General features: G+C 39.0%; 6 protein-coding genes across 6 annotated transcripts; all 6 read right to left on the reverse strand.

Annotated features, from left to right (window-relative positions):
- Positions 1 to 320: 320 nt before the first annotated feature.
- smpdl3a (sphingomyelin phosphodiesterase acid like 3A) lies at positions 321 to 8,569 on the reverse strand. Its single transcript, XM_085372176.1, has 8 exons — positions 8,399 to 8,569; positions 7,600 to 7,813; positions 4,551 to 4,695; positions 3,991 to 4,087; positions 3,311 to 3,474; positions 2,999 to 3,179; positions 2,628 to 2,752; positions 321 to 1,370 (listed from the first exon to the last, which is right to left on the reverse strand). The coding sequence occupies exons 1-8, from the start codon at positions 8,484 to 8,486 to the stop codon at positions 1,056 to 1,058; spliced, it is 1,329 nt and encodes a 442-aa protein (XP_085228302.1). The 5' UTR covers positions 8,487 to 8,569; the 3' UTR covers positions 321 to 1,055.
- A 4,286-nt stretch (positions 8,570 to 12,855) lies between these two features.
- Positions 12,856 to 14,042, reverse strand: LOC146617518 (fatty acid-binding protein, brain). Its single transcript, XM_085372200.1, has 4 exons — positions 13,970 to 14,042; positions 13,661 to 13,833; positions 13,275 to 13,376; positions 12,856 to 12,906 (listed from the first exon to the last, which is right to left on the reverse strand). The coding sequence occupies exons 1-4, from the start codon at positions 14,040 to 14,042 to the stop codon at positions 12,856 to 12,858; spliced, it is 399 nt and encodes a 132-aa protein (XP_085228326.1).
- A 4,603-nt stretch (positions 14,043 to 18,645) lies between these two features.
- Positions 18,646 to 20,945, reverse strand: LOC146617519 (uncharacterized). The gene is made up of 9 exons (XM_085372185.1): positions 20,885 to 20,945; positions 20,348 to 20,686; positions 19,927 to 20,199; positions 19,767 to 19,790; positions 19,516 to 19,602; positions 19,384 to 19,430; positions 19,041 to 19,097; positions 18,841 to 18,915; positions 18,646 to 18,756 (listed from the first exon to the last, which is right to left on the reverse strand). The coding sequence occupies exons 1-9, from the start codon at positions 20,943 to 20,945 to the stop codon at positions 18,646 to 18,648; spliced, it is 1,074 nt and encodes a 357-aa protein (XP_085228311.1).
- Positions 20,946 to 24,561: 3,616 nt separating this feature from the next.
- On the reverse strand, positions 24,562 to 28,621 carry LOC146617520 (uncharacterized). The gene is made up of 7 exons (XM_085373475.1): positions 28,561 to 28,621; positions 28,024 to 28,362; positions 27,603 to 27,875; positions 27,448 to 27,468; positions 26,630 to 26,731; positions 25,050 to 25,069; positions 24,562 to 24,639 (listed from the first exon to the last, which is right to left on the reverse strand). The coding sequence occupies exons 1-7, from the start codon at positions 28,619 to 28,621 to the stop codon at positions 24,562 to 24,564; spliced, it is 894 nt and encodes a 297-aa protein (XP_085229601.1).
- A 15,586-nt stretch (positions 28,622 to 44,207) lies between these two features.
- LOC146617521 (uncharacterized) lies at positions 44,208 to 47,069 on the reverse strand. The gene is made up of 7 exons (XM_085373476.1): positions 47,009 to 47,069; positions 46,456 to 46,800; positions 46,055 to 46,333; positions 44,966 to 44,994; positions 44,689 to 44,745; positions 44,462 to 44,530; positions 44,208 to 44,324 (listed from the first exon to the last, which is right to left on the reverse strand). Exons 1-7 carry the CDS (start codon positions 47,067 to 47,069, stop codon positions 44,208 to 44,210), a joined length of 957 nt encoding a protein of 318 aa, XP_085229602.1.
- Positions 47,070 to 60,345: 13,276 nt separating this feature from the next.
- Positions 60,346 to 64,350, reverse strand: LOC146617522 (uncharacterized). Its single transcript, XM_085372394.1, has 7 exons — positions 64,290 to 64,350; positions 61,566 to 61,664; positions 61,363 to 61,479; positions 61,124 to 61,210; positions 60,949 to 61,010; positions 60,585 to 60,650; positions 60,346 to 60,483 (listed from the first exon to the last, which is right to left on the reverse strand). The coding sequence occupies exons 1-7, from the start codon at positions 64,348 to 64,350 to the stop codon at positions 60,346 to 60,348; spliced, it is 630 nt and encodes a 209-aa protein (XP_085228520.1).
- Positions 64,351 to 71,332: the final 6,982 nt, after the last annotated feature.

Genomic DNA, 71,332 nt, shown 5'->3' on the forward strand with positions numbered 1-71,332 from the left:
TATAGTCAGAATTTGTCAGACAATCAAAAAGTTTAACAAAATAAATTTAAAAAACCCCAAAAAAAAACATAATTTTCAAACTTTTAAATCTTATGTTAATCTTGTGATTTTATTAATGAAAGTTGTGACTAAACTGAATGTCTTTAATGTTCCTGTATGGAGCAATTTGTATAGTTTATGCAATTAAAGTTTTTTTTGGTGACCTGGTACACTAACATATACATCAAAACCAGATTTGACTAATCAGTTGTAGCTAATAGAAGAATATAAACGTAAGCCAACAAAAGCTGGATTTACATCTCCATAAGACTACAGCTGAATCTTTTTCCTCATTTACAGCAGAGCTGTCCTTCTTTAGATCTAAAGGATTTCATTTAAATTTTCCTCTGAAATATTTAAAGTATGCATGATTAATCAACACAATAAACTCAAGTGATGGGTGACATTTGGCAGCATTTAATCCAAAGTTTGGCTGTAATCGATTAGTGCAAGGACTACATGGAATAAACTTGCATGATGGAGCTAGGAGCTACAATTAACGTCCTCCACCCTCTCAGAATAAACACACAGACGAGTTTGAGGGTTTTTTTGTTCTTAGAGACTACAGACATGAGACACCAGCAATTCAGTATCATCATTATGTATGAATGACTGTATTTTCTGTATTGTCAGTCATTTATCTACTATCACCTTTTGGTCCTGACCCCATCTGCATATGTTTGCAGATTTATACAATTAAATAGGTGAAAAAAATATCCCTAAAAAAAAGTTATCCCTGCATTTCTTTAGGGAAATATATAAATATATGTTAAGCAGCATAGGCATTATATGGTGCTTCCCTTTTTCTGACTTCATTCATCTAGTTTGCAAAATGTAATACTTCAGAATATTATTATCAAAATTCAATATTGATAAATCATTTAAAATATGCTATACTATGACTTTAATCAGTGCACTGAATTTCCCCCTTTTTTTTTTTTTTAAATATAATATGTCTGAAATCATAAAAACACTGAAGTCTTATTGGCTCCTGAGAAAAATCACTCAAAGACCCTTCATGTGGATGTCCGTTCATCTCCCGTTACACATCTGGAGTAGGACAGCTGGTCCAGAAAGAGCACAGAACACACCTGGCTGACCTTACATATTCCATCACAGATGATGCTGTCGTTGTAGCTGACCATGAAGTGGTTAAAATACTTATCAAAGCTTTTTGTCTGCGGCAGCATAAAACTCAGGCCCAGCTGGAGTAAACTTTGCGGCTGCAGGTCAGTCAGTCCAAAAGCCTCAGTCATGATATATTCAAGCGTCCAGTCTGATCTTTGTTTCTCATTGGCTTCCGTCAGATTCAAATAGTACTGCCAGATATCCTTCAGAGAGAAAGAGAAAGGCACCAAAAAAGGGAGCGAAAGAGAAGAAAGAAAAAAGTCTTTGAGTCTTTTTGAATGCCACAAACAGTTTTTTGTGTGCTGATTGACACCGTGATAAATCATTAAGAAGGACTTCGGCTTCTGTTTTTGAGCAATGAGATAAAAGTTAGAGTAGGTGTTGGAGCGCGGGACTTTTGTAGTTTGACCTAAATTTGTCATCTGCTTTCCAGCTTGAACAGTTTTCAGCTTTCTTTTGCATTCCTACACTCTTTCCTTTTAAGTTTTTATGCTTTAATTGTGAAACTCCCCGGGATTTCACTGGTCCCCAAAATAGCAAGTCCTTTTCCCAACTGTACCACTGATCTGTCCAACCTGTCACAGCCAATCTGTTAGTTTAAGAGATGTATTGCTCATGTAACAAATGATTTTACGATTGTTACCGCTGCCTTTAGGTGTTCAGTTGATGGTTTCCAGAATATCAGATGGACATTTTTGTTTTTTGCCTTTAATGGTTTACACCAGGGGTGTCGAACTCCAGGCCTCGAGGGCCGGTGTCCCGCAGGTTTTAGATATCACCATGTTTCAACACACCTGAATCAAATTATTAGTTCATTAACAGGCTTCTGGAGAACTTCAAGACATGTTGAGGTGATAATTTAGCCATTTAAATCAGCTGTGTTGGATCAAGGACACATCTAAAACATGCAGGACACCGGCCCTCGAGGCCTGGAGTTCGACACCTGTGGTTTACACTATGACTTTTTTTAATTATATGAATGGGAAATGTTATTGCTACAATATGCAGTGACAGAATACTTTGTTTTTTCTGACTGCTGACGGCCTTTTCCTGTTCTTTGTTTTAAAACCTCCAAACGTCTTTGCACATTTATTTAATGACTAGAACGCCAATAAAAAAAATCTAAGGTCCAAGATGAACCTTGGTTGGTCTGCAAATAATGTATATTTATTGAATATATATCAGCAGCATTTCTGGCAGTTAAACTGATGGTGGCCCAACCCTTCTATAAGTTTTACCACATCCATCATTACTAAACATCACTAAACCACACTTTCATGGGTGACTAACTGCCATGATTTTGTAATAATGTGCACAACAATCTTTTATCACATAAAGATGTTTGCATACGTCTTTGCTCGTTTTATATTTAAACCATTTTAAAAACCAAGGCATTTGCTTAATCTGAACAATAATAAGATATTGAGTTATGAGCAGATAGTAGGACCAGAGCTCCTTACCAGCATAGTGTAATCCTTGTTGTTGTACAAGTACATGCGGAAAGATGGGTTATTGGAGTAGAGCTCCGCAAGATTTTTGATCGGTGTAACAGCCGGTGACACAAATAGAGAATTCACAGGTTGACCTACAGAAAAAGAGAAAAGAGAAAAACAAAATAAGAACATTTCGGTGATTCCTTTCCTTAATTAAGGAAGTTAGCAGATTGTCTGTCTTTTCACGTTTTATCTAGAGAGGAAGTTTGCTTGCTCACAACTGGTTTGCGATACATTTTTAAAAATGACAAGTGCTTAAAAACAAAAAGGTGATACCGCACTTGGAAGAAACATATTAAACTCCATTATTAAAGAAACTGATTGATATTTTCTCACACCTTGTTTGTCCAGCAGCACCATGATGCTGTCTCTGTGAGTGTGTCCGTAGAAATGTCCTGCAATCACATGACTGTGCTTCCTAAAGATGGTGACCAGCCTCTCGTTATAGTTCTCTCTTATAGCTGTGATGTTTCTGGCAAAGGGCAGGAACCCGACTGGCACATGGCCTATGATGTACACCTACAGAGAAAAGTAAGGCATATTTAACCACAGATATATTTAACCATCCGGCATCTTTCATATAGATCAATATGATGATCACTATGGTGATTAATATGACAAAAAAATGTTTGCAGTAGAAACTTGTAAACCTTTTCGCGATTCTCAGCAGCTTTCTCCAAAGTTTTTTCCAGCCACTCAAACTGCCCCGCAGGGTCTGTCATGTTCTGTGTGACATTATTGGGACTATAGTAAAGGATCGTATTGAGACTAACAACCCGCAAACCAGGCTTAGCAAGCTGTGAATAGAAACCACCTGCAAAAACAGAACAAGGAACAAAATGAAGGCTACACCTAACGTCATGCCACACACTGAGCTTTTGAAAAACATGCTTTATGCATGGCTTTATTCCAGTTTTACAGAATCAACTGCACATGCTCACTGCACAGATTGTTTCACAAATCAAACAAAGGTTTGCTTGAGAGAAGTCCACTACATTCACATTTTCTGAGCAATTACCCAAAAAAGCTTGACTGATTCATCATCAAACCTTTACATACACCGTGTTGCACTTTACATTAACTTCCTGAATTGCAACACTTGCTGGATCAAAGGGTATTCATCAGCACATGCCAAAGGTCAGTGGTTTTCTAACTTCCTCATTTCTTCATGTGGGAACTTTACAGTTCTCAGAAGTTTGGGCTGATATATACCCTGTACCTACCCATTTAGAAGTCAGGCTACATTAAATGTACAGCAGTAAGAGTTGAAGCTTTAAAATGCAGAGAAAAGTTTTGAATTTGTTGGTCTGACATGTGGTGACTGATGTACCTTGTGAGAGTGTTAGCAGAGCGTCATCATGCAGCCAGAGTTTCCAGAACTGGGCAGCAGCTTTGTAGATGGCATTAGTGGAGGTTGGCATCTGGTCCTAAGAACAATGATGAGCAATGATACATTGTTATTCCAAAAGTAGGTTATTAAAAATGTGAAATGCAACCTGACATCTCACATATACGTCAGCTGGTATCACCCACTGTTATTACTGGGGCTATATGCATGTAATTCTTGTACCACAGTGTTTCTGTTAAATTAAATGGAGCCTTATTGTAAAATAAACCCTTGAAAACTGAAAATACTGATGGATGTTACCCAACCACATAAATGAGTTAAAGCATGCTCATAGTCTGTATAAGAAAACTTCCCTCATTTACTTCTGCAAAAAAAATGGGAGCATAAACTAAAATGCTTCATACAGCAACTCATTTTTAAGTTACACTTTCATTTTATCCCCAGAACCTGATGCATCAGACGAACATTAGTGGAGCAAAAATCATCACTGCTCTCCGTGTAAAGCTTGAGATACTGCTTGCTGTCTACTTGTATAAAGTCACCTGAGGCCAGTAGTCATGATTTCCAACTGCAGGGTAGACTGTCAGGTTGGGGAAGTGCTGTCTGATGGTCTGGGTCATGTTACTGATGACCTGGATGACTATGTCTGTAGAGAGCTCATCTGGAGGGACGTGAGGTGGGCTGTCACTGAAAGGGGAAAATAAAATCCAGTTATTTCACTTTATTTGCAGTGAAATGCAGACAAAGTAAAATAAGACATCTAGACACATGGTGATCCCAACATTTGGTTGCTTAAATTATCTGAATGAATGGTGATCAACCTTTGCTTTTTAACTTTTTTTAAAATGCTACTTAAAAAAAATACAGAGCAACTGAATGATCAGTCATGATAGCAGAATATTTAAAATGAGATCAGGTCATTGATTTCCTACTGATTTAGTCTTAATCTACTGTCTACTGACGTTATCTATTTCTAATCGTACAGTTTTCCTGACAGCAGTGACAAAACTATGATATTAGAACTCCTCAAAAAGGAAAAATTAAGGTGGAGAAAACAATTCAGTATTTGTCTGTTATTAAAAAACAACATGGCTTGTGTTGTTTTGGCTTATTACAATAAAATGCTTCAGTAATGAAGATTAAAATGTGAGAACAGTAACTGCAGTGAGTTAAAGTCACTGGGAGCAGCTCAGTCATCATTTCTTCAGCAGAAATCTGGAAAACCCACCAACTTCCTAACAGGACTAAATTCCCTCTACATAACATTGGAATATGTTCCAAGCATGCTTGGCTTGTCCAATATTGCAAACATGTTGTAAATTCCTCTGTACAATGGATTCCCCATTAAGTGAAATGGCAAACTTGTGCTGCAAAGCCCAATAACAACAGCATAAAGCACAAATCTGCTTGCACAGTAACTTAATCCTCCACCCCAGGGAGTCTTTTTAAGTTTTAAGTGCCAAGCCGTTCTCTTAAGCACGTTTAATAAGCCTATGAATTCCTGGCTTAGCTGATTAGCTGCAGATTATTAAAAAGGTGCATGAGTGCAATTCTGCTGACACTGACGCTTACAACTACGCTTACTTATCCTGTGTCACTATCGCAGTGTAGTGAACATTGGTTCACTCTAATTATTTTAACCTCTTATAAAGCATGCAGAGCTCCCTTTAATGCTACTTTTCACAGTGAGTAGATAACTTCTGCTCATCTCTCAGACCTGGAGCTTCAGTGCTTGACTGGGATTGCATGATTTTATTCAGTACTATTTCAGTAGGCACTCTGAAATAATTGCACTTATTTATTTATTCATGAGAAAATAAAATTGTAAGATTCAGCATTTTAGCTCAAGTGACAATCAAACTTCATTAAACATCTATTAAAAAGTAATTGCCATGTTTCTGTTTTCACACCCGGAAACGCTCCAATATACCTTTTTTTTTTTTTTTTTTTTTTTTTTTTTGCTCCAATATACCTGAATTAAAACAATTCTGCAAAGCGGGGAGGGCCAAAATTCCTCCTCTGTGATGTGAAAGGCTTATTGCCACTTATGACAAACATCTGACTGCAGTTCTTGCAGTAAAGGCATAACCAGTTATTAGGTCATCTTTGTTTCCCTTAATTAATGAAATCATCATTTAAAAAACTGCATTTTGTGTTTACTCAGGTTATTTGTGTCTAATGTGACAAATGCGCCAAAAATAAAATCAGGAAGAGGGCAAACACTTTTCACAGCACTCTATTCTGATCACGTGATGGATGAGGCCCATGTGGTGCTCACAAAAAAACCCACAAAAGGAAAACAAATTGTGGGTTTTTCTAATGAGATGTGAGCCAGATAACATCTCAGGAAGTGATACTTTTCCTGTTGAGTCGCATGAAGGCATCTATGGTTGGTGTATTTCTTACAGAAAAACTTTTGACAATGGAAATTCTGAACTAATCACAAACATAATGATGTCACCTCTTTAACTCTCCAAACCACTACTAGGTACTGGTGACAAGTCAAAGAAGATTAAAAAAATAAACTTAAACATTAAAATCTCTATTAATTCTGATGGTTGTGCAAAAGGGTTTACTGTCACAAATTTGTCACTGTTTTGCAATGTGTCATAAAAACATCTCAGGTTTGAGGAACAGGACTGATAATCGACTGTGTTGACTGGAACTAGTGGTTAAACTGGAAATGGTTCCTGTAGCCTCGAGCTCCTAACTATATAAGAGGTGAAGACTAACTTACTGTTAAGAACATGTAGTTCTAACATGACACCACCACCACTTTTTGTTGGGGTTTCCAAAGCTGTGGCTTTAAAAGAGATTGTTCACAAGCGGAGTGTTTTAAATGTATAATTACATGAAACTCAGTATCTGCGAGCACGCTGCAAACTGAATATATCAAGGTTGATACACTGGGTGATTTTGATGAATAAACAGACTGCAGTAACGCTCTAAAATTCACATTTTACAATTATAGAAAGATTTCTATATAAATATGATCAAATATATTTTTCCCTGAGTCTGAGTTTCCATAAAGAGAGTACTGTTGTCTTCATACTCTTAGATACTCTGAACTAAACTTACGGTAATGTTAAGTAGTAAAATGTTATAATCAGTCTTAATTTTATGTGTCAAGAACAGCTAAAGCTAAAAATGTCTTTAGTTTTGCAACTATTTGAAAATGAATCAAGATATGGGATGAACTGAAATCTCGAATTGGTAATGGCACTATATACACGAGCTGTTACAACATCTGAGAAAGAAAATATGGGCCATATAAAATTGTGATCTACCTCGAACGTCTCTTTTTTTACTATTACTAATATAACAGTAAAAAAATTCTTCTAACAAACATCCTCAATCTTTTAGCCCAAAAAGTACAGATCACATACTTTCACACAGAAGTACATGACTGTTGCTGCACTGTAGGATGGGGATGTGAAACCAATCCAAAAACACTTCTATGGTTTCTATAATCTGTAAATCACAAGTCTGAAAAAAAAGAATCTGTGTTAACCCACAATTTGCATGAAGGCAACACAGCAAAGCCTTTTAAAGCTAAAATAAAGACTCTCTCTCCCTCATCAGAGTACCAACCCAGTCCAAATGATGAAGTCCTCTGGCTGTGTGAGCGATGCCATGTTAGTGAAGGCGGACTCAATGAGGCGGAAAGGTGAGTCGCACAGGAAGTCTCCATACAGGCCGGGATTGGTGGCAGGAACTCCTTTGGAGGAATAACAAACCTTCTTGGGGTCTGGGGTCAGGTGGTAGGAGGGGTCCAGGTGGAGGTCTGTGATGTGCCAAAACCTCCCTGGACAGATGGAGTGATTGTGAATGACAAAAACAGAAATTAGAATGGAACCAAATTAAAAATCTGTTTGATTTTTAAAGTTATTTTATTTTATTTTTTTATGAAAATGTAAATGCAAAAAATAATTTAAACCACTTGATTTAATTGAGAAGAATAATAAGCCCATCCAATACTAGAATTACAGACTAGCATTTCTTTCCCTGTCAGCGTCAGTGACTATTTTATTTTGATTTGTGAGCTCAATGTATCTGAGGTCATAGTTACAAGGCTTATATATACTGTATATTAACTTAATAGCAGTCTTCAATTGTAAAGTTTTCACCAAATATATATAATATATAACTTTAACTGCAAATATTCACCCTAAATTCAAACCCACCATGTCTTATGTCTAAATGAAAGATAAGAAAATTCCCACCTTTATATTTCATGTTTTCTATTTTGTTGCATGAATTCTATCAGAGAGAAAAAAGCTGTGCGTTGCACAGTTCAGAGGACTATAAGTTTTTGAGTCCCTGGAGAGTAACACAAGATATAAATAGTGCAAAGTCGCTAACGGTGGAGGTTTTCGGGGCTCTCGCTCACCTGTGCTCGCCAGGTAACGTCTTCCAGTCGGTGCCGCAGTAAGCGGAGCCGCGCTGTAACACAGCAGCAGAAAACACAAACGCAACATCTTCAGAGCGTTAAAACCGACGGCACCGGGAAACACATAGCTTATATACACAAGCTAGCTGTCAGATGTTACTGCCCCATATCCCGAAGTAAACAGGAAGCAAAGCGACTGAATGGTCACGTGACTTCCGTGTTTTAAGACGCAGGGGAAGGAACTTATGAAAATGAAAGTCAAGTTCCTGGAGGATTTGTGCTTGTATAGTTATGTAAGTACATTTACTCAGGGGCGAATCTAGAGAAATTTTCTTAGGGTGGCATGAGGGTGGCAAAGACATCAAATGGGGTGGCAAAATCAAAGCCTTTTTTTTTTTCAAACACCTATGCAGGTGGTTACATGTGGTTAAAATAATTCAAATGCAGTAAGTATACACGTTTTTCATATAAATATAGTCTATAACTTAATTATTGTCTGTAGCTCACATAATTATACACTTTAGTTACACAAAACATGTGAGTTTTGATCTTATGTACTGTATAGCCTGTATATTAAATATGTAGCCCAATAAATATAAAATCCAGAAAGCTACACAACATGGGACGGTTCATTTACAAACACAAGTCTAAATTAAGTTTCCCACTGCTTTTTGTTAGAAAAAAATCATTGTTACATGCTTAAATTACACAAAATGTCAGAAATCTGCACTGTCTTGAACAAAAATTGAAACCTAATTTTTCATGATTTGTTGGATTAACCCTCTGAGGTCTGAAATACAACCGGCCACTTTTGACTCCTTTTGAGTTTACGTTTGTATTTCACCCTCAAATTGTTTCATTTTATTTTTCCCCCTTGCCTTGTTTGGTATCATTCTTTTCAGCTCAACTGAATTTAGTTGTTTTGTTTTTTCACTGACATACTGCATTAGTATTACTGATCTGAAATCACACAGAGAACTTAAAATCCTAGTAGTATTTTTTTTACTGTAAAAAAAACACAGACATGTTGAGTCAATTTTTATAACTTGAAATGCAAATATAAATTGTACATTTTGTAAACATATACAACTATTTATCTAAAAATGCAGCCAATACACCTGCCGTTTTTTCCCATTTTGTACAACCATTTAAAAACATTACTAAAACTAAAGTGAGAGAACAATCAGGTGTTGCAATAAGATGCCCCACAAATGATGTGTGCCAGTAAAAAAAAAAGTTTGTTCACCAAAAGACAGAGGAGAACAGCACAGGGATAAACCTACAGGCCTGACAGCAGGAGGTGTATCACTCCGCTGGTTTTCTACTTAGTGACAGTGTTTACATTGCAAATGTGCCTTTGTGACATTCATTAGTGCCCTCAGTGACACACAAAACAAAACAACGACTACACAACAGAACAACTACACAAGACAACACAACACACTAAGTATACACTCCACACTAAATGTCACAAATCTCCCACATCTAAAAACTCTCTCTCTCTCTCTCTCTCACTCGCTTGCTCTGTCTTGCTGCCGTTACCGTCACTCCTAAAACTTTTCCCTCTTCCTAAACAACCAAATCCCACGTGTTGACTTTTTTTTAATTGGTCGACATGGTACATTTTGTTGCTATGTCAGCTTAAAATAGTCATGTGATTTAGAGGTGCAGCGTGTTGGTGGACCACAGAGGGTTCAGAAAACTCACCTTCATTCCATTTCCAGAGTGTAACATCCACCCACGTGTGTAAAATCCAAAATTCCCATGGTGTTGTTCAAAATGTGCTCTGGCACAATCATAAGCATCGCTTGCTACTGAAAACAAGAAAAAATCCGGTGCTGCTATGGGCTGAACCATTTGTTAATGGTGGTGGTGGTGGGGGGATACTATGCAATATATTCAGTTTTAGCATTTATATTCACTGTTGACTGTAACTACGCTCATACTGTTAATGCTATCTTATTTTAATAAACAACACTGTCATATGCAAAACTGGGGTGGCACTTGGGGTGGCAAGGGATCATTTTAGGGTGGCACTTGCCACCCTTCTAGATCCGCCCCTGCATTTTCTAAAAAGATGAAGAGCGTATAAAATATTAAATATTTGGGCTAATTATACAAAAACTCATAAAACTGACCTTGCAACAATAGCTAAAGTAATATCTATAATAGCCTGTCTAACCCCTGCAGGATGTAGACTAATTCTTTTTTTATGGTTCGTATAGCCTGAATCTAGAGAACAGTGCATCTAATTAGATTTTCCAATGCAATTTTCTTATTTTATGATGTGATTTTGCTGCTTTGGCCTTATTTAACGAGTTAGATTCTTCTAGTATTAATCACTATCGACTTCCTTTTTCTACTATTTGTTCATTTATTGATTTCCATTATGCTGTCTATTAATAAACTACATGTGTAATATAAGAATGTCAAAGCTTATAGGCAGCAGAGAAGAAAATGAAAGATTAAATAGAGAGGGTGTGTTTGTGTGGGGGGGGGGGGGGGGGGTATAAAATAGGAGAGAGTATATAATAGAAATATAATAGAAGGATTGAGCACGTGTACAAATAAAAAGTGCATTGAATCGCAAACTGCTGCACCAGTACTAGAATAAATAAGACTAGGAGGTAGAGGACTATCTGTAGAAGAAAAAAGCCAACAACTGGCCCAGTAAGGACCCTTATCCCCCACACTCAACTACAGGGTGGGGAAAAGTAGGTTTGGGGTCCACAATGACAACACTTTGGAACATCACCTTACCCAAAGCCAGGACCCACTGTCCCCACCACGAAGGGCTGTCTAAAGCATACACATGACTACCAATTTTTAGGGCCCATCTGCACATTGTATGCAGACACCAGTATTCTACTCAGTCAACAACAGACGCAGAAAAAATGGGCAAGACAAATTGGTCTGAGTTAGATTCAAGTCCTATTTGATGTTAGAGCCACGTACAAACATATAATATGAAAGGTCATCAAACAGCTATTTTTTTAGAATAATTAAAACCCCACTTGTCTCTGCATGTTTGCAGTGATGCCTTTCATCTATAAAGTATAATCTGTACTATCAAGCTTTTTCTTTTTTTCTGACCTGTAGCTACTTTAAATCATTCAAACAATTCACTGAATCAGTGTAATTGAATAAACATTAACCTCACATAATTAATATAAATAAATAAAATCTAGTTATACTTGTATGATTTACTCCCAGCATTGTGAGTTACATGATATGGCTTTTTTGGATTTAAAGGTCAGTTATTCCAAAGTAACCACACAGCACTTCTTCACATTTCCCCTAAGTGATATCTGTTTTGCATACTTTTTTTTGTCTCTATCAAGTCCCATCAGGGATGTATCTATGAATAATCTCTAACTGTGGCTGCGTTTCCTGCTGAAGGTACAGTTTGCTTTCAGACGTTATTTCCTGATGCACCAGGTGGGGTTTAATCACAGTCGTAAACCGATCTAATACATTATGATAGAAATACTGATTTCTTTCATAGAAATGCTTTTACCACTAGAATTAGCTCTCTCTCTCTCTCTCTCTCTCTCTCTCTCTCTTTGCTCTGCATAGAGATGTTCCTGTGAACAGATTAAACAGAGACTATTTCTTTATTTTAAAGTATTTCAGTGAACACTGATTACCTTGATTTGCTGATTCATAGCAGGAGGAGAAGAACAATTGCTGGAAAGACTGACTGCTCTTCAATACCTAAAAGTACTTGGTAATTAAAACCACGAGAGCTAAGTGAATCAAATATGTGATCACATCTAAAGCATGGAGCAAAGTTGTCTGAGAGATTAAGGTTATCATGGTCCTGGGTCTTCGATCCAGTGTTTTGAGTTTTTGCTGTGGACTAATGATTCATGGTTTTTAATTTAAGGAATAAGTTTGTTCAAGCTTCATATTATTTGTCTAGAGTTTTGTATTTCTAGTGCCTCTGAGGTTTGGTTATCTATATTTCTAGTTCTTTGTTTCTTGTTTGAGCATGTTAGTTCCCTTTCTGCCTCTCCAGTCGTGTCTGGTCTCGGGGGATGTTTGGTCTCCCTGTTTGTTTTGTCGAGTTTGTATGTCTTAGTCGTGGTTTCTTTGTTAGTCACTTCCTGTTTTAATTTGATAGTCAATTATCTTGTGTACGTTATGCTTTCCCTTCGCCTGTCTCTTAGATTCTGTTCAGCTGTTCAGTTTAACACCATATCACTACATCAAGCAAGAGGCAAATAATAAATTCTTTTTTTTCCCTTTTTTAATTTGTATTTCCGCACAGGGTTGCAAAGATGATCCATCCATCATGACAGAAATGTATTCATATAAAAAAACTTACAAAATTTGTGCAGCTTGCAGCTTGCTTTTACATATGGAGGAGGATGAAGTGCAAAGAGAAGCATACAGTCAACAATATTTATAAACCCATCACTTCTTGGACAGTTTTGGGAGGCTGTCACTCAGAGCACTCATGCCTTCTCATAGGTGCGCACTGCGTGGATGTCTTCGAAGGTCAGATTCTGCACAGGAGAGAGGACAGAAAGTATGATTCTCAAGTTTACTTAATTAAATATATATAAAAGAATCCTCATTTGCTAAATCAGCAAATCATCATATAATTGTTATAGGAAAATTCCAGACCAATTGTAAATCAGTCTTGGTTGGACTGATCTACTGGACCTCATCTACTGCATAAAATCATCAAAATCAATTTTATGTTGTTACAAAGCTTATTAGGCTCAGAAAGCAACTGACAATCATTTAATTCAAGGAATTGCATTATAAAAAAACCATGTTGTTTGTCTGTCTCCAAAAGTGCTCCCAAAATGTATAGAAAGTCTATATACAGCAAATGTTCATATATATATATAGATTAAGGTTGTCTTACCATGACCATCTTGTCGTCCTTGATTTCTCTGACAAACTTGGTCTCTTTGCCGTCCCACTTCTGGACGTGGACCAGCTTGTCTCCCTCCAGAGTCACTGTGGACTGAAAAGACGAAAAGAAGGGAATGCATTTTGCATGAGAAGTGGAGAAATAATGCAATTTATAAATGATTTGAAGAAATATTTAATTTAAAGTCCAGGTAAAAGTTGAACCCAACCACTGACACGAGTGTAAAATGATTGAATTTGCATTTAATCACCACAGTGAACATACAATTTGGATTTTGCTTTCTTGTACTTTGAAATACATTTTATTTTTTTTAATGATAATCAGACCACAATCAAAAAGCTGTAAATCTTTCTTTTATTCATTCATTGTCAACTCACTTTGCAGTTCCTGTCATCAGCAGTGGTTTCATCAAACTCCTCTCCCAGCTTGAAGGAGATCTCTGTGTTCTTGAAGGTGCTCTGGGTGCGGATCACCACCTTGTCTCCCTCCTGGCTGATGATTACAGTCGGCTTGGTCACATTACCAACCTGCCTGGTGGCAAAGCCAACACCTAAGTAAAGGACAGGGGTGATAATATACCTGGGTTACAAGTCTCCTTCATCTATTTTTAATCACAACGTTTTTGTGCAAAAGAATATTGCATTTGTGTATTTAAAAAGAAAGAAAAAAGAAAGTTTGTTACTTACCAAGTCCTTTCATATACTCATCGAAATTCTCACTTTCAATCAGTTTCCAAGTGGCACAGAAGGCGTCGACCATGGTGAAGGTTTGCAGAGAGGCAAAGTTATCTCCAAAGCACACTGAGCAAGCTGCAGCTTATGCAGGTTCACCCCCCTTATGTTATTTTATAGCTTCTTATTATTATGCATGCAGGTGGGTGTCACCAGGCATCCTATTGGCTCAGGAGATTTTCACTGGGTTGTGATTGGATACTTGAATTGGGTCATATTCTTGACAAGGGTAAGAAAAAAAGAAAGCTAAATGTGTCCATTTATATGCTTGATGATGTAATTACTCTCATTCAGGGATGCCAGTGGGTTTGGGGATAGGAATCATTGCCATATGTCAAGCTAGGGAATTTAACATTTAAAAGTAATGGAGTAAAGAATAATTTTGCAATTATATTTCATCAAAAATAAGGCAAAGTTAATGACTATAGCTTGCAATCTGTGTTTTTAAAAATAAGATTGTGTTCAGAGGTTTTAGAGAACGAGCTACTTGTCTATGAGGTTCATGAGTTAACCCATACTCAGGGGCGGTCCGAGCCTGTTTGGTGTCCTAGGCGAACACTCCCCCCACCCCCCGGACACACACTCACACACATCAAACATATTAAGGATTACATTAACATATTTTATTGTGAAAACTGTTGTCAGAACCATACTGAATTGAATTTAACCATATAAATATATAGTGAAAGACAGAGAGAGAGAGAGAGAGAGTATGCAAGTGGTTAACAAACTGTCATTATAATTCGTCACACACTGAGAATAGCAGACAAATCAACAATACAGCTCTTCCAATTAATGGCTAATTAATATTGTGCTGAAAACAGTCCAAAAGATTCAATAAGCCACATCAGTGTGTACTGTCTGTCTACTGTTTACTATCATAGCCAAGTAGCTAACAAAGGTAAACAGAAGTTTTCCGAATCCCTATAAATGTTATCTTGTTTCAGAATACATAACCTGCCATTATCCAAAGACACATCTGCTTACGTGTATCTTTTGCTCATTTCTCCTCTTCTTCTTTTCTCTTTTTTTTCTAAACTGAGGACCTGATGGCAAATTTGACCTTTTCTTCTCCATCTTCCATTAGTAATTTTGCACTCCACTATCAACACCCAACCCCACAGCATAAATAGACCTACACCTTAATGCACAGATTCGGGTTGTATAGAGGTTTTTTTTTCTGGGATTTCACACAACCCAGGAAAATAATTAATACATAATGGACTTGGATTTACAATATTATGAATCGTTATTTGGAAGCAGCACGCCCCCTCCCCTTTTGACAGGCGATGTGTGAGCAGCAGCAGCAAGCAGACGCTCCGATGGCCCTCGCGCTCACTTTTAGGTTATATGTGTGTGATAAAATTTAGAAAACACATCGGTGCAAATTATAAATCTATATCACAATGTTTTCAGTTTTTGTGTTTGTTGTAGGGCTTTCAACGTTAATGCCTTAACGGCATCATTACGATTAACCTGATTCAAATTTTTAATGCAATCAACCCATCTGGAGCTCAGAATGGACAAACTTTGGACAAACTGCCCAAAATGCGTTGACATTTCAGGAATTTTGAGTCATTCTGTGCTCCAGATGGATTAATTGCATTAAAAAAATTTTATTGTGTTAATCATGATGACGGAGTTAACATTGACAGCCCTGTTTGTTTGTTTTTATTTATTTATTTTTATTTGGTTATTAGGCACTACTCCAAACAGCCAGAGAACTCCCACCACCCCGCCCCTCTCCTCCCTGTGCAGCAAGCAGCAGGCGCACCTCGTTAATGAAGGGCGCCCTTACTCCCCACAAATGGGCAAAAGAAAACCGTTCGGTGCCTGTACAATTCCTAAAATGCACTGGCATGATGTCGGGGCAGCGTAGGTGAGAGGAACTTTTTTTTGCAATGCCATGATGCCGCCCTGGGCAAATGCCCATGTCGCCCATATCAAAAACCGCCACTGCCCACTACTTATATTTCTTTTACTTCGTTTTATCTTCTGTTAGTCTTTTGGTACAGACAGAACTTTTCATGTCTGGAATGTTTCCTGTAGGGACGCGTCAGTGAAGCAGAATCACTTTATTTGACAGCCTTTTGTCCTTAACTGCATTAATGACCCCCACAGCTACAATGTCTTCATGCTCAACACACACACTAATTACTGTGACTGAATCCCTGTGCGTGTGTGTGTAACTTTCTCAAACTGTAAAAATGATGGCGTCACATCTGATTCAAGCACCAAGTTTTCAGTTACATAAAGCAAAGCAAACTTCTTGTTATGGTTAACAATAAACCCATTCATGAAGGATTTATAAAGACAAATACTCTCTTCTGATATTGTCCAGTTCACAAGATAAGATATTTATACAGTACGTTGCGTTTTACATATCAGATATGAAACATGCTAATTTTATCACTTTGTTTAGTTGTTTCAGTTTCATCATCTGAATTGTAAGCTTAAAAATCCACAAACTGCAAATCTTGTTATCCAAGAAAACAAACACAGTACAGTCAGTACTTTTATCATTGCAGTAAAATGAGAAGGACACATGCATAATGCTGGAGTTATCCTGCTCATTTACTGGAAAGCATATTATCCATAAAATACAGCTGAAGAAACTTTGTTTTATTTTGATTTCTTTCCACGATCTCTGAAGACTCTCTGCCGCCACTCTGTGGTGAGATATAGAGTAGCAGTACAGAAATGTATTTTGTTTAAGCTCAGCTTTGCATATGTAGTTTTTCTTAAGAATAAATGTAATACTTTTGTGCTGCATCACAATGACATGTCCTCCAGAGTTTTAAAACTAAACTAAAATAGCTGCGTTTGGAAAGTTGCAGGAACCTTTGAATAGTTACTCCTATAAAAAAATGTTATGTGTTACTACTTGTTGCCCCTGATCTCTGCAGTGGACGTAAAAAGTTACCATTACACATTAAGCAAAAACAGTCACATTGACTAAAAGTATTTGACATTAAAGTAAACCAGAACTCTCCACCAAAGTACAGATATTTGTTTAATTATTCAGAATATCAGAGTTTCTGTTTCTATATCAATACATAACAGGGAATTCAATCTCAAAAAGAAAAACAGATTTTATTTAGATTTTTTTATGTGGTAAATTCCAACTTTCCCAAACTAAAATAGTAATGTGTTTAACAGTAGATGGACTTCCCTCCGGTCCAGTTGTGGTTGGTGACACATGTGAACCGGTGCATGATGTGGTGGAAGGTGCAGCCCTTGTAGCTGAATCCCTACTCACATATGCAGATGGCACTGTAGTTTTCAGCAGTCTTGGGCACCATGTTGGTACATTGCTTGATCAAAATCCAACTCAAGTGGGCGCCATCAACTTTGATGATGAAGTAAACTCTGGGCTCTGCTATTTCAGCAGGGTGAGCTGGATAATACAGATATCAGTGTCTTGACCCGTGGACACTCAGAGATTTTGGTCAATATTGACATGACTGCATCACACAGTTGCTGCAGATTTGTCAGCTGCACTTCTATGATGTAAATCTCCCCTTTACCACATCCTAAAGATGCTCTATTGGATTAAGATCTGGAGACAATTTGAGCACGGTGACCTGTGGCTCAGGTGGCAGAGCGGCTATGTTCACTTAAATTTCCTTTCTTGCCCGTTCTGATGTTCGGTTTGACTGTGCTGCCACTTGATTGACTGACTAGACATTTACACCACCTAATCAAGTGGGTGACGAGTATTCGGTTCCTCCTACAGTCAGGAACAGAAACTGCCACAATGACACACACGTTGTGTTGTCTTATTTCACTATACTGCTCTCTCTGCCAGTATCAAGTACACATTTTCTTGTCTATAAAATGAAGCAGGCTGATCTCTCTTACTGATGTTTAGTGTTTCTGTCACTAAACCAGGAAGTGTTTTTGTGGTTAAAAAAACAAAACAAAAGCACGCAGTAATAGAGAAACAACTCCACAGTTACCCAGCGCAGCTGACTTCACTGACTTTTTAGGTTGTTTAATTATTAAGATTTCTTATATTTGAAAAGTTTAGTACTCAATATAGTATTAATAAAAAAGCTGACCCACTGCCTTATGAAATAATGACATGTGATAAGTGTGGGTGTTACTGAGGGAGGTGTCATTTCTTGGTAGCAGCTCAAACTGTGTGTATGTGGAAATAGCAGCAGATGTCTGGTAGTTTCCTCTTTTTTAAAAATTAAACTTCAACATACACAACTTTGGCAGAAAAAGTCAAAAGACAAACGTGCTACTGAGGTCTGGTAATGTTCATGAAAATGCTATAAAAAGCTCAGTTTACACAGTCTTTTAACTATCACTGGCTTTTTTTACACAAGTTTCTGCTTTTGTTTCTCTATTAATTACAAGGAAGTAAATTAGCAGCACTGCAATAGTTCTAAATTCCAGTAAAGCACAGGAAAGAGCACACGTGTAATCCAATGTATTTAATTATTCATTAATTTATTTATTTTCCAAAACCATAAACAACAAATAAACAAAATAGACAGTAAAATAAACTAGATTTATTTTATAAACCCTTCAGTATACCCATGTAATGTTGAAGTAGACGATATAACTCTAAATATAAGATCCAAATAACAGTATTAAAACATGTAATCTTTAAATACAGTATCTTATTTGGTGATGGTGGAATACAGGTTGCTGGGATCAGTGGAGACTTCAAGAGAAGCTGAGGGAGCTTTCACTGTGCTGTATGTCACAGTGGTACCTTCATCATCGTGGACCTAAAAGGAAAAATGACACAACAAATTTTACCCAACACAAAACCTCATCATGCTGTGAATAATGTCACTCTCATAAACACTTACCTGAGCACTGGCCTTACTGTTGGCCTTCTTAGTGTAGTTGATGGAAGCATAGTTAACACCATCCTCAAGATCATCCTACACAGTGGACACAACAGAATGACACCTTTAAATAATTATATTAAATCGTTATCATCATATATCGAACAAAGATCATAGTTACTCTGAGAGTAACTATAACTCCTGATACTGTTTGATCTCACCATCTCCTGACTGTTTCCTGGATCAGACTGAATCTCAGCTGGGTTTAAACCTAATCCCTGCACAAACACAGGTAAGTAACATATGAATTACATATTTTATTCCATTACATACGTACATAAATATCAGTCCTGGGTTTACTACTACACCCAGGACTGGTAAAACATTAGAATTAGCTGTATTACGGAGGATTTAACATACTGATAGGCAGCTGTTTGTGATGTTTTACTTTGTTTATTTTACTTTGTTTGTTTATTTACTTTGTTTTTATGTTCATAATTGTATGTTCACATTATCTATTATGCCTATGTTTTTTACAGTAAAGCCATTGCCATCTTTACTTACTTCAGTGTTTAAACCAACAGCATTGTCTTCCCTTTGTGTTTTTTTCCCTGAAAAGAAATTTAATTTTCACACTGAAGTCTAAACTTTATTAAACAGTTGTTGGTGATATGTTTAATCTGGAAATGTTCGCACCTTTCATTTTCTTCCATATGACGAATGCTACAATAATTAAGAGTGCTACTAAACATGCAAGAACAATAATATACAGCAATGATGAACCTGTAAAACCAAATGATAATGTTAATGTGGTCACTGGTGCAGTTATGATGAGCTGAAAGCAACAAATTGTAGCAAGAGACTGAAACACACTGAGAGTTACTGAGCAAGGTAAAAAATGAATGATAAGACAAAGAGATGGACAGAAAGAAATATTTTGCCATTACCTCCATCTGATGATTCATCCCCATCTGAACAAATACACAAATTTAAAAAGAAGAGTGTGTTCACGTAATACAAACTTTGTTATCTTTACAACAGTCATGACAAACACAGGTGTGATATTTCTATTTTGTGTTATTGTGTTATTAAAGTTAATATTCTCACCTGTTGTCCCACCTGAGGACTGACGGCTGAAAGGAAACAGCTGCACTTTCTTACTGTACTTATTCGTCACATTACACTTTAATGACTCAAAAAACTTCTGATTAAGGTGAGATGTTGTAAATGTCACAGTGGCAGTGCAGCCTGGTGGTGATATCTGCATGTCTGAGGATTTCTTTTCACCCTCATAGATCCACTGTACTGTGTGTGTACATGGATCATACTCCAACACAGAGCAGGACAAGATGACTGTACCATTGTTCTCATGTTCAGTCACTTCAGTCGTACAGATGGAGACATGTTGAGAGAGAAAAACAAACAATAAAGATAATTAACTTCATCACTGTGGTCATACTTACTGTAAGAGTTTAGTTTGTTTCTCTAACAGGACATTTTGATGTGAAAGGATGATGTAAATACTCACTGTCGATGACGGACAAAGAAGAACAGGATTTTCCACAGTGTTGTTGGTCTTGTGATGTGTAGTGTCTGCAGGTGTAGTGACCAGCATCATGAACTGTGATGTTCTTTATGACCAGAGAGCAGTTTGCTGTAACACTCAGTCTGTCTGATGTATTTTTGTGCTTTTCTTCAATCAAACCAAGATGAATCAGCCTGACTGTGTCAGCAACATTCAAACGTCTGAAGATCCAGTCAGTTCTGTTACACTCAGGCTGACCAACTGTCACATTTTGACAAGGCAAAGTGACCTCATCACCAAGTCTGACCAGGAATGTGGGGCGATGTTGTCCAGTCACTGCTGCTGTGGAAAAGAGAAATACATTTGGAAAATAAACTGTAACATGGATATGACTGTGATGTTCATAGTTAGTGTGAGAATTAGCTCACCTCTGGTTTCAAAGGTTCAACAGAAAGTTGCAAACAAAACATGGCTGCCTCAGTTAGAGGATGAATGATGTAACATCAGGTTATTCATTTATAATGTGCTCTGTGTTCTTACCTTTAAACTGAAGCGTCAGTATCAGGAACAGAAACATTTGAATCCATCTGAACTCAGCCATCGTGCTTCTCCGTCTCTCTCAGTCTCTACTCTTGCTCTCACGTTCACAAGTGAGGCAGTAACAAAGATGAATACAGCACTGACTTCCTGCTCACTTCCTCATAGTGACATCAACAACACACTTGCTGGATGAATTTGGTTCTCAGTACGGAAGATCTCTAACTTGCCTGTGACGTTTAAACATCAAATATATGAAAAAGCTTTTCCACATTCTACGTTTATTCGATGCAATTTGCAAGTTTTTTGTTATTTCAGTACGTCACAGGGAGGACTCCAGTAGAGGAGAATAGAGGAAGTTAAACGTGTGAAAACTAAGAGCTGAAATAAATGTTTGCATGAACGCATCTCTTCTGTAAATGTAGTTTATTCTGCAAAAGCAGAAAGTGTGTTTGATCATGTTTCTCGCAGCACAAATTAGTTTGTGATGGAATTCAAGTCTTTACGTCCACAATGAAGCATAGTGATACTGCAGCAGTCACCACTTGGAGCAGCTAGATAAAAACACAGATAAGATGTATTAGTGGTCTGAGACCTTTTGGCACCTCATTGCACCAATGAAGTCATTTATTTCTGAGAAATGAAGGGGAAGTGTTTTGTTGAGACGGTTGGTACAACAGCAGCAGAGCTCTGGAGGGTTGAGCCTGTAATGATGACCAGATAAACACCAGAACCACAAATGGTTAACACACTGACGAGTTTGTCACTGGACTGTCTTTAGACTTCCCACCATCTTAAACACAACACGCCTGTTAATGTTGTTTCGAGATGTTTTACTGCAAGTGGTTTTTGATTTTTGTGAAACTATAGTAACTTAATTTCAAACTATGAGTAATGTTCACATGAAGCTCTGTTCCTGAATTACGCCTCGGTATGATTTGTTAAAACACAACAGTTACATTAATTACGGGTGCATTTATATGTTTTAGATAAATATCAGAGCTCATCACAAACAAATGTAGCCTCATCAGCATTAAAATAAAATAAATACACAAACAAATGATAACTCTGTCATTATTTTTTTTTTATTTATCAATATATTCAACTAGTGTCCTGTTTAATGTATTATTTTATTGTTCCTGTGCTTGAATCATGAAATAATTTAGCTAGTGAACAGACCGTAACATCTGATTGGCTACATGCACTTTAGGGCATGGACCTTCCCTCACAGTAAACCTTTGTATTATTGCTGTTTCTGTGTCACTAAATACACTGTGAAGAGTTGTTAGGCGCAGAGTGAAGAGGTGTGATCTTTAAATATCCGGTTGATTTGCCAACATAGAGCCTGTCTGAAAAAAATCTCCAGTGTTCTCGGAGATGTCAGGTCCCGTTAGTGTAACAGCTGCCTGGCTCTGCTCTGCTGCGGTCAGCTGACCTCATGATGTCCGCGGAGAGCAGCCCGCTCCTGGTGTTCCAGATGAACCGGTGAGGGTGAGACAGATGTGCTGTGGACTCAACTTTTCAGGAGCTGCTACTAAAGTAAATACTGAGAATACTTTGTGCACAAACAAACAAACAAACAAACAAACAAACAAACAAACAAACAAAAAAACATTTCTTAGGATGCTTTAAAGACGACAATCCTCACAACTAAACTATGGCGCCATCTATGGCAACGTGCCATTCACTACAGCTAGATGAACCTGTGACACATCTGGAGCTGGTTTCATTCTAAGCTGAAAACTTCCTGTTTCATGTTCAATACATCAGACGTGATCTTTGTATTCTGCATTCTGCTTTTATTTACTGCTGCATTATAAATGGTCTATGAAATCAATCAACACAAACATCTAAACATTCTATTCAGATTTTTACAAAATCAAATATATTTGTTTAATAGTTTACAGCACGCTGCTCATTTTTCTTTTTGGATGTAGACACAAAATCAGCTCAGTTTCAAGTACAGGTAGAGTGCATTCATTACAATGATTAATGGAAGTTGAAATAAAATTTTTCAACCATGTGTTAATTATTATTATTGTTATTATTATTATTATTTGACTATAATGTGAAGGTGACAAGGTTCAGTTAACTTTGCAGCTTTTTACTACTAAAATTACCCTAATTTCAGTAGATAAAACCAAAAACATACATGATGACATAAAAACAGCTGCATAGGTCGTGTCTGATGAACTGAACATGAAACAGGAAATTCTTTTTGCTAAAATCTGGTCATAACTAATCGAGGTGTGGATGTTTCACAGGTTAAAGTGATTGGACTGTCACTGCCACTGACCTTTTAAAACTATTTCACAGTAATGTGCCTTTTATAGCTGAGCATCCTACCAGTGTGCTCATAAAAATGTAAATGTATTTAAACAGAACAGGCAGTTAAGTATTTCATGTGATACTTTTATAGTAAAACATAATAATGAGGGCAAAATGGCAATAAAGCACACAGTGAAGTTAAACTCTTGTCATCAGTTACATTGCTGTCACAACCCATATGGAAAAGAAATAGTGAAAACTTATAAAAGACTTGCATAAGATGTGGCCTACTTCATATAATGGATCATATAAAGCTTATATGATTTACTCATGAAAGTGGCCACTTTCTCATTACTTTCATATATTGTTTTAGTAAGTATCCAAAACATACACGTTTCATTTATATGATTTTTCAAGCAATCTTATATCTGTTTTCACTCTTGTATGCTTTTCATACAAGTTTCACACAAGACAGATACAAACTTTATAAGATTTATATATATATATGTCTTTTCCATATGGGAATGTGAGCTGTCCACACACAAATGTACACACATGATAGAAAATGCTTCATAAATACTTTCAGTTATATTTTCACGAGTTATAACAAAAACAAGTTGTTACAGATCACATAACGCAGAGTGACGGATGATTTAAGAACTATCAGTCATTCGGACTCTGACAGGTAAATGATGCATCTACATGTTCATGTTGGATGAAGGTGAGATCAAACTGTTTCATTCAGATTTATATGCAGGTTAGAAATTACATTTGCTTTTTGATTATTATTATTGTTAAACAGAAGAAGTGGACTTTAAAGCAGGCTGTAACACTGGAATCAGGTTGAGAGTTTTATGACAAAGACTTTGAAAATGCAGGTGAGGGTGAATGGTTCCAGCTGCTGGGTTTGGTGAGTGGTGGAGGAAGAGCAGGCAGTTATTCCAGAACTGAGTATTTGATCAGGAGGAGGAAATTTAAAGAAATTTAAGATTAGTCAGAGGAGAAAACAGGAAATGCAAAGAAGTCAAGGTTCTTCTATGGAGACTGAGTGATGCTACAGACACACCTAACACAACAATCTAGAAATGACTGAGTGGATGAAAGTGTGTTTAAATGGCTGTGATTAGGTATTTGAGACAGATGTAGCTGATCAGTCTCTCTCTCACAAACACAACATATGGAGAGACAAAAAGAGTAAAAGCAGAGGGAGAGAGACGGTATGTAGCTCGACACGGGAGGTTTATGTGAACATGGCAGGAAACACTGTATGATAAAATCCTCATCTTACTGGATGAAAAGTGGAGTGTAAGGACATTGAAAATCTCGTGAGTCTGTGTTCTTCACATATAAAATGTGATGAGATGATCTTCAGCAGAAGTCACCTTGTTTCTTTGCTGAGTTGATGTTAATGATCAGTGGAGTCTGACAGAAGCAGAAGGGTCTCGAGAGTTTTCAAAGGTCACTGTACCGTCATCTTCATCATTCTGCACCTGTGGAAAACAACACAACACACTTTAGATTCTCTCATATAACTGATATTCATATGTTTGGACTGTTTGGAGTTTTCAGGTTTGTGTCTGCATCATCTCCGTGCACAGATTATTTTTTCTTTAGAAAACCGTCACCCCCCCAAAAAAAATTATTTCCTGAGATAACATGTAATTTCACTCTAACAGTGAGCACAGTGTATTCTTCTCTTTAGTCTTCTCCTGTGTGTATGTTCACAGTTCATAGGAACAAATAACTGCATTTATCAGCTGTAGGGACCCAAAAGCAGACTCTACAAAACAAGCAGGCAGGATTTAACATGACATATTTACACGTGGTTGACAGCAGTCCAAGAGTACAAAGCTCCAGTGAAGACAAACAAAAAACAGAATCCCACTTACTGAGAACACACGGTAGAAAACAACAGAATACCTGAGAAGGAACAAAGAGGAGATAAATACACACAGGGAAAACTTGTGGAAGTGGAGATGCGGTACGGATAAACAGACACAATCACAGACAGGAAGTTTAACTGAAGCACGAGATTAACAAAATAAAACATGAAGTATATAAACAAGTAAATACTTAATGCAGAGATGAAGACTTGACTAGATACAAGAGAACACAGAAAACTAGGGCTGGGTATCGTCTCTGATTTCTTCTATTTAAGTCGATTTGAATCAGGGAAATTTTACCTCAGTCAAAATTGTTACAATTCTGACCACTTATCCATATTTTTACATCTATAAACAGAAAGCTGACACTTGTGAGACTTTATCAGAAGTGTAAGCATCACAGCAAATGACTTTGTGTCCAAGTAACTGAGGATAAAACACAGAAAAACATGAAGGAGAGTTTCCTGGCCTGGCTAAAAATATTCTGCAATAGAACACAAACTGAAGAAAACCATGAATCCGCATATGAACATTACCAAATGCTGCTGAAGTGAAGCAGAGCAAAGTTACAGAGGTATTAATAGGGACACAGCTAAGCATTTCGCAATTTGGCAGAATTTTAAAAAGTTTAAATTTCTTCTGTATCGAACACCAGAAATGTGGCTTTCTTGTTGGAGGTCATTTTTGAAAAGAAAACCAACAACAACAACAACAACCAAAACAGCGGCCGTCAGCACTGTACACAATGGTAGGCTGGTGCGTAATAAGCAAACGAATAAAGCAGAAAACAGAGATTTGAGATGGGAAACACTGAGAGAGAGCGAGCAAGAGAGAGAGAGAGAGAGAGAGAGAGAGAGAGAGAGAGAGAGAGAGAGAGAGCTGTGTAGGAAGTGTGATTTTATCGTGGTGGGAATTAATAACAATATTTATCAAATGTGAAGCGTAGTTTGTATCTTCTTTCAGTGAATTTTGGTCAGAAAGTAATGAAACCTGTAGCATTAGAATCTGTGAGCCGGCGACGTGTCCGTGTACGTGGCGTCGGGTGAGAAAGCTGACAGCTCGCTGATTCTGATGTTTCAGGTCCGCACTTTGTGTGGAATCCATTATCTGCTCTCATTTACTGTTTTTGCTGTGTGGTGGTTGTTGAAATTAAAGTTTTAACCTGAGCTTCTGGTGTTTCTGGCAAAATACATTTAAATTTAAAAAGTTATTTAGGATTTTAATGAATCGATATCACGTTATTCAAGCTAAAATCGATTTTAATTGGAAAATTGATTACTGAAACCCACCCCGACACAAAACACAAAACACTTGGAAACAAAAAACTCCAAATAGATTTAAATGTTGTTTAAATGTAAATTTGTGGAAATTCTTTAAAATTATCTTTATGTTGCATCCAATAAATTACAATTAAAGAAGATTTCAGAATCCAAAAACATAAAAACCATAATCATGATCAATTATCTGAATATTCAGTGTTTATACTCACAGTCCTTTTTTCCTTTTGTGGTTTGTTTACTAAAAGAAAAAGAGAGAGTAAATTTCAACTTCATCAACGCGTCTCTGGTATAAAAGTTTAATCTGTGAATGTTTTCACCTTTAGTCTTTGCCCACATGTTGACTGTAACAGCAGATATTAAGAGCACTGCTAAACCCACAGACATAATGATGCATCTCAACAATGATGGAAAATCTGAATCTTCAGGTTTTGTTTCAGATTTTTGTTTTATGGAGAAAAAACAAAGATTTCACATATTATAAATACAGACAGTGTTATAGGTTGTAGTGAGTATATGTTTTGTGTGTTTACCTTTATATTTGCAATATTTAAATATCATTACAAAGTCTGGAATTGTTCTCACAAAAATAAACACTTAATATAAACATTTAGTACACCTTCAGCTGTACAGCTCCAGCAGAACAAATACAGATTTTTTAAAAAGGTGTTCTTTTAGAAAAAGCTTTGTTACCTTTAAAACAATAACGATATTGCTGCTCTGTGTCACTGTGTGTTATTAAGGTTAATATGCTCACTATATGTCACACCTCACACATTACACAGTGATAACTCAAAAAAGCAGATGAAGGTGAGATGTTGTAAAGGTCACGGTGGCAGCGCTGCCTGAAGGTAATATCTGCATATCTGCGGATTTCTTTTCATTTGTTAAACTCCTTTAGTTTTCTTCCATGTGATGAATGATGAACAATTAAGAGTTTGCTAAACATAGAGGAACAAGAACAGACAGATATAATGAATCTGTAAAACCAAATGATAATGTTAATGTGGTCACTGGTGCAGTTATGATGAGCTGAAAACAACAAATTGTAACAAGAGACTGAAACGCACTGAGAGTGACTGAGCAAGGTAAAAAATGAATGATAACACAAAGAGATGGACAGAAAGAAATATTTTGCCATCTGATGATTTATCCCCATCTGAACAAATACACAAATTTAAAAAGAAGAGTGTTCACTTAGGACAAACTTTGTTATCTTTACAACAGTCATGACAAACACAGGTGTGATATTTCTATTTTGTGTTATTGTGTTATTAAGGTTAATATTCTCACCTGTTGTCCCACCTGAGGACTGACGGCTGAAAGGAAACAGCTGCACTTTCTTACTGTACTTATTCATCACATTACACTTTAATAACTCAAAAATCTTCTGATTAAGGTGAGATGTTGTAAATGTCACAGTGGCAGTGCAGCCTGGTGGTGATATCTGCATGTCTGAGGATTTCTCTTCACCCTCATAGATCCACTGTACTGTGTGTGTACATGGATCATACTCCAACACAGAGCAGGACAAGATGACTGTACCATTGTTCTCATCTTCAGTCACTTCAGTCGTACAGATGGAGACATGTTGAGAGAGAAAAACAAACAATAAAGATAATTAACTTCATCACTGTGGTCATACTTACTGTAACATTTTAGTTTGTTTCTCTAACAGGACATTTTGATGTGAAAGGATGATGTAAATACTCACTGTCGATGATGGACAAAGAAGAACAGGATTTTCCACAGTGTTGTTGGTCTTGTGATGTGTAGTGTCTGCAGGTGTAGTGACCAGCATCATGAACTGTGATGTTCTTTATGACCAGAGAGCAGTTTGCTGTAACACTCAGTCTGTCTGATGTATTTTTGTGCTTTTCTTCAATCAAACCAAGATGAATCAGCCTGACTGTGTCAGCAACATTCAAACGTCTGAAGATCCAGTCAGTTCTGTTACACTCAGGCTGACCAACTGTCACATTTTGACAAGGCAAAGTGACCTCATCACCAAGTCTGACCAGGAATGTGGGGCCGCGTTGTCCAGTTACTGCTGCTGTGGAAAAGAGAAATACATTTGGAAAATAAACTGTAACATGGATATGACTGTGATGTTCATAGTTAGTGTGAGAATTAGCTCACCTCTGGTTTCAAAGGTTCAACAGAAAGTTGCAAACAAAACATGGCTGCCTCAGTTAGAGGATGAATGATGTAACATCAGGTTATTCATTTATAATGTGCTCTGTGTTCTTACCTTTAAACTGAAGCGTCAGTATCAGGAACAGAAACATTTGAATCCATCTGAACTCAGCCATCGTGCTTCTCCGTCTCTCTCAGTCTCTACTCTTGCTCTCACGTTCACAAGTGAGGCAGTAACAAAGATGAATACAGCACTGACTTCCTGCTCACTTCCTCATAGTGACATCAACAACACACTTGCTGGATGAATTTGGTTCTCAGTATGGAAGATCTCTAACTTGCCTGTGACGTTTAAACATCAAATATATGAAAAAGCTTTTCCACATTCTACGTTTATTCGATGCAATTTGCAAGTTTTTTGTTATTTCAGTACGTCACAGGGAGGACTCCAGTAGAGGAGAATAGAGGAAGTTAAACGTGTGAAAACTAAGAGCTGAAATAAATGTTTTCATGAATGCATCTCTTCTGTAAATGTAGTTTATTCTGCAAAAGCAGAAAGTGTGTTTGATCATGTTTCTCGCAGCACAAATTAGTTTGTGATGGAATTCAAGTCTTTACGTCCACAATGAAACATAGTGATACTGCAGCAGTCACCACTTTGAGCAGCTAGATAAAAACACAGATAAGATGTATTAGTGGTCTGAGACCTTTTGGCACCTCATTGCACCAATGAAGTCATTTATTTCTGAGAAATGAAGGGGAAGTGTTTTGTTGAGACGGTTGGTACAACAGCAGCAGAGCTCTGGAGGGTTGAGCCTGTAATGATGACCAGATAAACACCAGAACCACAAATGGTTAACACACTGACGAGTTTGTCACTGGACTGTCTTTAGACTTCCCACCATCTTCAACACAGCACGCCTGTTAATGTTGTTTCGAGATGTTTTTCTACATAGTACATACACAACCCCACACTACTAGACTCTTACATCTGATTGGTTACAGGCGGTGCAAGGTGTGGACCTGGGTCAGACAGTTTTCCCAGAGTGCATTTCGTAGGAAATCAGAAGCAGCAACGGTGGAGGAAATTGTCCCAGCACAGAGTAAATAATGTTTTGCAATGCCGCTGTTTCTGTGTCACCAGATACACGTTTAAGAGTTTTCAGGCCAGAATATAGCCTTATAATCTTTAAATATCTACTTGATTTGATCAAATTAGTGATGGTGTGATGAAGCTCTGTGAATGTGTCCAAATTTTCAGCAGCTTTTTCAGACTATAAGGCGCACATAAAATTCTTTAGTTTTCTCAAAAAGTTGACAGTACGCCTTATAATTGGGTGCAACTTATGTATGAATTCTGGCCGTGCTTACTGACCTTGAACCGATTTTATGTCGTACACGGTGCTCAAAAATCTGTCAAAAAATGTTTTAATAAAACTTTGGTAAGCTACGAATCCTTGATGGATTGTCTTAACATTACGGCTACAGATGTCAGGAGTCTAGCGGAGTAATACGTATTATGCTTAAACATAATATTACTATATTGTGTGTGTATAAGGACCCCGAAATGGCACCTGTTAAGAGACAAACATATTTACGAACCGTATTTCAAACTCAAGGCCATCAGTCACGCAGGAGAACATGGAAATAGAGCAGCTACGAGAGAATTCAACATTAATGAGTCAATAGTAGTTTGAATCATCTGACTGTTTTGTTTTGCTTAAATCAGTCCCAGAGAGGATGGTTAGTTTGCTGTGTGTCTGTGTATTGACATTGTATAGAACCTCTTATAGGCATTCGATATCCGCTGGTATGAAGCCCACATTTATTATCAAACAAGAGCTGCTGTAAATTGAGTGCACTTCCAAATACCGATTTTTTTGGACCATAATGCGCATTAACACTAGCATCCCCAGGCTTCTACCTTTCTACCTATAAAACCCAAGAGCAGCCAAATCACGAATAAATTCTTTACAAATCCTACCATGTGAATTCATGGATTTTTTTTTCACATTCTGTCTCTCACAGTTGAAGTGTACCTCTGGTGCAAATTACTGACCTCTGTCATCATTTTAGGTGGGGGAACTTGCACAATCGGTGGCTGACTAAATACTTTTTTGCTCCACTGTAGTTTTGGACACCTGGGAGGTCTTTAAGGATTTCAGCCATCATTTTCTGAAAAGCTGAGGGGGCAGAGGCCAGTCCATAAGGTACTCTACAGAATCTGAAGAGTCCATCATGTGTAATGAATGCTGTCAAATCTCTGCTATCTTCATGCAGGGGCAGCTGGTAGTATGCATTTGCAAGATCAATTGTAGAAAACACTTTTGCACCCTGTAAGCTGGCAAACAATTCATCCACATGTGGTAAGGGGTAGCAATCAGTGATCACAGCTTTGTTTGGTTCACGGAGGTCTGCACACAGCCTTATTCCACCAGTTTTCCGTCCTGTCACAACAATTGGGGATACCCATGGTGATGCATCAATCCGTTCAATGACACCAGCTTTGAGTAAACGATCCAGTTCTGCTGAAACTGAAGCCCTCACAGCAAACGGGAGACGTCGCAGCTTCTGACGCACAGGTTTGACTGTTGGGTCAACTTTCACTTTATGCACAAAGGCACGCACACAGCCAATGTCTGGGGCAGCAGGGATGCAAGAAGCAGGTGATGGATTTGTAGACATCACAGAAGCAGTAGGATCAGTACATGGAGGTAGAACAGTATTGCCTGCCATGCTGACATTCAGCGCTTCCATCAGATCTCTTCCAAGAAGAGGAGTTCCTTTCCTTACAACAAAAAACACAGCAGAGGCAGATGCATTTCCTCTGCTCACTGTGACTTGCAGGCAGCCTAACACAGGGATTGTTTTCTTCGTGTATGTAACTAGTTGAAGGTCAGGTGGTTTTAGTGGCGTACCACTGAAGTGCTCTTCATAGATGTGGTTAGGCAGGATAGAAACTGCAGAACCTGTGTCCACAATCAGTTCAATGTCCTTAGCTGATGAGGTAGGTGTTCTCACATTTATGCAGCATTGCAATCCTTTTGATGCATGAGAAGGATCTGTTAAGTAAAGGACTGTGAGTTTTGGTAAATGGACTTCCCGTACATCTCTTGTCTTGGATGAGCAGCAGACACGAGCAAAATGTCCAATTTTATGACACAGTTTACAAGTAGCTTTGGCAGCAGGACACTGACGAAAGTTGGCTAAATGACTGTTTGAACCACATCTAAAACAGTTCTTAGATGTTTTTGTTGCATGAGATGGCTTTGCAGGGTGAGCATTGTACTTATGTTTCCTCTGCATGGAGTGCGAGTGAGACTGCACAGCTTGGACCGGGGTACTACTGTCTGCAGCTATGGATTTAGCTTGTTGAACTGCAGATTCCATTTGTGTTGCCAGTGTAACAGCTTTATCTAGTGTCAAATCAGGTTCCAGCAAGAGTCTTTCTCTTATGCTGGGGCTAGACACAGGTTCAACTAGCTGATCACGGATCATTTCTTCTGTCCTGTCATCAAACTCACATTTAGAAGCAAGGTCACGCAAGCTGGCCACATACTGGATAACAGTCTCATGTGAAGCTTGTGTTCACTGTCTGAAAGCATGTCTTTCCACAACAACATTTACCTTGGGTGAAAAGTATTGTTCTAGGGCAGTAACAGCAGAGGCGAAAGTGTCACCTGTGTTTGGCAGTGAGTAGAAAATCCTTTGTCCCTCAGTTCCTAAGCAGTGAAGTAAAGTAGCTCTTCTTCGTGCTTCAGGCCAAGCATTCCCTGTTGCATTGATCACAAGCAAATAATTGTTGAACATACGCATCCACATGTTGAATGGCAAAGCAGGATCTCCAGGGCAAGGCAAAAACATCGGCGGCGGATGGACGTTTGCAGTCATGATGACTCAGCAAAAAAACTCAAAGCAGAAAAAAAAAACCATGCAGGGGTTACTCGTCGCCAAAATGTAGTAGCGGCCGGTAATAAACCAATCCTCATGAAGAACAGTGCTCTTTAATGAATTCAGCACAGACTAACATCGAAGAGGTAGCAGTGACACACATCAGTTATCAGCTAGCCATCTAACTGTATTCTATCTCTAAACCTTTACTGACTCCGCTTTACTCTTATTTTGCGACACCACCCTCTAGTGGTGCAATATGATATAAACATATTACAGAACACAACATCTCTGTGTAGGCCTCCAGGATATTGGACTAGAAGATATTATTTAATCCTTCACGGCTCACATGTTTTATATTTTAGATTCTTCAAAATAGCCACCCTTTGCTTTGATTACTGTTTTACACACTTGTGCCATTCTCTCGATGAGCTTCATAAGGTAGTCTCCTAAAATGGTTTTCCAACAGTCTTGAATTAGTTCCCAGAGATGCTGAACACTTGTTGGCTCTTTTGCCTGCTGTCCATCAGGATATATCCGTTAGGTTTAGGTCAGGTGTCTGTGGAGGTCAGGCCATGTGACACAGCACTCCATCACTCTCCTTCTTGGTCAAATAGCCCTTACCCAACCTGGAGGTGTGTTTGGGTCATTGTCTTGTTGAAAAAGCGGACTAAAGAGGACCCTGAAAAAGAGGTCCAAATAAGCACAAACCGGATGGAACAGCATGTCACTGCAGGATGCTGTGGTAGCCATCCTGGTTTAGTTTTAAATAAATCCCCAACAGTGTCACCAGCAAAGTACCCCTACACCATCACACCTCACACCACTGTGAAGCACCTCCATGCTTCACAGTGGGAACCATGCATGTAGAGACAATCCATTCACCTTATGTGCTTGGCACAAAGACATGATGGATGGAAGGAAAGATCTCAAATTTGGACTCATCAGACCAAAGCACAGATTTCCAGTGGTCTGGTGTTCATTGCTTGTGTTTCCTTGCCCAAACAAATCTCTACTGCATCTTGCTTTTCCTTAATCATTGTTTCTTAGCAGTGTCGTGAAATCAATCAATGTAGAGCAGTGTCACAAACCACGGAGGCCCCAGAAAAGTGCAATCAAACGGTGAGTTTATTAACAGCTCGGAGAAAACATCAACATATGTCTTCTGACCAAAATACATGTTGTGGACACTTATAAAGCAGTGGGGTACACGCCCCCCATGGCCTCAATTACAGATTAAAATAGGTTCCAGACATTAGTCACAGTTAATGGTACATCTTGTACATCTTTAATGGCTATAAACAGACATAGAACTTCTCATTTTGATAACACCTTCCATACAAGGTAATAATCTCAAGCCCTCAGAGTGTCTGAGGGCTGGTTATCGCCTCCAGTCATCTGTTACCAAGTAGAATAAAATATAGTAAGACACCAAATGAGTTAAGGCCTCAGGCCTGACACATTCCTAGATTATATGTATTATATGTACTGCAAGCATGCATTGCAGTTATCCTTCTATGTTCTAGTTTCCCTCAGCATGTATCACCTGGACAGTCACGCCAGTGAAGCTTAATGAACCGAACATCAACTCAAAATAAGCACAGATATGCAATGTGTATAAAATACTTCCAACCGTACTTGTAATAAAAGTTAACATAATGGAAGGATCCTAAAATGGACATCTTCAATCAACAACTTTAATGCAGTATCAATACTGTAAGAAATATTATTAAATGGAATAATGCTGTAAAGAATGTTATTAATGCAGTTATAATGATGCAGATTATATGTCAGCAATAATAGAATTTCTGTATCTCCACAGCAGCTATTTGACAATAAAGGCCTGGTTTACACAGTCTCCTCTGAACAGCTGATGTAGAGATGTGTCTGCTACTGGAACTTTATCTGGGCTCTAATCTGTGGAGATGTTAACTTGCAATTTCTGAGGCTGGTAACTCAATTCATCCTCAGCAGCAGAGGTAACTCTTGGTCTTCCTTTCCTGGTGTGGTCCTCATGTGAATCAGTTTAGTCTTAGCGTTTTATTGTTTTTGCGACTGCACTTGAGGACAGATTCAAAGTTTTATCAATTTTCCTGACTGCATGCTAACTGTCTGGTACATTGTTTTCATTTGTCTTTTTACTGGAGCTTTTTTGGATGTGTTTTCATTAGAAAACATAAAAGACAAGGAGAAACTATTTATAGATTATATGGCAGTTCTGCAGCACTACATACATATATCAAAAATAAATAAGGAGTTTATATTTACACTGTGGCTTTACTGCATATATTAAATACTGCACTGTAATGATGGTAATTTGCATAGTCTGTGTATAGAGGGGAGTAGTCAGCGCATGTTTAAGTTCAGGGTGGTTATGGCTTTTGGAAAGAAACTATTGTTGAGTCTGTTAGTCTTTGTACTTTTGCACCCATACTGCCTCCCTGAGGGCAGCAGGTTGAACAGGTCAAAACCAGGGTGGGAGCTGTCCTTGATGATGTTTGTTGCTCTGCTGAGGCAGTGTGAGGTATAAAGGTCCATCAAGGAGGGAAGGGGGCAGCCAATGATCTTCTGTGCTGCCTTAACTACTCTCTAAAGCCCTCTCTGTCTGCCATGTTGCAGTTGCCGTACCTTACTGTGATATAGCATCTCAGCAGGTTCTCAATGGACGAGCAGCAGAATGTCAGCAGCACGTTTGAGTCCAGGTTATACTTCCTGAAGACCCTCATGGTAAGTAAAGTGAATTGCCAACATTGTGCTGTCCTAGTAACGAGTTCCTCTTCCGTTATCAAACTCTCTCTTTGACAACATCAACACGAAACTGTGCAAGAGGAAGTTGTAAAAATCTTAAAAATAAAGCACCTAACCATCCATCTATCTATTCTCTTCTGCTTATCGTTATCAGGGTCTCAGGGAGGAGATGGAGCCTGTCCCAGCTGTCATCAGGTGAGTGTTGTGATATTTTGATACCATGATAGCATTTACAGGATATTGTTTTATAGTTGATATCATACATGAAACTGTTACTCAATAAGGCCCATTTACTAGTTGTTTTTCTCTTTCTCTCTGACCCAAGAATTGATGTGTAAGAATCACAGGCTGGTACCCCAAGGTCGAAAATACCACAGAGACGAGACCACTTCCTTACTCCCATCCTCCCTTTTTCTTTATCTCTTAGAAAAAGGCTCGTTAAAGGCCAGGTGGTTTGTTTCAGAATTCACTAATGAAAGAACTCTGTATTCTATGTCTAGGAGTGTATTTTGCTGGGATGATCATAAATTGTAGCTGAACTGATAAACTACACAAAGGATACTTCTTTGCTCACAAGGCAGGAAGACGTTTCCTTATTTGGTCTGTACTGGTTTGAACTGAGAACTTGCTGACACACGAACCTTTTTTTCCTCTATATAAGCTGTTATGTACTAAATAAACCTTTGAGTCGATTGGGAAGACAACCTAAAGCAGTCTCTGTTTTCTTGTTCTCCCAAGCTGCTCCCGAGCTCGTACTAACACGCTGAATGGCATACCTGAGTGTTACTTTAAATAATTAGGAATCTTAGAAGGAAAGGACAGAACTCTGCTTATCGCTCGTGCCGTGGAGGGAAAACCGGGATGGACATTTTTTTCCTTCAATTTGGTGTCAGAAGTGGGATGGACTGACAGAAGGTAAATATGCGTCTTTCATATTTATATAAAGACCGTATTATACCTCTCTCAGTGATCGATCCATAAAAAAAACGGGATATGCTGACGAAGTTTCACTTAGTGATCCAGAGAGATACACTGACGACTTCCTCAGTCCCCGAATAAAGTAAATTAACCCTTGTGTGGTGTTGGTGGACCCGCTAGAGTTGTGGCTTTCCAAATTAACACTATCAAACAATTTTATGTTAAATTACTATGAATTAATGTGCTTCTCGTTTTTCTTTTATATAAAATGTTATAAATAAATCAGTTATAATCAAGTGGAGTGAGTGGAAAGACACAACACATTTATACGTAAAAAAAATAATAATAATTAATTGTTTAATTTTTCTTTTGAAAAAAAAAACAAAAAAACAAAAAAAAAAAAACACGGGTCTCAAGGGTTAAAAGCAGTAAATTAAAAGCAGAAAGACACAGGAAGTTGCCTGTTGTTTTGCGAGAAGTTGCTCGTTAAGCGAGAAGTTGCTCGTTAAGTGAGAAGTTGCTCACCAAAAAGTGACACAGGAAGTTGCCTGTTGTTAAGCGAGAAGTTGCTCGTTAAGTGAGAGTTGCTCACCCAAACAAAAATTGCTAGCAATAAATTTAAAGTGACCTCAGCTGTGCCGCAGCGAAAATACTAACCTAAATCCTCCTAGCGTGTAAACCCCTCTGGAAATCACTGAACATGGGTCAGAATTATTCAAAGACCACAGACAGGTCCGATAAAAAATCTAAAGTACCTGTAAAACCAAAAATTAATAAAATACAAAATAAAGTCTCAAATAACGGCTCAGTACAACTCCCATTTCCGGTTACGTGTAACCTACGTCCGCGAATCGGTGAAGACGTCCATGATCACGTATCCAGAACATGCGGAAGTGCTTACGGGACTGACTTTGTCTACAACTTAAGAAGTTCAATGCATTCTAATTTATTTCCGGAGCCCTATCCCGAACGATTATCGCCAGAAAACAGGTCAGTAAAACTGAAGGCCAGTGCAGATATTACCACGAAAGCTAAAAGTGTTAAGATAAAGTTGAATTTTGATGTAGAAGGCTCAGAGGAAAGTGAGAAACTAATGTATGCAGGATTACCCGCTCCAGCACAGCAAGGAAGTTTCAGAGGACGGAAGGATAAAAGTAGAGATATGTGTTTTTATTGTGGCTCAGTTTTCCAGCAGCCGCAGACACCCAGAGCAAAAATGAATTTGTGTATTTCATTTAACATAAAGGGTGAAATGTTTGCTGACACTGATAACAGCTTATGTTTTCTCTGCCCTATGTACCGACATGATGGAGAAGGAACATCCTCTGTGTCAGCTGGACCCTCAGCAGAGAATGAACTCAACATCCTTTTTGTCCGGTACTCTATGTCACACACTGTGCCAAAAAAACGTGTACAGACGCCACTACCAGGTAATCCCATGACTGGGAGCCACACTTTTGTTTCTCTAAGGTCAAACAGTGATTTTGTCACATAACTCAGACATAGGTTATGACATAACTACACCATGTCGTCACATAGATCTAACCTACCCTATCCACTGTACTATTTCTGCACTTACGTTGCCAGCTGAATACCAGAATATGACATTGTGGTCTAAAAGTGAGAATGATATAGGATTTATTGACTGTACACTTTATCACGTACACCTATTAAAACACAACAAGCCAGTATATGTCAAGCAACATCCCATTTCTGCCGAAAAAGCCGCAGCCCTAGATGTCATGATAGGAGATTTATTGACTACAGGAGTAATAAAGCCTACAGTATCTCCATATAATACTCCTGTCAATCCTGTGCCAAAGCCTAACAAACCTGGCGTATGGCGTTTCATACAAGACTTAAGGCAAATTAATGCAGTCAACATTCCTCTGCCACCTCTCGTTTCAGATGTTCACAGCATATTGACATGCATTGCATACACATTTTACCGTGGTGGATTTATGCTCCGCTCCTTTTTCTCAGTACCTGTGCATGAAGACACACAGCCGTTATTTGCATTCACACATAGAAATAAGCAGTACACTTGGACTCGTTTGCCCCAAGGCATGGTAGACAGCCCTGCTGCTTTCTCAATGGTGGTCCGTGCTACCCTGGACAGCTTCACTCCTCCAGGGCTGTACTGGATGACCTCCTCCTCTGTGCTGAAAGTGAAAAACTATGTCAAACTGCTACACACATGCTTCTCCAGCACCTCCAAAAGACTGGCCACAAAGCATCAGCAAAGAAAATGCAGTACTGTCAGACTTCTGTTCAATATTTGGGATTCACACTGTCTCACGGAAAACGTTCCATGACTACAGACAGGGTCAAAGCTGTGACCTCTGTCCCTCGGCCCACTACACAGAAGGAAATGTTGTCCTTCCTGGGCATGGTGAACTGTTGCAGACAGTGGATACCAGACTGTTCTTTTCATGACCACATTCTGCGTGACTGTTGTAAAAAAGACAAGCCTCCTCGAATACTGTGGTCCACAGAAATGACTGCCTCTTTCAATGCATTAAAGGGAGTGCTGATCTCCGCCACTCAAAGGTGCTGCCTGAATTGTTCAGGGAATGCCGGCCTGCCTGAGGGCAGTAGCAGCTTGCTCTATCATGATAAGGGACTGCGAGAAGCTTACACTCTCACATGACACTATTCTACACACCAATCACCAGGTCACGACCATTCTAGCAAACATAACTACACAACACATGACCGCACAACGTCGCTCAGGTTATGAAGCTACACTGACCTCCACAGCAAACCTCACCATAAAAGCGAGCAGCACACCCAATTCGCCAGCACATTTATTGATCCTATGCTGTGTTCTTCTGACCGACAGGATGGCTCAGACAGGCTTGACGATCATGACTGCATGACACGTATACAGGAATCCACAGCACCACGTCCAGATTTAGAGCAAACACCTATCCCAGACTCAGCCACGGTTTATGTGGACGGGTCCTGTTCAAGGCCGAGTGACAACTCATTTCTTTGTGGCTATTCAGTGGTAACAGTGCCTGACATCATACTAGAGGCTCACTCATTACCATTTCACTCAGCACAAAAAGCAGAGCTCATGGCTTTAATACGCGCCTGTGAGCTACATTTGGATAAGCATGTGACGATTTACACAGACAGCCGCTATGCATTTGGCGTCGTATATGACTTTGGCACATTGTGGAGACAGAGAGGATTTAGATCTGCTGATGGAAAATAAATTGCTAAATTCTGATTTTGTTCAAAGACTTTTTCAGGCTATACAGCTACCATCGGCCATTGCAGTTGTAAAAACGAAAGGACACAGTACAGCTGACACAGACGAAGCAACAGGTAATGCCTTAGCAGACGTGACAGCCAAGGCTGCAGCTGCATCACAGCTCCCACCTCCGCAGGAAGTATTATCTGTGCCCCTACAGCTGCCACTTGTTACACTCCCAGACTATTTAGAAACAAATGTTGATTTAAAATTCATACAAGAGCAAGCCTCTGCATGTGATTACACCTATTGGGAGAATAATGACTGTACCTTAGATGACAGAGATGGCTTATACAAAATCTTAAGGGTTTGATTGCCCTCCCATATTCCCTGATGCCAGTCCTTGCCCGACATTTTCACTGTGTGAGTCATGTCGGACAAAGAGGGGTAATAGGGGCAATAAAATCAAGATTTGTAATTGAGAAAACATCACATGCAGTAAAAAGCATATTAGCAACCTGTCTAACATGTGCGCGAACTAATGTAGGTAGCTCGAAAGCAAAACATCAGCATTTACCAAAACCAGATTTTCCATTTCATACATTATGACTCCATCTGCAGTAACCAAATTATTTCCATTTGAAATAAGACTATTTTCAACACCATGGTCAGCTTCCAGAGGGGCACCGCTAGTAGAAGGTGATGTAGATATTGCATTGTCCGACTATGTCTACAATTTGGTAGAAAAACTGAATAATAACTATCAGAAAGTTTGTCTCTCTCAGCCTTTCCCCTCCACAGTTCCACCAGTGGAGACAAGGAGATGCGTGTTGGAGAAGTTGCTAAAACCAAGGACACTCTGGGAGGCCGCGTTTTCCAGCCCCCAGGCTGTACTGGCAGTGACGAAGAACCAGCATCCTCACAGACGGACAACCTCAGTGGATTCATGCCAGCAGGGTTAAGACCAGCCCAATCGGACCATCTCAGGCGTCGGATCAAGCAGATGACATCTCCGGCGGGCCAACGCCCGGAACCAGAACAAATAAACACACACAGGTAGATGACATCTCAGGCGAGCCAGCGCCCGGATCCAATGTACATACACACACACAATCACTGATTAACACACAACGTCTGAAAGAGCCACAGCAAGGTACTCGAACATCCAGCAGGAATAGAAAGCCAAAAGTACCACATGATGTCTAACCTGATAAAGCTAGACTCATTTCATCCTGATCATGGAGGAAATGAAATGCCCATTGTCATCATACGACGCTTATTCTGTGTCTCTCGAACCTGGGACCAGGCCAGAAGACGACTGAAGCTGTTTTTCTTATATATTTTCTTATATATTTAGGTTATTTATCATATCTATCGCATTAACCTTAGGATTTTTCTTTGCTATTTTGTATTGTAAACTGCAACCATGTTCATATTTCTGCAGGTCATATTTTGCTGACGATACCTCATGCTCTATTTTGCAAGACACCTACTTAATGCACTCCTCACGTTCCCTAAAATCAGTAAATGACAACATAGACGCCACTAATAAACCATTTTATGCACCCTCTAGAGCAGGAGCTAACGCCTGGTATGAAAATGCCAGAACAGCCGCTCGTGACTTAGGAAACAGTAACTGTTATGTCTGTTCAAAGGCTAATCCAGAACAGGTAATAGTAGGATACCCCATATCCGGTTTCCCCCTCACTGAGGGACTAGAGAAAATCGGCAGAGATAATGCTCTCCTTAAAGACACTTTACAGTTGACTCTGAGCCCTCTCGACTGCCTACTTAGACACACACACACACCAACTAACCCTGAGACTCCATTAGGCGAATTATTGAAGTTATCTACTGACACCGCAGGGACCTGCGCCCCAATGAAACGCCCTAAGAATAGGTTAAAACCCTCACTGCCCTTAGGACAGATCCCTTTCCATTTTAATACTAGTATGATATGTCTGCGCAGACTAAAGTTAACTGGCCCAGACACACACATAGATTATACAAAGGATAACTATACATTCTTCTCTGACTCCCCAGGTGCACGCTGTAATGAGACATGGCTAGCTGTCTCTGTGGCTGAAGTTTTATCATATCTGGAGGAACACACACACAGTTCAAGTTCGAGCAGAGACTCGATCATTGTTCCCCCAGACGGTGTATTAAATGACACTGACTGGGGGGAGTTAGTTAAATCACACATGGTCACGCGCCTAACTAGACCAATCCCACATGCTTATTGGATGTGCAATAATACCCTTAGATTAGCTTTACCTGTTAATTGGATCGGTACCTGTGGTCTAGTAACCGTTGATGTATGCTGTACTTTCATTCCCAATAATACCGCCCCTAACGGTCCATTCACACAAGCTATGAATAGACTTGAAGCATTGAAGATAGAACTAATTGCCAATACAGGCCACGGTCAGTGGCTACATAAGTGGCTGCAGGACACGTTTGGATAATGGAAGGAACTAATTGTAGCCTTTGTAACCGTTGCAGCATGTTTTCGATGATTATTGTCTGTTGTGTGATACCATGTATACGCTCTCGGAATTTTTGATATTAAGCTTGCTCGAAGGACCAGTTACATTTATGATTTGTTTTATGTTTATGATTTGTCTTTATATTATGTTATTACATTCTGTCTTTATACTATGTTATCATTTCATGATAAAAGGAGGGAACTGTTGTGATATTTTGATACCATGATAGCATTTACAGGATATTGTTTTATAGTTGATATCATACATGAAACTGTTACTCAATTAGGCCCATTTACTAGTTGTTTTTCTCTTTCTCTCTGACCCAAGAATTGATGTGTAAGAATCACAGGCTGGTACCCCAAGGTCGAAAATACCACAGAGACGAGACCACTTCCTTACTCCCATCCTCCCTTCTTTATCTCTTAGAAAAAGGCTCGTTAAAGGCCAGGTGGTTTGTTTCAGAATTCACTAATGAAAGAACTCTGTATTCTATGTCTAGGAGTGTATTTTGCTGGGATGATCATAAATTGTAGCTGAACTGATAAACTACACAAAGGATACTTCTTTGCTCACAAGGCAGGAAGACGTTTCCTTATTTGGTCTGTACTGGTTTGAACTGAGAACTTGCTGACACACGAACCTTTTTTTCCTCTATATAAGCTGTTATGTACTAAATAAACCTTTGAGTCGATTGGGAAGACAACCTAAAGCAGTCTCTGTTTTCTTGTTCTCCCAAGCTGCTCCCGAGCTCGTACTAACACGCTGAATGGCATACCTGAGTGTTACTTTAAATAATTAGGAATCTTAGAAGGAAAGGACAGAACTCTGCTTATCGCTCGTGCCGTGGAGGGAAAACCGGGATGGACATTTTTTTCCTTCAGTGAGAAACGAGGTACACCCTGGTCAGGTCACCAGTCTGTTGCAGGGCTAAAACACTTAACTGTCTTAAATTAAAATTTAAGAAATTTAGTTAAATGCTTTCATTATTGCAGCTCTTTTGTAGAAAGCTTTTGTGAGCACACATGGAAACAGAGCAAAAGTCAGTCTCATTACCCTCAAGAATTTATCTTACTCACTATCAAACATTGCAATACTGCTGCAGTCACCACTTCTAGCAGCTAGATGAGAGCACAAAAAAATATGTGTTAGTGATCTGTGGGCTGATGCTTCCTCATCGCACTTCTGAAGTTTAATTTTATCTTTTTCTGAGAAGTGAAGGGGGAAGTGTTTTGGTGAGAATGTGAGTACAACAGCAGCAGAGCTCTGGAGGTTTGAGCCTCTCATGATAACCACATAAAAGTCAGAAACACAAATGGTTAACACACCCAGTAGTCTATAAGAAGCATCTTTAGGTCCTCATAATTTTTCTGGAGTTTGCTAAATTGCTAAGACTGAATAAATGTTCACTACAGTTCAAAATTCAGATTAGCAGCAGTTTTTCTTCATACAGCTTTTAGTGAATCAGGCTAAACAATACTTAACCACTGCCACATTGGTTAATGTGACTGAAAACTGACTAAAAACATTTTTGTTTCTATTAGTTTTAGTGTTCTTACTATTATAACCAACAATGAAAAAAGGAGACTGGCCATCTGTTGGATTTATGTAAGCATCTTTGTCATATTTAACACCTCATTTTAAGTTGATTGTTTAAGTTGCTGCCAAAGCAAAGCATCTGTGTTTATCCAATGTCCACTATTAAATTAAATAAATCCAACATTATCTTTTTTCAGTGAACACTTCAATATGTGCAGTTATAACAAAATGACACAGGCTCTAAAGTGGTTTCTTCTTAAAATGAAGAAAGTATCTGGATCCTTTATTTAAAGCATTTATTTACAGTGGCAAAAAAAAATTTATTAGTACTTTTTCTTATTTCTAATTTTTGTCCGCACTGTTCAGGATGCATTTGAAGCTGCGCCTTAGACAGTAATGATGTCATGTACTGTGATAGGATGCTATCAGCTAAACTTTTATGACCAGCAGCAAACAGAAAAGGTTTCTTGGAATAAAACGTCAACACATACCCCTCTGGCAGAAACAGTTTAGGTCAAAACAGAAATATATATGTGTGGTAACATGTCTGTTTTTGAAACATAAATGATTTTCAGTTTGGTGTCTGTAGCTCAGGTGTTAGAGCAGGTCAGCTACTAACCAGAAGGGTGGTGGTTTGATCCCAGTCTGCTCCAGTCTGCATGCCAAATATTCTTGGGCAAGATACTAACCCCATGTTGCTCTCCGATGCTTCCATCGGAGTGTGAATGAGTATTAATGTTAGATAGGGAGCACTTAACTGCTTGGGTGAATGAATTTGTTGTATAAAGCACTTTGAGTGCTCTGAAAGAGTAGCTATATAAAAGTGTTATATAAGTCCATTTACCAAAACAATATTATGTTATTAGTTCAAAACAACCAATACGTAAGACAAAAAAAAAAATAACCCATGACTTTTCACATTCACTCTCTCATCTAAAAAGTGAAACAGCATCTACCATATCTCTTTTCATGAGCATCATCCTACTTCTTTACATCATTGATGGTGGAATAGAGGTGGTTGGGATCATCTCCAGCAGAAGAGGAAACAGCTTTCACTGTGCTGTAGGTCACAGTGTCACCTTCATCATGACCACGGGACTATAGGAAAACATTACAGAACAAAAAAAAACATTACAGAACAAAAAAAAACATTACAGAGCAAGACAAGACATAAGGATCTTTGAAAATCATGGTCTTACTGCTAACATCATCCCCACAAATATTAAAAATCTCACCCGGGTTTTACTCCTGGTCCTCTTGGGCAAGCTGATGGAGACGTAGGAAACACCATCATCAGCTCCAGCCTACACAGTGAAGACAAAATAACATCTGCTCAGTGATGTCAGTTTGGTTTAATACAGTTCAGTTCTGGTTCCTCCTCATCATCATAACCATGACTTTTCTGTTAAAATGAAACAAATATTTAGTGCAAATTTATACTGAGATTAGTGTGCAACCTCACCCTGGTTTGATTGGTTCCTGGTCCAGACTGAGTCTCTGCAGCGTTTAAGCTCAGTCCCTGCTCACAAACAGAAGAGTAACTGTGTAAAGATCTAAATGTTACTTAAATAGTTAAACATTCTCAGTGAGGAGCTGATTCAGCTCACTTGCAGCTTTGTCAGCTGTTCTGTTTCTGATGGTAAATCCTGTATTTTATTTAGTCATTTAGAGGCATGAAGTCACCTCTAAAAGTTTATTAGCTCAATCTCATATGAAACAATGGAACTATTTGAACTCACAGTGTTGCCGACCAGCTGCCCTTCTTTTCCTGAAAAAGAAAAAAAACCCAAAAAAAACCCACTGCGATTAGTTTCACATTAAAAATCCATTTTTTGCCTGTTTGCTAATGATCCCAATCTACAAAATAAGAAATCTCTTCAATTCACCATTTTCACATTCTTAACATTAGTTATATTATGTTAAACTATAATCTGGGGATGCTTTTACCTTTATGTTTCTTCCATCTGATGACCACAACAATTATTAAGAGTGCTGATAAACCAACGGGAAGGATAATGAGCCATAATAACAAACCTGAAAAGAGAAAGGTACACCTTGAAGCTGTGAACATACATTTTCCCGTAGTGACCACTTCCTGTCAGCGCTCACAGTCTGTAGGCCTGTGTGAAAGAGCTCTAACTAAATGTCCACCCAAAGCCCAGAGTCCACCTGACATTCAGACTTTAAATTTTAAAATCACAACTGTCACTGAATGTCTCCACCCAAGTGTCAGTCGGATATTCAGACATTTGCTGTTGATTTTGTGACGTTTTCACCTAAAGAAATGTAATTACAAAATCAAATAAAGAATGATTGTAAGAAAAAAATAAACACCAAGCTGTTTTTAAAAGAATAGATAATGTGGAGAGGTGCAATATGTAACAATCAAACCAGTCAAAGCATCACTGTGAGGGGATTTGAACACATTCTTAACAGTTTATTGCTCGACAACTTGAATTTAAAGGGTCTGAACAATAAAGCAAATTTCAGATGTCTCTACCTTGTGAGGATTTTTTTGATTCTAGAGAAGATTTTGTTGATCTCATTGTTGTTGTTGTTGTTCTCATTGTTGTTGTTGATCTCATTGTTGTTGTTGATCTCATTGTTGTTGTTGTTCTTGTTGTTGAGGTAAATTTTGCAGTCGTTGATTTTGTGTTTTCACCTAAAGAAAGAAATGAAATAACAAAATAAAACAAAAGTATTCAAATAAAAAAAACCTGCAAACTACATTTACAAAAACAGATAATGTAGAGCGCTGCTATAATTAATAATCATGTGAGTTAAACACGTCTGCTCATCACTGTGAAGCGATTTGAACATAATCTCACCTGTTTTCTCACCTGAGGACTTGAGTTTGAAGGGAAACAGTTGTTCTTCTTTAGTGTGTTTATCTGTCACTTTGCACTTCAATGAATTATAAAACTGTGACTTCTGATCACGGTGAGATCTTTTAAATGTCACAGTCACAGAGCAGAAACCTGGTTTGATCTCCACGTCTGATATTTTCTTTTTACCCTCATGCAGCCACTCCACTGTGTGTCTATAGTGTCCATGTGTCAGCACAGAGCAGTTCACAATGACTTTATTGTTGTTCTCATGTTCAGTCACTGGTGAAGATGGAGATATGGAAAGAGAAAAACAACAGAGCATCATCACTGAAATAAATACTGCTGTAATATTTCAGTTTGTTCCAAGTTTGAACTAAAAACATTATGATGTAAATACTCACTGTTAATAACAGACAGATCAATCATAAAGCCTGGACCTTCTTTTTGTCCTCCTCTTGTTTTGTACTGTCTGCAGGTGTAACGACCAACATCCTCAGCTTTGACCTTCTTTATAAGCAGAGAACAGTTCGCTGTAACACTCAGTCTGGTGTATTCAGCTTTAACATTTTCTTTAATCTGTCCATGAACAACCAGCTCTACTGTTGCTGTCTGTCTTGAATCAGTGAATTCCCAGGTAGTATAGCTGCAGTCATGTTGACCATCTATCACATTTTCACAAGACAAAGTGATGTCATGTCCAGCTCTGGCAGCTCTGAAGGAGAACAAAGTCTGTCCTGTTGTTTCTGCTGAGGACAGGAGAGTGAAATGTGACAAACTATAACATGAACACTGCAGTTAGATTAACAGTTAGTTTAAGGATTATTTTACATCATTTATTTCTCATCTTTTCTTTCCAAGAGTCCAGAAAACTCAAAGTTACAAAGCAAACACGTCTCTCTCAGTTAAAGGAAGAACAGACTATTGTGTGTGTGTGTGTGTTCTGTGTTTCCTTACCTGTAATCTGAAGCATCAGCAGCAGGAAAGAAGACATTTGAATCCACATGACTGCAGCCATCGTACTTCTCTGTCTGTCAGTCTCTACTCTCTGCTCTCACATTGACAAATGAGACAGTCTCAGACATGAACACAGCTTCAACTTCCTGCTCACTTCCTCATCAGTGGTTTACTCTTCATCACTTGTTCTGAATTTATTTGTTTTACAGCCTTCAAATGTTTTTGTCCTCCCTCTCTCTTCATTTGTCATGTCTGAGTGTGGGCAGGCAGGAAGGGAGGACCCAAAATGCAGGACTCACTGAGGCGGAAGTAATTTAAAACACACAGCTTTATTGCTGGTAAGAAGCAGAACAGAAAAACACTAACTAAACTGGAAGAACGGAATAAGTAGGCAGGAAGGCTGGCTGGCAAACGGAGCACACAGAGGAAGCGAGGGTGAACAGACGTTAACGATGCGACACCGAGTAGGGGAAGACACAGACACTAAATACAAGAGGTGAACGGAGCAAAGAGGAAACAGCTGGGAGACACGGCTGACATTGATTACACTGACGAGACAGGGAGAGCACAAAGCTGAACGCACTGACAAAGGACACAGACCTACAAAATAAAACAGGAAGCACACGCCAGACAGAGACAGACTCGTAAACAGGCATAATGACGTCATGGACAAACAGAGGGACATACGGGCAGAGAAGACTAAGCACAGGCAACCTAAACCAAACATAAGGGCAAGATAACAAACCTAAACCAGAAATAATCATCATCGTCATCAACATCATCATCAGATAACTAAAGAATCAGAATATAATTGTAATCAAAACAGTATCACCAGAGAATAACTAATCCATAATGCAAAAATAAACCAAAACATAAGAAACTCAAAATGCTGGGTCGACCCGACCCAGGACCGTGACATCATTCATAAAATGAATAATTGAGCTTTTAACAAGAATATGTGTTGATGCCCACAATGAAATATGTTGATACTGCAGCAAACACCACTGCAGCAGCTGGATAAGGACACAGATAAGATGTGTTAGTAGTCTGAGGCCTGCTGTGCATCATTGTATCTATGAAGTCATTTTTCTTCTGAGAAGTGAAGGGGAAGTATTTCTGTGAGAATGTGGGTACAACAGCAGCAACGCTCTGGACGTGTGAGCCTCTAAAGTTGACCACATAAACATCAGAAACACAAATGGTTCACACACTGATGGACTAACAGAGCTGCCCTTAAGTCCTCAACATTTTATTTTTGCTGAGCTGTGGATTTGAAAACACACATTAAATGACACACACGAGTAAACCTTTTTTTTAATTTGCAAAATTACTTAGACTGATTAAATGTTCACAAATGACAAATGTTAACACACTGATGAGAGAGTGACTGTCGTTATTGTCGCCGTCATTTTGAACGTGTGGAACGTTGATTTAAGTCAGTTTTTAGAATACAAATTTATTACATTCATTTCAAGGTGTTTTAATATTGTGTGAGTATAAGTTGGAATCATCTGATAGGAACAGTGAGAGGAGATGAATTTGTTTGTTATTTAGACAAATGTCAGCAGTCAGTACAAACAGAGGAGCTTAAACTAGTAGAGTCAATGTTTTATATGGAGATGAAAGAACAGGAAGTTATACTGGGGAGAATAATAGAAGCACACTTGTACTGTGGTCAGCACTGCAATGCTGTGGTGTGTGTGAGGTGTCAGAGAGAGACAGCACTACAAAACACAATGATAGTCATCACAGCTAAAGTGTAACACATAATGTTAATGGTTTAATGTGGAGCAACAAAACGTGGCTCCTCATCCCAGCTGAACAAGCGAGTGAGAGAGAGCGAGAGGGAGAGTGAGGAAGGCACCTTTTGATAGGATGAACCTCGTACACTATGTGCACATCTGTGCCACATCAGTAATCACAGTCTACATTAAGGTTCAGTCTTCCCTGGGTGACTGTGATGAGGACGTGGTCAGTCTGTCCAGTTCTTGTCACCAGCCTGTCAGAGTGTTATTTTCCTGAGAGAGAACAAAGGACGCGACCCTAAGCGACGGCCTCGAGGGAAACGAGCCGGCATCAGGAACAGGCTATGGGCTCGCGCACACCGCGCACCCATGCCCAGTATCCTGCTAGCCAATGTTCAATCCATCGAGAACAAGCTTGATGACCTCAGAGCCAGAATCAAGTTCCAGAGAGACATTCGGGACTGCAACCTCCTCTGCTTCACCGAGACTTGGCTGAACCCAGTGATTCCAGACCACACCGTGCAGCCGGCGGGGTTCTTTTCGGTTTACCACATGGACAGGACAATGGAGTCGGGGAAGAAAAGAGGTGGTGGAGTGTGCTTGATGGTGAACAACAGATGGTGCGACAGCACAAACATCTCCCCACTCACACGCTCTTGCTCGCCCAATCTGGAACTTTTGATCATTAAATGTCGCCCTTTCTATCTCCCTCGGGAATTCACTGCGGTCATTGCCTGCACTGTTTACATTCCGCCTCACGCGGACTCGGACACTGCCTTATGTGAGCTACATGAGGCTCTCACACATCAACAAACACTTCACCAAGATGCCGCACTCATTGTTATGGGAGATTTTAACAGAGTGAATCTCAAACGGACATTTCACAACCTTCACCAGCACATCAACTGCCCCACCCGGGGCACTAGGACATTAGACCACTGCTACACCCCGTTCAAGAACTGTTACAAGGCTCAGCCCCTGCCGGCATTTGGAAAATCGGACCATGCCGCCATCTTCCTCATGCCTGCTTACAAACAAAGGCTAAAGCAGCAACCACCAATCAGGAGGGAGGTCGCTCGCTGGACGGACCAATCAGTGGCCGCGCTGCAGGATGCACTGGATGACGCAGACTGGGACATGTTTCGGCGCAGCTCTGATGACATCAACATGTTTACGGAAGCGGTTGTGGGATTTATCGGGAAACTAGCGGACGACACAGCAGAAAGATCTATCATCCGAACGTTTCCCAACCCAAAGCCGAGGGTGGATAAAAACATCCGCGACGCTCTGAGATCACGCACCGCTGCCTACAATGAAGGAAGGGCTCATCTCCGGTAATATGGTGAATGCCGATGCTTCACTGGCTGATGAGCTGAACACGTTTTATGCTCGCTTCGATGCCGCAGCAATTAAAACAACAAACGAGTGAAGAAAATGCATTCATCATCACAGAGCATGCCGTGAGGAACACCTTCAGGAGGGTGAACACCAGGAAGGCAGCAGGACCAGATGCAATCCCTGGCCGGGTACTGAGAGCCTGCGCTGACCAGCTAGCACCGGTGTTCACGGAGATCTTCAACCTCTCCCTGGCCCAAGCTGTGGTTCCCACGTGTTTCAAACAGTCCATCATTGTCCCTGTTCCAAAGAAACAACAGCCCACTTGCCACAATGACTACCGTCCAGTAGTACTGACTTCAATTGTGGTGAAGTGTTTTGAAAGACTGATGAGAGATCACATCACTTCTTCACTTCCTGCCACCATCGACTCACTTCAGTTTGCTTACCGGACTAATCGTTCCACAGACGATGCCATATCTCACCTGCTCCACACATCCCTGAGTCACCTGGACACTGGCAGAGGGAATTATGTTAGGATGCTGTTCGTGGACTACAATTCAGCATTCAACACAATAATTCCCTCTAAGCTTTTCACCAAGTTGACGGATCTAGGACTCAGCTCATCACTGTGTCAGTGGATCCTCAACTTCCTCACAGACAGACCCCAATCAGTGAGGGTGGGAAAACAAGTCTCCCCCTCCATCTCACTCAGCACTGGAGCCTCAGGGCTGTGTTTTAAGCCCCCTGCTGTACTCACTGTACACTTATGACTGTGTAGCCACATCAGACACCACCTCCATTGTCAAGTTTGCTAACGACACTGTTGTTGTGGGCCTGATGTCTGACAACATCGAGACGGCCTACCTGGAGAAGATCAGGAACCTGGAGACCTGGTGCCAGGAGAATAACCTCCTCCTAAACATCAGCAAGACTAAGGAGCTGATCATGGACTTCACTACAAAGCAGGCGAGGAATTACAAGCTTTTTTACCCATTTATTAGTAAATTGATTCTACCTCTCTGGTCAAAAACATACATAAAAATACACTACACATACATTATAATATTTTATACATAAATGCGCACTGGTTTATTTCCTTAACACGTGGAGGTAGGACCTTCCCAACCTATTTTAAGATTGTGTTGTACATTAATTTGAAGATTTTTCTTTCTTTATTGTGTTTACAAATATCAAGAAGTAACAAGAAAAGAGAGACCACACCCTTATGATATCACACAAAAGCTGTCAGCTGAGCTCTGTAGAGTGAGCAATCATGATGAAACAGTTGTACATTCAAGCTGCTCTTCAAACTTTTGTCCACCAGATGTCACCAAAGACGACTGTGTGCACTTCAGAAAGCTTCATTTAGACGTCACTGCCACCTGTTTTTCTCCTGATCTGTTTGACTTGTCACCTCTTGTGCAGTTTGCTTAAAGGGTTTTATTGGCTGAGTGGATTGTTCTGTGATTCATCTGTGTACATACATCGATTATCATGAAAAGGCAAGGCAAGGCAAGGCAAGTTTATTTGTATAGCACAATTCAACAACAAGGTGATTCAAAGTGCTTTACAGAGACATTAGAAAGAAAAACAAATAAAAGCATGATTTAAAATTGATTAAAACAAGCAAACAAACAAACAAACTAATTAACAAACAAACAAACAAAACAGGATATAAAATCAAAACAGATAAAATCAGAACAATAGATAAAGTCAGTAGTTAAAATGTAAGTTTTGAAATTTAAGGAATAAATGATTATTTGAAGTTATTTTTCTTAATAGTTGAAGCTAAGTGCACAAAGAAAAGAATTTTGCTCCTACATATGAGATAAAATCAAAAAGTAAAGGTCAGGAAATATTAATGATATTATGATTCATTTTTGTGATGAGTTGATGTTGAAGTTGTTGATCTGTGGAGTCTGACAGAAGCAGGAGAGTCTGCAGTGTTTTCATAGTTCACTGCGTCACCATCTTCATCTTTATGCACCTGTTTAAAACAATACTACACACTTTAGATTCACTCTTTGAAATGCTACTTTTGATGAGCTCTCTGATGGTTTATCTTATTATTAATTATTTATTATTTAGTCTCAAAATTCTCCACTTTTCTCAATAAACAACAACAGTAACAAAAAAGGTTATAAGTGTTTCTGCAACCTGGTTAAAACTGTGTATTTTGTTTTCTTTCATTTGTACATCCACAGTTAAAAAAGAATACATATCACTAACGTGTTGTTCGCTCTGTAAAGTTATAACAGAGTTAAACTCACAGTGTTTCCTTCCATCTTTGTTTTTATTCCTGAAATGACAAAAAATCACAAAAGAGAGCTGAAATAATTAACCTGCAAGTTTATCAAAGCTTTTCTTGTATAAACGTTTCATCTGTGAAGTTCTCACCTTTGGTTTTTGTCCACATGTTGACTGTAACAGCAGATATTAGGAGTGATGCTAAACCCACAGACACGATGATGCATCTGGACAGAAAACCTAAAAACAATGAAACCATTTAGACTTCAGCTTTTTGTTCTGTGAAAAGAATAAATGCTGTGATGAAAACATTCAGTTTTGATATTTTTGTTATTAGATTAAAATATTAAGCCTGCTCTTAGGACCGATAATCAAATACATAAATAAGTTAAATGTCCTTACAAGGCACTGAAAAATATTTTTATTTGCATTTAGTTTCTTTTTTAATTTTTATTTCTTTTTTTTTGTTTCATTTATCTCAAATTGTTTGTTATGAAACAAAAATATAAAGATGCTGAAAAAGTGATGTTAATCAAGCTTCAGAGAACTAGAGTGATAATCAGTTTTTATAGGGACAAATCTGCCTCAGTGGTTTCCGACTGTGACTTTGTGAGATCACTTGCAAAGAGAGTGCTGCACCAAAAACCTCCTGGTGATTTCTTTGGTCACTCACAGTTTTCATAAAGACAAACACCTTTCTTTCCAAGAGTCCAGAAAACTCAAAGTTACAAAGCAAACACGTCTCTCTCAGTTAGAGGAAGAACAGACTATTGTGTGTGTGTGTGTTCTGTGTTTCCTTACCTGTAATCTGAAGCATCAGCAGCAGGAATGAAGACATTTGAATCCACATGACTGCAGCCATCGTACTTCTCTGTCTGTCAGTCTCTACTCTCTGCTCTCACATTCACAAATGAGACAGTCTCAGACATGAACACAGCTTCAACTTCCTGCTCACTTCCTCATCAGTGGTTTACTCTTCATCACTTGTTCTGAATTAATTTATTTTACTGCCTTCAAATGTTATTGTCCTCCCTCTCTCTTTATTCATAAAATGAATAATTGAGCTTTTAACAAGAATGTGTGTTGATGCCCACAATGAAATATGTTGATACTGCAGCAAACACCACTGCAGCAGCTGGATAACGACACAGATAAGATGTGTTAGTAGTCTGAGGCCTGCTGTGCATCATTGTATCTATGAAGTCATTTTTTTTCTGAGAAGTGAAGGGGAAGTATTTCTGTGAGAATGTGGGTACAACAGCAGCAACGCTTTGGAGGTGTGAGACTCTAATTTTGACCACATAAACATCAGAAACACAAATGCGCCTGCTTTTGCACTGGTCACACACTGATGGACTAACAGAGCTGCCTTTAAGTCCTCAACATTTTATTTTTGCTGAGCTGTGGATTCAAAAACACACATTATATGACACACACGAGTAAAGCTTTTTTGCTTTGAATTTGCAAAATTACTTAGACTGATTAAATGTTCACAAATGAGAAATGCAGCTTGTGGGGATAGGTTAATCGGTTAATCCAAATTGCCCATAGATGTAAATGTGCAAGTGAGTGTGAATGGTTGTCTGTCTCTGTGTGTTAGCCCAGTCGACAGACTGGCGACCTGTCCAGGGTGTACCCCGCCTCTCGCCCTATGACAGCTGGGATAGGCTCCAGCCACCCCCGCGACCCTGAAAAGGATAAGCGGAAGAGAATGGATGGATGAATAGTTTTATGGCAGCACCCTCTAGTGGTCTTGAAGCAAACTAAGACATGACATCTCTGGTGTCCCTTACTTTTGTCTGCTGGGGGAGCAGGATTGGATCTAGTGATACATACAGACTGAGTAAGCCGATTAGGACAGGCCTGGAGAAAGAAGAGAAAAATACAACCTTGTACAAACCATGCTTTTAATAAAAAAAATAAAAAAAATGCACAAATAGTAGTTATTAATACAAAAACGTTTTCACATGTTATTTGTTTGTCTGCATTCAGTCTCATTATTAGCCATGATGGAGAGTTAAACATATTGCAGGTAAGACCATGACATTCAGATTTAATGTTGTTAAACTTATTTTGACATACGTTTTGAGATAAGTCTTAAAAGTACATTGTTTACCTTATTTATTATTGATTTACTTTAATCAGATTTGGCTGGTATTGTATTTAAACGTATGACTCTCACAGTATGTTTATTTAACTGCCCAAATAAATGGTGAGGATATGGCCACAGTGGCTGCGAAGCAAGAAGTTGTTTTTTCATTGTGAAGCATAAATAAACATACCACAAAACCCCTAAGGGAGGAGCCATATTTGTTTTTTGTGTTTGCACGTACCATTATTGATGGTAACTGTGATATTTACAAGACGAAGCTTGAGTATTATTACATACATGATAAGGATGTAAGCATGTTAGCCTACAACACACAAACTCAAGTGGTGTTACCAAGATAGTTGCTGACTGGCAAGAAAATTCTGGAAGAAATCTGGTTACATTCCAAAGCACAAATATAGAAAAAAAAAAAAAACAAATATGTAAGATGTAATATCTGTATAAAATAGACTTAAAGGGTTTTCCCCTTTGAGAACTAGCAATAAGCTCCGTGTTTGTTAATGCTCCCTTGCAAGAGCTTAAATTAACTAAAATTCAAGTTTCTGTGTGTCTCAGATTTTGTTAAAAAATTTCTAACTGGTTGTTCTTTGAAAATACCAATACTTATGATAAAGATGGCATTTAAAAGAATAAACATTATCATGCTAGCAATGTGTGGTCAGATGCAAACTCTGTTTTCCCAACTTTTTGCATTGATAACACACAATAAACATTAAGATGAATTTAACCAGCATAATTATTTTATTTTTAGGGAGTTATGTGCAGTGTTCAAAAAATTGAACAGGTGTTATATGAATAATTATCTGCAAACAAAAGCATGACTATCAGAGTTACAGGCATTTTAATTCATCTGCTCTCAACTATCATGTTTCTTTGTCCCTGTTTTTGTCTTTTTTTGTTTCACACTCATCAATGACAGAGTTTGAAATTTTGCTTCTTTTGCAGACTAGAACAGTTAGTACTTCCTGTGAATACTAAGGTGTGACTTCCTCATCAGCACGTTTGTCTTTGAACATTTTATTTTTAGTCACAAAGGGGTGGATAAAGTCAATGCAAAAAAATAAAAAATAAATTACATCTGAGAGAAAAATACTTAACATTAAATGCTTGAGATCCAATATAATCTTTTATTTTATCTTTTACTCATACCATTTTAATGTGGCAAAGAAGCATCACTGACCAGCCCGCTCAGAGCAGCAGAGCTCTGATCTCTTCTTCATTGTCACCACTAAGACTTCAGCCACCCCAACTCTGACAGAAAATAGTTGAATCTGATGTGTTTTTGAGGTCACTTGTTTGATTATGAGGAAGAAAACTTCCAGCAGAGTTTGGACTGAATGTTTAGTTGATCTTGCTAAAAAATGGGCAGGCCTTCAGGAAGGTTTGTTTACCTTCACCAGTTTTTGTCTGTGGTCAGATGATCATATGCATTTATTTGTGCATTAATAACTGTCTACCTTGGTTAAAAGGTGTTTAAGCATAAAGTGAACTTAAAGTCTAGTGGGACTGTATATGAGAATGCATAAAAATGTCTAGAGCGATCAAACTTTGCACAGAGAAAGCAATATTTATTTAAGTATCAGAGGCATGGTGCAATGCTCGCATTATGTCAGCGTCCTTCCTTTTTCACCATCTCCACCTGTAGAGGGAGTCTCAGCTTTCTCAGTAGCTTCATGTCTCATAATATCATGTCTGTTAAGGCAGACAGCATGGAGATGAGAGAGTGTTGTGCCCTTAAACAGGGGAAATAGTGAGGAGAGGTGAAAGAACGGCACAGACACGCAGCTCTCACTCTCACTCGTCTGTATTGAGTTTCAGAAGCAATACAACCAAAACAATATTCTTATGGATGCACTCAGTCTCAGGACAACTGTATCCAAACTAAGTCACTATTGTTCGCTGCATTAGCTGATGAGAATACTTTAGATAACATGAACTGTAGCATTAGACAAAAACATTTTTAACTCGCACATGTTAGCTGACACAGTCACTAACTTTCCACAGCAATCAAATAATACTTTAAGTACTGCATGTCTTTCAGTAGTTAACTTATACAGATAGTAACAGAAAAATCTTCACACAATATGGCGGAGTAATAGCGAAAACTAGCATACGCAGCAACAGAGATTAACTGGAACTTCTCAGCAAAATAGTCCGCAATTCACATCTTTCACTACAATGAACAATGATAACAATGTAATAATCAACAGTAACACACATTTATACAGATTTGTGCATGACAGTTACCTTAAACAGGGGAAATAGTGAGGAGAGGTGAAAGAACGGCACAGACACGCAGCTCTCACTCGTCTGTATTGAGTGAAGGAGGAAGCGCGCGAACCCACCTACTGGAGCCCTGAGGCATTAACAATGGATCAACGCACAATCAACCCAGGCAAAACTTTCACTGCTTATCTCCCTCTATATTCCCACTGCATATTCTATTCGAAAACATTCAAAGCAACAAATAAAACATTAATAAGGGCATGACATGAAATGTAAGGAACAGAGATGTACAACTTCAAAACTAATCAAATTTATGATCCACCACAAGAGCGGATCCAAATGCAGACAAAGGGGGGTGGAGGTGGACATTAACAAAAACTGAGCAGTTATTTTGGCTGAACAAGAAAACAAACAAAAGCAAAGAATGACTAAAATGGAGGTAACTGTCACGGCTGCCGAGGCGAGCCGTGTGGAATAAATGAGGATCCAATCGCAGGCAGTCATGGAGAAGTGAAGGTGATTTATTGAACACAAAAAGAATGTGGACAAACAGCAAACGGGGCTCGAACTAAACTAAACTGGGAAACAACTAAACTACAGAGCACAAACCTGAATGAAAACGAGCAGAGGAGGATGACGATGAACAGCAGGGAGAAGACACGGTGGAACCACAGACTGACACTGAGTAATACAGACAAACCGGCAACAGGCAGGAGAACACACAGGGCTTAAATACACACACCAGTAATCAGGGGATGAGAGACAGGAGGGCAACACAGCTGGGAGGAATCTGGGCTGACGGGACAGGGGAAACGTAAACTGATCACACTCACATACGACGGACCTTCACAATAAAACAGGAAACTCAGACACATGGAACCAGACAAGACATTGAACTAAACAGACAGATTCACAAACAGATGGGGTGACACCATAGACAGACAGATACAGACGCAGACCGAATATAACACAGAACTTAAACAATCATCATCTAGAAAATGATAACAAACTAAAAGCGCTGGGTCACCGACCCAGGACCATGACAGTAAAAAAACATATACAATAAATGGTACATTTACTGTATGAACCGACAACAGACAGATCAAGACAGAGGACAAATACACAAAAGGGTAACAAAGAAATGAGAACCAGGAAAGAAAAACAGCTGGGACTAATCACACACATACTCATTTTCATATCTTAGTACCATCAAAACTGAATGCCTAATTCTAACCCTCAGCCTAAACCTAACCGCAACCTAATTGTAACCCTGACACTAAAACCACATTTTGAGCCTCAAAAATGCCTTCAAATGCACGCGCGCGCGCGCACACACACACACATGCACACACAACACTGCGAGGAAGCAAAACCAAACACACTAAACACATGACGAGGAACTATCAAAATAAAACAGGAAACATGAGACACAGACTGAGAGGCAGACTTGACGCTGGATCTGGGGCTTGGCTAGACGCGACACATGGAACAGACGGGAGGCACAGAGACAGAAACCAAGAGACTAGAAATCACAAAATACTAAAGAATAACTAAGGGAGCCAAGAATACAAAAGACTAAAGCATGAAAATCCACTAAATTTTAGAATATTAATAATCAAAACATAACCACTGGGTCACCATGACAGGACAATGACACAGGTGAAAATGTGACAGGTCATCTGCGCCTGCTTTTGTTTATTTGATTAATCAATTTCAAAACTGCACTGGTCTTCATTAATTCAGACTTAATAATTGTCATTTGCTGTTTAGTAAAGTAATTTCTTGATCTGAAATAGCACAGAGGAAGTCAAACATATCTATGAACTCTTTTCTTTTATAGACCATGTGCAAACAGGCTCTTGGTATATGTGACATAATGGTACTTTACCACACTGGGTATGGAACAGATGAGTCTGAAGGACAGTTAAGCAGTACATGACCAAAGTAGGCCCTCTGAAAATAACCAGATATGCATGACTTTAACGTGACATAAATTACATGATTATTTATGAGATCTGTCCCAAACAATAAGCATTTTCTAACATATATTGTCACAGATTAGGTTTCTGAGTCTTTATTGTTCTCTTACAACCAGAAAAGTTGCTGTGTGTCTTGTAAAATTCTAAAATTAAAAATTAGAATCATAATATATCTAAAGTAAAATGATATACAGGTATGCAGTGAAATGTCAGAGCTTAGTACAAACAAGAGAGGTTTAATAATAGTGATGAGATAACAGGAAGGGGAAGTGGCAATAATACACGCAGCTTTTACTGCTGCTGATTTATCACTGCTCTGCTCAATAGACTCCAGTCTTCACTTCAGAAACCACTCTTCTCTTTCACAAGTCTTTTTCCGCCCAGCTGGTAAGTTATTTGAGTTTATTAAATCAAGGACAGCACATGAGACAATGATACACGATAAAGCAATGCAACTGTTGTTTTGTACAGAGGTTTTCTAGCCAAAAGCTAGTGTCATACCAGTTGCCTTGTTCCCAACATCGCCACTGACTGCTCTCAAACGTGCCACCCATGCTCCAGAGTCAGCTGGTGTTTGCATAGTTTCAGTGTTACAGCCTGCCTCCTACATCAGCCTGCTCCAGTATCAAAGTCACAGCTAACCTTTGCATGTTTAGCTTTTAAGTTCCTGCTTGGATCAACCTCCCAAGCTTCTGATCCAGAGTCGTGACTGGACACAACCTTTCCAGTGACAGCATCTGAACCAGAGCTAGTGCTTCTCATTCTTTTACTCCTAAGATGGATGAGGCCTCAGCTATCTGATTCCCAACCTGTGACTGCCTGCCCATGCTCTTCTTCAGTACCATTGCTCTGAAGGGTTTCGCCTCTTCTGTTGGCTTCCTAGAAGCACTCTGCTTCAACAGTCTCACTAAATAGTTCTTTTACTCTCCTCAGCTCAGGTTTTGTTACATTGTGAATCATGTGTTTATTTATTTGTAAGCTAAAACATCAGTATAAATTAAACTAAGTCATAGATGTTATACTTTCTGGTTTTATATGCAGATAGTTAGGTGTTCATTTGTGTTATAGCAGCTTAATGGAATGTGGAAAAGCAGGGATGTTTTTGGGGGGATTTTTTTACATTATATTTTATTTTTTCCACAAAAAACATCTTAATTAGTAGATGCAAAACTTACAAAACTTACAGTTGGAGTAATAATTAATATTATATCATAGACACAGTTAGATCAGGTAATTCAATTGGACTTAAACAAGTAAGTTTTTGTTACATTTCCAAAACAAAGTAACAATATTAAAAAGGCAAAGAGATATAAAATATTGACTTTGCCTACAGTACATGAGCACACAGTATAAAACGTTAACCTCAACCTCTAGAGGGAGTGTCAGTGGTTTCTTTGTTTCACTACCTCGAAAGCTTGGTGCTGTTTGTATTCATGATTGTACATTAAGAGCAAATTTTTTCACAATTGTATACCAAAGAGATCACTATCATTGACATATGATAGATATTAACAACAACTCAACTTAAATAAAAGGTGGGAAACTTTAGCCAGTGTGTCAATCACGTGTGTCATCTTATCAAATGCAGGTCATTTTTTTCTTTCTTTTTTTTTTAGTTAAAGGAAAATGTAAAAATGTTTTTCACATATTTATCATATAATGCAAACAATCAATCATAAAAAAATGTAACCTTCAGGCTGGAACGTGTTTCTTTTGTTTGTTGATGGTGGAATAGAGGTTGCTGGGATCAGTGGAAACGCCAGCAGAAGAGGAAGGAAATTTCACAGTGCTGTAAGTCACAGTGTCATCTTCATCATTATCATTACAGACCTGGAATGAAATATGATGGAGCACAATTATTTTTTTCTGACCTGTGACAGAAGTTTAAAATTCACGATCTTAATGTTAATATATTCTTTTGAGAACCTTACCTTGGCTTTACACTTGGACCTCCTGATAAAACTGACAGAGACATAGGAGACATCTTCAGCATCAGCCTGAACAGTGAAGACAACATATAGACTGCTCACTAATGCATATGCGGAGTCAGTTTGACAGGTATCAGTCCTTTTGGGGTTTTTCTTGTCCTATTTGTCTTTCATCCATTCTTATAAAGGATAAAAACACATTTCAAAGAATAAATGCAGTAGCTGTGAGAATAATGTCTGTTCACTTTGTTCTGACTGGCTGCTGGACTGGGTCATATCAGGGTTTACACTCAGTCTCTTAAATATGTGCAAGCTGTTCTCATTTTGGGACTTTAAATAAGGGAGTCTTCTAAAAGTAGCTACATACATTTTTTTGGCAGCTGCGTTCACTCGCCACCTTAGTCGCTTCTTCCACCTGTGTTTTGCTTCCTAAAAAAAGATGAAAATACAAGATAAAAGTAAACAAACTTGAGTTTAGAATTTCAAATCCAAGGTTCTCAATTATACTTTCAACTATAGCTGTCATTTTTTTTCTAACTCACCGTTAGGTTTATTCCATGTGTTGATGACTATAGCAAGTATTAGTACCAGAATTCCCACAAGAACAATGATAACCCGTTTCCAAATTTCTGGAAAGAAAAATTAAAACCACAATCACTGGTAATGTTGAGCTTTGGATGCTGTGAGCAATAAAAAGCTTTATGATGGAGCCACAGCTCGAGTCTACAGTCTACAGTTCAGACCTTAGGCTTAATAAAGGTGCAAGCGATGCAGTCAGTACCTGATAAAGTATTTCTTTCAGTTGTTCCAGTTGTTGATGTAGGTTGGCTTGATGGTGATACAGTAGGTGCATTTGTTGATTTTGATGTTGTGGGGATTGGTGTTGTTGTGTGGTCACCTTAAATAAAATAAATGTATTAAAAAAAAAACTTTAGTTCAGCTTTTATTGCCCAAATGTTGACTGTAACAACAGACAGGCACTACCTGATGAAGTCCTTACTGTTCCATTTACTGATGTAGGTTCAATAATACTTGTATTTTTTGATGTGTGTGTTACTGTCTGTGTTGTTGTTACATTGTTGCCTGAAACAATAAAAAAAATGCAGACAATTAAATAAATACATGCAACAAACTGTCCGACATAAAATATTACCGTGGCAGAGGTTTGGTCCCTGGCTCAGCTGCAGAGAAGGAGTGAGGCAGTGAGGTCAAGGGAGCAATGCCAAGAGGCTGGAGGGACAGACTGGAGAGCTAATTTAACTGATGAGGTTTCTCTCTTTATATATACAGTGGGGCAAAAAAGTATTTAGTCAGCCACCGATTGTGCAAGTTCCCCCACTTAAAATGATGACAGAGGTCAGTAATTTGCACCAGAGGTACACTTCAACTGTGAGAGACAGAATGTGAAAAAAAATCCATGAATTCACATGGTAGGATTTGTAAAGAATTTATTCGTAAATCAGGGTGGAAAATAAGTATTTGGTCACCTCAAACAAGGAAAATCTCTGGCTCTCACAGACCTGTAACGTCTTCTGTAAGACACTTTTCTGTCCCCCACTTGTTACCTGTATGAATGGCACCTGTTTGAACTCATCATCTGTATAAAAGACACCTGTCCACAGCCTCAAACAGTCAGACTCCAAACTCTGCCATGGCCAAGACCAAAGAGCTTTCGAAGGACACCAGGAAAAGTATTGTAGACCTGCACCAGACTGGGAAGAGTGAATCTACAATAGGCAAGCAGCTTGGTGTGAAAAAATCAACTGTGGGAGCAATCATCAGAAAATGGAAGACATACAAGACCACTGATAATCTCCCTCGATCTGGGGCTCCACGCAAGATCTCATCCCGTGGGGTCAAAATGATCATGAGAACTGTGAGCAAAGATCCCAGAACCACACGGGGGGACCTGGTGAATGACCTGCAGAGAGCTGGGACCAAAGTAACAAAGATCACCATCAGTAACACACTACAACGGCAGGGAATCAAATCCCGCAGTGCCAGACGTGTTCCGCTGCTGAAGCCAGTGCATGTCCAGGCCCGTCTGAAGTTTGCCAGAGAGCACATGGATGATACAGCAGAGGATTGGGAGAATGTCATGTGGTCAGATGAAACCAAAGTAGAACCTTTTGGTATAAACTCAACTCGTCGTGTTTGGAGGAAGAAGAATACTGAGTTGCATCCCAAGAACACCATACCTACTGTGAAGCATGGGGGTGGAAACATCATGCTATGGGGCTGTTTTTCTGCCAAGGGGACAGGACGACTGATCCGTGTTAAGGACAGAATGAATGGGGCCATGTATCATGAGATTTTGAGCCAAAACCTCCTTCCATCAGTGAGAACTTTGAAGATGAAACGAGGCTGGGTCTTCCAACATGACAATGATCCAAAACACACCGCCCGGGCAACAAAGGAGTGGCTCCGTAAGAAGCATTTGAAAGTCCTGGAGTGGCCTAGCCAGTCTCCAGACCTCAACCCCATAGAAAATCTGTGGCGGGAGTTGAAAGTCCGTGTTGCTCGGCGACAGCCCCAAAACATCACTGCTCTCGAGAAGATCTGCATGGAGGAATGGGCCAAAATACCAGCTACTGTGTGTGCAAACCTGGTAAAGACCTATAGTAAACGTTTGACCTCTGTTATTGCCAACAAAGGTTATGTTACAAAGTATTGAGTTGTATTTTTGTTATTGACCAAATACTTATTTTCCACCCTGATTTACGAATAAATTCTTTACAAATCCTACCATGTGGATTCATGGATTTTTTTTCACATTCTGTCTCTCACAGTTGAAGTGTACCTCTGGTGCAAATTACTGACCTCTGTCATCATTTTAGGTGGGGGAACTTGCACAATCGGTGGCTGACTAAATACTTTTTTGCCCCACTGTAGTGAAGCCAGAGACCTGAGAGAGGAGTGCGCACTGATAACTGACTGGGAAGTTATTGAACTGTTTACAGAAACATCCAGCCATATGTGTGTAGTGCCTTGATAAACACTCCCCAAGTATACAAACATACCAGTGTGTCAGATCTATGATTACAATTACATATTAATGTTACAGCTACAGTAGCCAAAAGGTGGTGCATTATTTAACTGGCAAATTATTACTTTATATTTTTAAGATGGGGAAAAAAAACATTTTCAATAACCAAAAAATCATATTGTAAATCAAATACGTCGAGCAATTATATACATCAAGTTGAGGTAGTTCATCATAATTTCTCTGTTATCTCAGCTCTAACACGTAAACACTGCGTGGCGATAAGTATAAGAACGTTGAAAAAATGGTGCAGAAACCTGCAATCTGTAAGATGGAAAAACCACACAAATGTGGAAGAGTGGATTTGTACAAAATGAAACAGATGGGAGTGGATAGATGCAAGGTTATCAGTGGTTACAGACTCGTTCAATAAAGAGTATTTATGTTGCATCACAAGACAGCTGATCGGTTTGTTTCACTAACTCATCTAAACAAGGCTTTTTGCACAGAGTATAGCATCCGTGGCAGTTTGTCTTCAAACAACAACCGTAATCTCCACTTTTTGACAAAAATCGATTATCGACTTGAATCTGGAAATTCCTTTTTATCAAAATCATCAATATTTTTTCCTTAATGTGGCCATAATACTCCTTCATAGGTAAAGTCATATTACTTAATGAAATCACATGTTGATGCAATATTTGTATTTTAATATGTGTCCTTACCTTTACACTGAAGTATTAGTAGAGAGAATAAAAACACTTCAATCCATCTGAATAGTACCATGGTGCTTCTTCTGTACTCATACACACTAATGACACTGCATCTAAAGATTTGACTTGTTAAAGATAAATACTTGTGCTGTGTGGGGTTTGCGAGGTGTCACTTCCTGCTAGTGACTTCATTCTCCTCTGTCACATCTTGGCCAACAATAGATTATAGGAAGTCAAATGTGTGAAGATTGTCAGTTGAGATAAGTATAATGAGAAATGCAGCTCTCTTTTATTTCTCTTTATTTTGTGATTATTAGAAAAAAAAACACAACCAGGTTTCAGTGTGATGTTTGGGAATGCATATTAACTGACATAAAGAGTTCATTTATTCTGCCACCTAAATTTAACTCCTAATATCATTGATGCAAAACAATGATGCCATCAGAACAAGTGTCAGTAGTCTGAAACCTCTTTAGAAGTCTGATGTCATTTTCTCTGCGTACCAAAATAGGTGTTTTGTTGAGAATGTGGCTACAAGAGCATTTATTGAGATAAACATCATGATAAAATTACAATTTTCCCATCATACTATGTCCGTTTATTTTGTTGTGAAAGTAAACTTTTGCAAAAATTATTTCTTCAAGACAAAATAAAAATCAATAAGCAAATAAGGTCAAATGCAAGACAAATGCTAACACCTGCTGCTCTCTGGCAGCAGCACCATGCTCTCCCTTGTTTTAAATGCACTTTAGAACAACACGCAGCAACACTACACATGAGCAGGAGGAGGGAGGTATGGGGTCTTCACACACCCCCGTTCTCTGCTAGCCATCGGGGCGGGGGGGCTGGGAGGAGATGTTGGCTGTCCGATTGGCCTCCCTGCTGCTGCGGAGCCTGGGACGGTCTGCTTGCCTCCACCCCGGGGGGAAGGGTAACATCTCTTGGGTCTGGGTTCTGTTTCCCCCTCTGGGGGCGAGGGTACCTGGACCCGGGGTATAGAGTATGTTTGGGGAGTGTGATTGTGTGTGCATGTCCATTTATGTCAATCCTTACGTTGGGTGAGTGCTGAGTGTTTGTATATGTGTGCATGAGGGTGGGAATGCATGTTTGTGTCTGTGTGTGCCTGTTTGTCTGTGTCTATATGTCAGGTCGGGTCTTAGACTCCACCTCTCTGGGAACTCCCAGGCCCTCCAAGGCCTATCTCCCCTCACCACACTCCCTGCCGGTGACTGATGCCCTCAGGGGTCGGTGCATTGGTGGTTCTTGGTGTCCGGGGCTGGGCACTCAGGTATGTACCGGCTCACTCCCGGTGGCTACCTGGCGGGGCCTGGCGCCTGTTGCTCGGTCAGGCCTCTTCCGGGGTGCGGGGGGCCCTCGGGCCTCCGGCCTCTGGGCCTGCGGCTCGGTTCACTCTGGCACAGCTGGGCGGGCATGCTGGTGCAGCCCCCTCTAGCTTCTGCTCGGTGGCTACTGGGTGACGCCTCGTCTGGGGATCCTCAGCCCTTCCCATGAGGGTGGCACGGATGCCCCTCCGGTGGTCCTCCTTGGGCTCTCGCACTCTGGGGCCTCTGGATGTCTGGGGCCTGGATCTACTCCATGCCTGCTTCACGCCCTGGGGGACGGGGCTATGGCTTGCTACATCCTCTTGCAGACCATTACATGTGGAAACCATTGGAATACAAGCGCGCTGATCCACACAGGTATGCACACGGGTGTTCACTGCTCGTAGACTTAAATTACACCTTTCTTGGCTGCTACTTCAAAGCACATTGTGCGCTGTCTGTCCTGCGTGCTGCACAACAACATTGAATATTTAGTATTTACTGCTGTTTACACTTAGCTAGATTAATGCGATGGTGTTGTGTTTAGTATGTTGCTTTGGTTTTTTTTTTTTGCTTGTTTTCTATTCTTCTTCTCTCAACAGGTGATCCAGGAGATTTTATTTTTTCTCCCCCCCTTTCTCACTGTCCCTCTCCCCTTCTGTTTTTCTTTTCCTTCCTCTTTCTCTCTCCCTTTCCTATCCCTCACTCATGTCTGTCCCATCTGTAACATCTGAAAATAAAATATAATAAATAATAATAAATGATAAAAACAAAGGTCGATCAAATGGACCAATACGGCAATGCCACGATAATCCATTTGGCAAAGTAAATCCATTGGGTATCCTTGTTGGTCTTCAGACAACAATTCTGATGGCTAAAGAACCAAATGGGACAGGCAAAAAAAAAAAAAAAAGAAAAAAAAATGCAAGTCAAATACCAGGAGACGGAGCAGGTGACAGATCTGGGGGTTAGGAAGTTCAGGGCATTTGAAGGGTTTTACGTTGCAATATAAAGCACTTTGAGGCAACTGTTGTTGTGATTTGGTGCCATATAAATACAACTCAACTGCACTGAATTGACCTGGAGGGGGGCAGGCAGAGCAGAAGAACACTTCAGGGGGCCAACTTGAATGCGGGGAAAGTTAGGAATTTTGTTCCGAGGATCAAAGCTGGAGCAGGAAAAATGTCTTTACAATAAAGAGGGTTTAATATAATAAAAAGGTTCTCTACACACCAGAGGCCTGGGAGCTTTAAGGGGTGTTTACCTCTGACATAAATTAGTCACTATGAGGTGTCACTTCCTGATAGTGACTTTAGTCTCTTCTTTTGGAGCTCTCCCTCCACCTTCACCTTCTTGACTAGAGAATGTTGTGGTGGCAGATTTCTTTTCTCATTTATTAATCACATATTTAATCAAATCACATTAGTTATAGTAATATCACTTTCTCTCTTTACTATAGTAAGAGCACTCCTGTCACTAGTTTGCATGCATGGGGAATGTTAACACAGTGAGGCCATTGTAATGGGAGACGTTAAACAGATAGTGAGACTCCTTCTGTTTATCAGGGATGTAAATCCTTAGGTGACAGCCAAGCAGAAAACAAGGTCATAATTCTCTCTGTGAGGGAGAAGGTATAGCCCCCCCCCCCCCCCCCCCCCGTGAGAGGGGCCCCGAGAAACACTAGAAACTTATGATCACTAAACTGAGACAGACCTGTTTGTCTGTTTATGTTGCTGTCAGATGGTTTGTTAAAATAAACATTATGTAGAAATCTAACTTATAGCCATCCATTATCTTCCTTCTCAGGGTCACAGTGCTGCTGGAGGCTATCTCAGCTACCAGAGGGCAAGAGGTGAGATCCAACCTGGACAGGTTGCCAATCTGATTGCCAGCCTTATTTTACATATAACTTAACTTTGTTCCTTTTGCTTGTTTTTTTGTTTTGCATCTTAGCCCGGTTTGTAAGTGTAGGATGCTTTGACATTGAAGCTTCTAAGAGTACAATATCCAGTGATTATACACTTGCTTTTTATTGTGGAATGCAGATTTTACCTTTTCCCACCAGGGGGCAGAATTTGTCTGTTTCCCACTAGTTACAGGGCTGTTATGGCGTTGTTTTTGTGTCACTATTCTGAGCGCACGTAAAAAAAAAATTGAGCGCACGTAAAAAAAATTTGCAGGTGCAAGTGTTGCATTTTCAGGAGAAATTTATTTTGAGCGAAGAAAAGCTAAATTTGAGTGAACAAAATTCATTGCTGCGTGCAAAAAATGTATTTCAGTGTTTGCTATTATCCACACACACACACAATAGCAGCCCCTCTCGCTCAGTTTTTGCACTTGCGTTCGCTCGCAATGTGTTGCTCGCGCTCTCAACATTTCTGCCCGTGCTCGCTCAACTCTTACTGTACACCATTATATTTGTGCCACAAAACCAGAATCCCTCGCCTCAACAAGGAAGAGATGGCTAAGATGGAGATAGAGACCCAACAAAGCAGTGAAATAAACAGTTACTTTTTGATTGTTTAATAGTGGTTATGTTCAAAGCATGCCAAACAAGAAACATGAAACAAGATGTTTTTTTCTTTTCTGAGACCTATTTAGTTTTTATTGTTGTAGATGTAAATAACACAAAAATATATTGAAAGCCATAATTTTATTTCCTAATGCTGAGGACCCAATATATTCACATTCTCTACCTCTAGAGGGAGTCTCTGCTCTGTGGCTTTATGGATGATGGAGGTGATTTGCAACTGCTTTGCTCTATCAACACTAAAGCAGGATGTGTTTTCATTATTCAGTGTAGAAAAAAAACAGAATTATCCTTTAAAAGTTGCATTAAAGAAAGATTACATAATATAACACTGAGATAAGTAAAGACAATTGTCAGGTTGTTAAAAATCATTGTTTTACTACTTAATAATAGCACTAGCCCCTTTAATTTAGATCTAGATCATCGGTAACTGAACAATCAGGCAACATTCAAAGCATTTTTAAATATGTTGAGTGAACATGACTGGATTTATTTCTTTGATTTGTTGACTGTGGAGGAGACGTTGCTAGGATTAAACTCCAGAAGAAGACGAGAAGGCTTTCACAGCTGTAGGTCACACTGTCACCTTTATCATCACCACCTAGAGCTTAGAAGAAGAAATAATTCTATACTTAATAATACTTAAACAATAATAATAATAACAACAACAATAATAACAGAACTGATATTAACATCCTCACTGTAACCCATCACAAAGCTTACTGTGCCTTCTTCTCTGGTGTTCTTGGTGTAGCTGATGGAAGCCAAGGAAATGTCATCTTCAGGTTCAGTCTACATAAGGACGATCACATAATGATTGCTAACACATTAATCCAAACCTTGATTTAAGTATTAAAGTATTTTGCACATAGACACAGTTCAGAGAATGTGAGTCTCTGCCGTGTTTAAACTCGGTCCCTGCACACAGCTTATAAAATTAAGTGTAGGTATTCTGCTGAAACTTGAATATATGCATTTCGTGAATGGTTGGAGAGTGGTTGTTAGGAGTTGCTGGCATCGGATAATATGACGTTTTTCATAAAGTGGTATATAGTACTGCACCAAAAACCTTCTTACAATTGCTTTGGTCACTAGTAGGTTCCTGCTCCCATGAGCAATTTGGATAGAAGACAACAATTAGCTAGCACTTGCAAACTACACTTGCAAGTGGTGGTAAAAATATGAAAAGAGCACACAAACCGGGAGCAGAGAATGTTCTCTGTCGAAGTAAAAGCTGCACCTTTTGAAATGTGTACTTTATAGTTATAAGGCACAACTTTTCATTTGAAGGTGGACACTCTCTGATGGCAGTTTCCATCGCACTTTTAAAGTTTCACTACATGTCAGAGAGTAAATGGTGACTGCTTGTAAACAAGTCAACATCTTCCATGTGAAATATGACTGAAATTAACACACTCCTTTTCAACCAGTCACAAAGTGACACAGACAACTACAGGCCCGGTTTGTTCATTTTTAGATTCTCCACATTAAATCAACTTTTTCTGTAAAGTTTTACTTTCACTATATTAAAAATTTTTATTTTCCTAGGGTCATACAGGTGTAGAGAACTTAACAGACAATCACCAAAACTCAGTTTTTTATTGAAGAATCAGAATGATCAATGGATGAAACTCACATTGTTCTGTCCATCCATTTCCATGTTCCCTGCAAAGAGGAAAAAATTGAGTTGCGCTTCTAGTTCTGAGTCTGTGTTCTTATAGTTATTATAGAAAACGGTGTTGTCTCAACTGATTAAACTGGTAAAGACTGGTTGTCTAATTTAATAATCTAAGACTTGTCCACATAACTTGAACTTCATCATGTCATGAGTCAGCAAAACACATTAAATTTAACAGTTAAAACGCTGATTTACATTTGTCCTGTTCTCACCTCTAGTTTTCTTCCTTGTGATCATCACCACAGCAGCAACTAAGACTGCTACTAAAGCAGGAAATATAATATGCTCCCATGACCAACCTGGAAAGAAAATTAATCCATGTTGAACTTACTTTTAAAAAATCTAAGGATTAATATTTATTTTTACTGACACATAGTTATTTTTTTTAAATCATAGTGGTGATGAGTACAATTTTAGCACTTTTTTTGTATTTCCCTTCTGATGTAGCCTATTGCTAAATCTAATTATCATGAGTGATCCTGTTTTCATTACTGTTTTTTAATTATTCTGCCTCCGGTGCTGGATTTGGTGTCACTATTAACTTTTTTGCTGTTGTGGATTTTTTTGTTGTCATTGCATTCTCACCTGAAAACACAAAACAGCAGCCAAATCAAATCTGTACAATGAAAATGTGTCTTATGTTCCTTTTCCCCAATCAATGGCAAACACATGCAGAATATTATGGCTGAAATGGCTGTTTAAACTTAAAAAGATTTACAGATGAAGCTTTTTTTAATGATACTCTTTACTTTGAGGTAATAGCAGCTTGTTTTCTCACCTGACGACTGAGAGCTGAAGGGAAACAGCTTCACTTTGTTACTGGACTCATCTGTCACATTGCACTTCAGAGACTCATAAATCTTTGACTTCTGATTAAGTTGAGATTTAAATGTCACTGCTGAAGAGCAGGAACCTGGTAATATCTTCATGTCTGTATAGATGTTCTCTTCACCCTCGTAGAGCCACTCTACTGTGTATGTACAGGGTTTATATGCCAACAAGGAGCAGCTCAAGATGGCTTTGTTACCGTTGTCATGTTGAGTCGCTGGTGAAGACAAAAGATGAGAGAAAAAATAGTTTAATCACAGTATTGAATATTTTAATGTTTCACGCACAGTTTGAGCTGAAAAAATTATGAATGAAATACTCACTGTTAATAACGGAAAGATAGACATCAAACTCTGAAACTTCATTTCCTGATTTGATTTGTCTGCACGTGTAACGGCCAGCATCCTCAACTGTGACCTTGTTTACAACCAGAGAACAGTCTTCACTAACACTCAGCCTGGCTGACTTAGCTCTAACATCTTTGTGAATCTGTGGCCAACTCCACTACTGCCGTGTCTGTTGAACCACTGAAGGCCCAGGTAGTACTGTTACAGTCATCCTGACCATGTGTCACATTTTCACAAGGCAAAGTGAGGTCATCACCAACTATGACAATAGAGACAGATTGAAGTAGATGAAGTGTTGGTGCTGAGAAAAAAAAGAGAAATATGACAGATAAAGATCACAAATGTGACTT

The sequence above is a fragment of the Diplotaxodon limnothrissa genome, linkage group LG15, assembly GCF_057381915.1.
Source record: "Diplotaxodon limnothrissa isolate DT_005_m linkage group LG15, D_limnothrissa_male_GT1.1, whole genome shotgun sequence".
Lineage (NCBI taxonomy): Eukaryota > Metazoa > Chordata > Actinopteri > Cichliformes > Cichlidae > Diplotaxodon > Diplotaxodon limnothrissa.

Bases quoted from the DNA above. Each gene is read 5' to 3' on its own strand.
- LOC146617522 (XM_085372394.1), bottom strand. From the start codon at position 64,350: ATGGTACTATTCAGATGGATTGAAGTGTTTTTATTCTCTCTACTAATA. The intron at 61,480-61,565 runs GTAGTGCCTGTC...ATTTTATTTAAG, and splicing joins AACAGTAAGGACTTCATCAG to GTGACCACACAACAACACCA. The intron at 60,651-60,948 runs GTATGTAGCTAC...TTCACTGTTCAG, and splicing joins AACGCAGCTGCCAAAAAAAT to GCTGATGCTGAAGATGTCTC.
- smpdl3a (XM_085372176.1), bottom strand. From the start codon at position 8,486: ATGTTGCGTTTGTGTTTTCTGCTGCTGTGTTACAGCGCGGCTCCGCTT. The intron at 4,088-4,550 runs GTGACTTTATAC...CATTGTTCTTAG, and splicing joins ATCATGACTACTGGCCTCAG to GACCAGATGCCAACCTCCAC. The intron at 3,475-3,990 runs GTACATCAGTCA...CTGTTTTTGCAG, and splicing joins TCTGCTAACACTCTCACAAG to GTGGTTTCTATTCACAGCTT.
- LOC146617521 (XM_085373476.1), bottom strand. From the start codon at position 47,069: ATGGCTGCAGTCATGTGGATTCAAATGTCTTCTTTCCTGCTGCTGATG. The intron at 44,995-46,054 runs GTGAGATTATGT...TTTCTTTTTCAG, and splicing joins GTCCTCAGGTGAGAAAACAG to GAAAAGAAGGGCAGCTGGTC. The intron at 44,531-44,688 runs GTGAGGTTGCAC...TTCACTGTGTAG, and splicing joins CAGGAACCAATCAAACCAGG to GCTGGAGCTGATGATGGTGT.
- LOC146617520 (XM_085373475.1), bottom strand. From the start codon at position 28,621: ATGGCTGAGTTCAGATGGATTCAAATGTTTCTGTTCCTGATACTGACG. The intron at 28,363-28,560 runs GTAAGAACACAG...TCTTTTCCACAG, and splicing joins ACTGACGCTTCAGTTTAAAG to CAGCAGTAACTGGACAACGC. The intron at 26,732-27,447 runs GCAAAATATTTC...CAAAACCTGAAG, and splicing joins TGGGGATAAATCATCAGATG to ATTCAGATTTTCCATCATTG.
- LOC146617518 (XM_085372200.1), bottom strand. From the start codon at position 14,042: ATGGTCGACGCCTTCTGTGCCACTTGGAAACTGATTGAAAGTGAGAAT. The intron at 13,834-13,969 runs GTAAGTAACAAA...TCCTTTACTTAG, and splicing joins TGAGTATATGAAAGGACTTG to GTGTTGGCTTTGCCACCAGG. The intron at 13,377-13,660 runs GTGAGTTGACAA...TCGTCTTTTCAG, and splicing joins CTGATGACAGGAACTGCAAA to TCCACAGTGACTCTGGAGGG.
- LOC146617519 (XM_085372185.1), bottom strand. From the start codon at position 20,945: ATGGCTGAGTTCAGATGGATTCAAATGTTTCTGTTCCTGATACTGACG. The intron at 19,603-19,766 runs GTAATGGCAAAA...TTGGTTTTACAG, and splicing joins GGATGAATCATCAGATGGAG to GTTCATCATTGCTGTATATT. The intron at 19,431-19,515 runs GTGCGAACATTT...ATTTCTTTTCAG, and splicing joins CATATGGAAGAAAATGAAAG to GGAAAAAAACACAAAGGGAA.